Source organism: Parasteatoda tepidariorum, chromosome 8, assembly GCF_982258835.1.
Source record: "Parasteatoda tepidariorum strain Cologne lab strain chromosome 8, Ptep-v5.0, whole genome shotgun sequence".
Lineage (NCBI taxonomy): Eukaryota > Metazoa > Arthropoda > Arachnida > Araneae > Theridiidae > Parasteatoda > Parasteatoda tepidariorum.
The window spans coordinates 70,858,318-70,919,265 of NC_141762.1; the positions used below are offsets into that span (position 1 = coordinate 70,858,318).

The 60,948-nt window shown below is 28.8% G+C and overlaps 3 protein-coding genes across 4 annotated transcripts in view; all 3 read left to right on the forward strand.

The window, feature by feature from the left end:
• LOC107449344 (uncharacterized) overlaps positions 1-1,846 on the forward strand; it is a 6,912-nt gene extending 5,066 nt beyond the window's left edge. The window contains exon 3 of the mRNA XM_016064844.5: positions 1,428-1,846. Within this exon, the coding sequence (XP_015920330.2) occupies positions 1,428-1,555 (128 nt within the window). The 3' untranslated portion in view covers positions 1,556-1,846. The remainder of the gene's footprint in view (positions 1-1,427) is intronic.
• A 29,737-nt stretch (positions 1,847-31,583) lies between these two features.
• LOC147806290 (uncharacterized) lies at positions 31,584-48,371 on the forward strand. 2 transcript variants are annotated; one of them, XM_087169109.1, is made up of 8 exons: positions 31,584-32,142; positions 35,330-35,424; positions 36,841-36,993; positions 39,249-39,512; positions 40,994-41,119; positions 42,319-42,648; positions 43,730-43,873; positions 47,645-48,371. In XM_087169109.1, the coding sequence occupies exons 2-7, from the start codon at positions 35,331-35,333 to the stop codon at positions 43,843-43,845; spliced, it is 1,083 nt and encodes a 360-aa protein (XP_087025235.1). In that variant the 5' UTR covers positions 31,584-32,142; position 35,330; the 3' UTR covers positions 43,846-43,873; positions 47,645-48,371. The 2 variants fall into 2 exon arrangements, with proteins under 2 accessions (XP_087025235.1, XP_087025234.1); XM_087169108.1 differs by having other exon boundaries at positions 31,894-32,295.
• A 5,292-nt stretch (positions 48,372-53,663) lies between these two features.
• Positions 53,664-58,817, forward strand: LOC147806291 (uncharacterized). Its single transcript, XM_087149616.1, has 2 exons — positions 53,664-53,902; positions 55,442-58,817. The coding sequence occupies exons 1-2, from the start codon at positions 53,664-53,666 to the stop codon at positions 58,815-58,817; spliced, it is 3,615 nt and encodes a 1,204-aa protein (XP_087005742.1).
• Positions 58,818-60,948: the final 2,131 nt, after the last annotated feature.

Sequence of the window (60,948 nt, forward strand, 5' to 3'; positions counted from 1 at the left end):
TTCACATTTACCATCGAACATGATAATTGTATCATATTTACCATCTATATTCAAATAATGATAGCAATGACTGAGTGTGTGTATTTAAGAACATCAAAGCACATTTAGCAAATTCTAAAAATATCTTACTAACTCGAAAATATTTCAATGGCTATATTTTTTTTCAATTCTAAATTATTTAAGTTGTTTTGAATTTAACAAAATTTTGGACTCTTAAGTTGCTTTTTTATTCATCGAATATAAAAGTACGTTGAAGACAAAAAAAAAACATTCTTTTACGACTGTCCGAAACTTCGAATAATATATTCTTTTCCTTCGATGTAAGAGAATATATAAGACTAAATCCTATTTTTAAAGTTTTTAATGAAAAACATAAGTTTTAAAATTCCAAAACAGTGCTTAAAAAGAATGAAAATTAAATGAATTTATGTAGAAAACGATATGAACAACGAGTAACAAATATCCTTCTTGATTATTAAATTTTCCATCTGGAATAGATGCTACATACGTTTCAAAACACTTATGAACTTTAAAGAACTCTATTAAAAGCGAGAAAGCATTTAAATTTTTAAAAGACTTCGTTTTATACCAGGGAATATTTTAAAATAATGTTATGCCATTTCAACGAATCCTCCTTGGATTGGTATGGTAATAATGAAATTAATCGAATGAGTTGACTTGTACAGATCCTTGATCTAAACCTTTGGAATGAGTAAGATCGTAGGACACCACCATCGAAAATCAGAAAAGGAACTTGCGTATCTTCTCCAAACCAAGTAGAACAAAGTAACAATATCCTTCATACAATTACTGTATTGTGATCGTGTCCTCTTGAAGGTTCTACCAATTGTTGAATATGATTATTTTTTTCCTTCTGCACTTATTGTTAGACTATGCAGTTAGATCATTCAACTTAATTTCAGATTTCCCTTTATGTGCCAGTTGTAAAAAACTGCTATTAACAATAAATTAATATTTTTTTAACTAATTCCAAATAAAATAAGATTTAAATAACTAAAAAATCAGATTTAAATTTAAATTTGACGAATGAATAGCAAGAATGATTGTATGAAAAACAAATCAGTTTAGTTGACAGCTAAAAACCGGGAGGTGTATCGAATAATCGCTTCTAAACTCTTACTTGTTTCATCTGAAAATCAAAAAATATGTGATGTTTTGAATCCTGCTTTCCTTAGTAGTGTTTCAACAAATTTTGAAAATGGATTTTTCCTCTCTTAAATATTTGTGATCCGTAACTTTCAGTCCATTTTCGTTTCCTGTGAAAAGAGACTAAGAACCCATGTAAATCCAGTTTATGCTACTGATTGATTTGAACTTTTATAATTTAAGGTTAAATTAGTTTTAATTCAAACTATTATTAATTATAAATATTAAGTTTTAATATTTTATTTACATCTGTTTTCCAGAAACTGAAATGGAATGTGACGAAGAAATATCCTGGATAAAGAATAAGAGGAAGCCCGAAGAATTGAAAGGATTATGCAAAGGTCCAAAGAACATGCATGGGAGATCCATCAATGAATTATACTCATAGGAAAGATGGAAATATTGATTCATCCCCACATTTTATTTCTTCATCAGTATCATTAGAGAGGAGTTGAATAAATATCTGTAAATAGGACTGGAATATCATTTTGTGTTATTCATTTCTTTTCATTTGTGTTATTCTTCACTTCACTTTTGTCATTTTGTTGATGTCAATGCATGTTGACAAATTATTTTTACTCCTGCCGTTAAGTTTTCAGTGTCTTGAGTGTAGAGTAAGAAGATTATTTTATTGCTAGTTTTTATTTATTATTTTACAAATAAACATTTTATATACTTATTGTCTGCAGTTTAAGTGATTGTGTATTCATTTGATTATTGATAAAATATCTAATAATTTAGCACCATTCTTCTGCATTAAAATTCTAGCATATTTATATATCGTATGTAATGCTTGTGAAAGTTTTATTTGAATATAAATATCAAAATTATAATTGCAGTTTATTTAAAACTCATATTCTTATAATAAAATTGTTAGATTTTCATAAAAAATGCTTCTTATAAATTAATAATTATAGCCAGGAATATAGAACATTAGACAGTAAAATGTACCCATAATGTCACTTCCTGCAAAATTAATAGGATATTTATCGGATAAACATTTCTTTTTTATACTTGGTAATAAAATTCAGATTATTTTGCTTTAAAAAAAAGATTTAAATATTTGATTCTCAAAAGTGAAAGTAGTGTTTATTTTATTTATTTATTGTAAATACTGTAAAAAATTAGATTCCGAACATTGTGCTGTATTAAGTCTTGTCTGCAACTCAAAATACATATTGTTTTGTTTTTATTAGTGCTTGAATACTTTTGTATCGCTGATTTCAAATATTCAATCGGTTTCTCTCCGTATGCAACTTTCTTTAAATGTCATTTTTAGTCTATTTTTTTGGTCGTTTAAAAACTTTATAGATTGCAAAAGGTCTCATAAATGTTGTAACAAACTTCTAAGGAAGTTAGGACACATTGTCAGGATTAAAATTGTATAGGAACCGAAAATTCCCGAAATGCCCGAAAATTCCATGCCCGAAAATTCGTCATATACCGCTAGTGATACTCTAATATGAACAATTCATTTGTGTACTATTGAACACGTCATAGTAAGGAAGCACAACCTCTGTAAATGATCTTCATATTTAACCTCATTTACACACTTCGTAAAATACATCATTACCAACCTAAGGTGTTAATAGTAGTTGTTAAAAATCAACCTTAGTTGTAGTATAAATTATTTAATATTTATGAATGACAACTTCTTATAGGTTTAGATTTTGTAAATAGAAATCTAGTGGAAATGTGAGGAGATGTTTTGAAACAAATACCATGTCTGCAAACATACTTCAATTTCACCCTCATTTCCCCCTCATAAACCTCATTACCAAACTAAGTTGTTTAATTTATACCTTATAACAATTAGTTAAAAGCCTTACGTGGACAAATAATGACCTAAAACATAAATAAAATTATCAGAGGTTAAAAACTGTTAACTTCCAGCAGGAGTAAAAAAAACGCGATAGAAATGTGAGGTTATGTTTCTAAATAAATACAGCTTTGCCAGATATACCTCATATTTAACCTTGTATACAAGTCATTAAAACATTACAATGGTAATCAAAAGGATTAAAATTATTAGCTGCTAATTATTAAGTTGTTTTTAAGTAAATTCTAAACACTAAGATTGATAAATTGAAAATCTCCTAGAGGTTTAAAGATAAACACCTTAAATTGTAAGTTATATTTTGAAATAAATATAACCTTTACAAATACACAGCAATTTCAACATCATTTACACCTAACAAATACCCATATATTTACCTTAAAAATGCATTATATTTTGCAAGAGACAGTCTTATTGATTTGTCAAAATCAGACTTTTGACGCAGTTGGTATTACAAAGCTAAATTAGTAAATTCAGAGTTTAATAAGTTGCTCCTAGTATTTTTGTAATAGTATATTTGTATAATTGTATGTATAATTATTTATTCATAATATCACATTCATAATTCATTTTGTTAATAAAATAAGGACATTAATTTTACTGAAGTAATAATGAATGTGCTAACATAGTGCTTAATCGTGTATTTGCAACAAATAAAAAGAGAGTATGAACACTGAAGATTGCTTTCGAAAAATGTATTAAGTAATAAGGATTGTCAAATAAAAGCAGACCAACTTAATAGCTTTTAATGTTATGATTGGATTATCACGTACTGAGTTTTTTCATTTAAAATTGCCTATTTTAAAACAATGTAAAATTTGTAAACCCATCAATTCTATATATTTACTCATTCTTGAAGTAAATATTAAAAACATTAAAAGATCTATTAAAATTATATTTTACATAAAATCATCTCTGGATATACAAGTTTTATAATATATATATATATATATATATATATATATATATATATATATATATATATATATATATATATATATATATATATATATATATATATATATATATATATATATATATATATATATATATATATATATATATATATATATATATATATATATATATATATATATATATATATATATTCACTTCGCAATTAGCCTATTTCATCGAAACTACTAAAATTGCATTTTATTAAAAGATAGTCTTATTGGTTTTTTTTTAAAATTGGGGAATAAACAGAACAATGAATTAAACTTTTTTATTTGAACGATAAAATTTATCTTAACAAATATTAATATAATCGAAAATAGTATTGGTTTATAAAAGCACTTGAATAAACGTTAAGGTTCATTCAAGTGACATTCTCGTTTTTTTTATAGAAATTTATCTGCAAATTTATAATGTATCTGCGCCATTAGTTTGCGAGTATCGGCCAGTTTATGCCTATCTTTAATCAAAATAAGTGATAAATTCAATTTCATATCTGTCATATTTAACAAAGAACAATAAAATTAAGTCTTCAGTTATACTTGGTATCTTAGTTATCAAAATTATATCTTTACAAAAATCGATATCTATTATTTACCTGAATTTTAAATACTATTTATCTTTGTTTATACTGTTTCCTGCGTTTCATGGAACAAAAATAATTTTATCGGATGTTTTAACTAGCAAGAAAAAAAGTATTTAAAAAATGACTGAAAAACATATAATGTATTTAATACCTACTATAATAAAATTTTTAATTAAACTCAGAAAAAATTTCTGTTAAATGTTCAAAATTTTAAGTATTTCACTCAAATTAATTTTATTTTTCATTTGATATTTATGTACATGCTCATTTATATTACCTTAAAAGCTTCAAATTAATCAGAAATAGTATTTTTTGATAAAAGTAAATTTTGTGGAAACTAGAATTTCTCACGAAAAAAGTAGTTTTAAATAAGCATTACAGTTAAAAATAATCTTTACTATAATTAAAATTTGCATCGAATTATCCTTCGAAACTTTTAGTGTAAACCAACTTTCATTTTCATAAGCAAATATTTTATCTAACGTTTTTTGATTATCAGAAAAAAGAAAAAAAGATAATAATCAATTCAGCAAAATAAGCAATTTTTTTAAAAAAGTGAAGAAAAAAAATTATTTTTAAAAAGTAGAGCTACATGGAGAGTAACAAAAAAATTATATTAGTGTGCAGTTTTTAACATTGTGCTAAAATGATACGAGAGAGGTTCAACCTCAGCACTCATTAAATTTTCATATCTACACTTTAAAAAACAACGTTTATGCGGTGCATAAATATGGAACTAAAAGTCAATTGCATGACTTTCTATAGAAATACTTTTAAGAGATTCTTTTCCTCTTATATAACTACAGTACTGAAGTTTAGTCGCTTATAGTTAGTAGTTGTATATTTAGCAACATAAAATTTTATTCTTTTACCTTTAGGGAAAACGCATACTCTTCAACGATGCATTTTTTTTTACTAATCTTTAAATTATTAGTTTTAAATATAAATAGATTTTTTTATTCATTTTATGTATAAATTTCAGAACAATAATGTTTATAATTTGCTTTAGATATAATATTAATTCAAATTTCTAAGAAACATTCAGACAATGAATAATTAAATGTGTGTTTAACCGAGTATCTGCAGAATTTTCATTTTTCAACAAAATATCTGTATTTGCCAGAATAACTTTTTTTTGCGATTTTTTCCTATAAAAATTATCCTTCTTTTCAAATATATAATTATTTTTTACCCTGACTATCATAGCTGATATTTTTTCAAATAGTTTGGACATGACGGTCAAATTTGCCTTGCTTATTATTCCTTACTCTATCGGATATTGTTTGTATACTACAAGCGAAGAAGACGCTAAAAACTGTTCTAACCTGGACTTTCTTTACAGATTCTAGTCTTCAGAGAGAGGTAGTTTTAAAGCGTATTCTTCCTTAATGAAAAAGAAAACAATTAAAAACAAATACAATTAAAAGAGAAGCAATGAAAGAGCTCTCTGTTTACAGAGAAAATAATTCTGGTAAAACTGCCGTACTGCATTTCAGGGAAATAAAATCTTAATTCTGGGAATAAAAACCAAAATATAAGGTATTTAAACCATTCATTTAGCCATTTTTCCATTTTAATAGTAACGGAATCCTTGAATCCGTACCATATAAAACCCTTATAAAATTTTTTATTCCATTCTCGCAAACGGTATGCTCGGCAGAAGGACATGTGGTGACAGTTTTTTGCTATAATCATTCAATGTAAAAATATAAGGAAAAAATGTCGAATAAAACAACCGGACTGTGCGGTAATGACGTTGCTGGTAAAAAAAATAACAGTTTGGTTAATAAAACACATTTGCTTGTATTTTAAGTATTCATTTGGTAACGATTTCCGTTCATATGGTTACGGTTTACAGGAAATTCGAATTTTTAAAATTATAATTCTTTTTACCACACATCTAGTAAAAAATGCAAAACTAAAAATTAAATTCAGTGTACAGTTAACTATGAAAAAACGGTATTCGGTTTTCATTATTTTTTTTTTCAAAATAAAGTTTGAAGGAGTGTTCAGCTGCTGGCCTGCCTTTACTTTAATAACCTTTATATTTGCTGAAATGCTGAATTTGGATATAAAGTACTTAAGATAAAATCTCTAGAATGATAGTTGAACAGTTGTAATAAAAAAGAAAAGTGCACATTTTTTCAAATTGAGTTTGTTTCTATATTTTTAGTTGTTTCTTGGTCACTTTTAACCCATTTAAGCATAATTTAATAAACCTTATTTGTAGCAAGTGAGATTCAGTAAATTATTTTTATAAATACATTGTAAAATAGCAACTGATAAAAATCAAGAAACGTAATGTATTCAACGTAAGAAAGAAACTTAATCCACGTCATAGATATTTTTTAAAAGGAAATACAAGGTTGATCATATATTTATTCAGAAAGTAATCTTCAGTGACGAGAACAATGGTCTCATATAAAGTTTTTTTTCCTTTTTACTTTAAATTTAAACAAATTGTATGAAACTATATCAAAGAAACAGATGTTTTATTCACAATAACAGGTGCTGCGAACAGATCAATTGAAACAGCTTTTTATTCTCGAACAGTACTCCATTTAATCTAGTTTCCTTTTTTAAACATAAAGTTATACCGATATACTTATCTTCATAATACTCAACATTAAAGGTAATGTACCCAAATTTCATCCCATCTGATTAAAGTTGCAAACTTGAAAATTACTAATCTTACAAGCTGAAATGGTCATTTAATGAAAAACGTCACTGTCCGTTGATTAGAGGCTCAGGCTAAGACATTATTTTTCTTTAAAAAAAATACTACTTTCGATACTAATTGCAAAAGGATAGTATAGATTTTTAATACCTAAAATAGCAACAAAAAAGTTTCATGCAGTCCAATTTTAAAATTCAAGTTTAAAAACTTCAAACTTTATAAAAAAAATTTTATTTACAATTTTTATATTAATTAATTTCAATTTTTATGTTAAAACTGATTCATAATTTTTAATTATTCTTTTTTATACATTTAATTAAATGCAAAAAAAAAATCATGTTCGAACTCTTTTTTAGCATTAAGGAAAGAGAGTTTGACATAACATTTACGTCTGACATAACAATGTTTTACATTTGACTCAATTTCTTGCGTTTTCGTTCATATTTCGCATTTTTTTTCAGTTATTAAAAAGTAAAGAAGCTGGCAATTTTTGTATGCTACTTAAGGGGGACCCCACCCTGAATATTTCAAAATTTCGAAAAATAATTTATTGCATTTTTCGAATCTTTGTACCCTTCCTGATGTCTGTCTAAAACGATTTCTCGGTATCTAACTTCGTTTGGAAGAAAATATAGAGAGTCGTCGCTAAGCAGGTAGAAAGGCCCGTTCGGCAGGATTAGGAGGGGCGACATTCTTTTTGTGCCTCATCCATTTTGTTGACTGTATATAGAAAATTATTGTAGGCATTTCATTTATCGACCATTATATATATGAAATTAAACGTTTTTCCCTACCATTAGTCAAAACTTTAAAAGCGTTTTTCAAAACCACTGTGTTTTGATCTGGCCTAACGTTTTTCTCATGATCTATACAACGAAATAAACTGTTCTTTATTTTAAATTACGTAAAAATATATTCTTTAGAAAGTAGTTTAGGAGTTTTTTGATATTTTTATATTTCGATTTTATATCAGTATTTTAATGAATATTTTTTTAATAAAAAACTTAACTTTTTTTTTTAAGTTGCCGCCATTTTGGCAATTTTGCGAATATCAAAAAACCGCTATGCTACTTTTTAGATAATGTCTTTATGTTTCTGAAAATCTAAACAAAATCGTTTTCCTATGTTTCAGGACTTCTAAATCCATGAGGCCAGTGAGGTGCTACTTTTTGATGACCAGCCACACACGGAGCTGCCGCAACCTATTTTTTTATTATTTTGTAAAATAAATTTTTTTTAAAATAGACTTAAATTGTAGCTAAATAACATAAAAAAACAAGGAGTCTCTGCATTGTCTCTACTTAAAAAAAATTTCAAGAAAAACGTTAATATTTTACCATCTCAGGGTGGGGTCCCCCCTTAAATAATCAAATCGAGATTCATTTTTTACCTAATACTTCTTTGCAAAGTTACGGTATTCATAAGAATTACTCTTCAAATCAAAAATACATAGCTTTTTAAGCAATAACCAATTCAAAAGCTCATTTATTAACATTAAGTTCTTTTGTTTCATTCAAACTATAAGATATGAGTTTTAAAAGAGGCTTTTGAACTATATAATTCTCTTCAACATAGGTTATTGTAGAAAATACTATTTGTAGTCATCAATTCTGCTGCATAATACAAACGAAACATGTTAGAAAACTTCTGTCGAATTTTCGCTAAATTTACCATTCTGTCGCCTAGCAACCACAGCAAACTGCCATTTGCAGCATTGAATTGAATTGATAAATTTCCGATATGGAGGCGATGGCATTTATCTAGGATCGGTGGGTTAGAAGAGAAGAGCTTTTATAGAGAAAAAGGAAGTGAAACTGTTTTTAAATGGGAAAAAGAAAGCTAAAATAAAGATATAAGATAAGAGAATATATATTAAAAAAAAGGTTAACGAAAAGTCAAATAACTCGAATCGAAAACTCAGATTATTTAGTTTGTGACGGAAAACTAAAACAAAATGATAAATGTCTACAAACATTCGTTATTTCGAGTTATTAAATGTGATTTCGCATTCTTATTACAAAGGTTAAAATAGAGCCGGTGTAAAAATAAATTTTTTCTGTTTTCAGCAATTTTCTATGATAATACGTTCTTACTACAAGTATAGCTGTTAATAAACGAATTATACATAAAATTTTCTTTTTGGCGCAAAACAAATATAAAAGTCTGTGAATAAATTACCTAATCAACTAATGAGCGAATAAATGAATCAATAAACCTATTATTCAGGAAATGCACGACACAAATACATGAGTTAGTGATTTTACAAACTATCGAATTAATGAACTGTTGTTTTAAAGAATTAAACATCAAATTAAAAATCATAGAACCAACGAAAAAGCGAATACGCGTTTTTCATTGTCAAGCCATCGAATGTCCTAAATATCTAATCAATTTGCAGAATATATGAATTACTAAAAAAAAAACAAAAAACGAAGGCGAGAATGTTATATTGCACGATTCATTGATTTTCTCTTGTAGTAATTCTCTCAAGTACTGTTTTATTTATTCTTTGACCGTTTGATTCCCTGATTTTCCTCTTCGTTGATTCACTGTAAATTAATTCACAGATTCGTCTATTCCCACAATAGTGGTTTCGTTGATCTGTTGATTCACGTAGATGTTCATCGATTGATTCACTGATTCTTTTTTTATTTCCAAATTTATTAATTCATTGGTTTATTTTCACCCTCATCCATTCATTTGGTAGCTCATTGTTTTATTATTTTATCATTCACTGTTCTGCTCCTAAACTAATTTATGTAATTCTCCTAGTTACATGCTAATGTAGTGAAAACATCGATGTCATTGTATTTCCGTCATAATTGTCAGGGAGGATATATTTAATTGGTTTTTAAATGTCAGGTTGTTTTAAGTCTTAGAAAAGCGTAAATAATTTAGATTTAAAGTGCCTTTGTGAAATTTTGTTGATTTAGGCATTTATTTTAATTAAGTAGGGACGAAAATTTCGCGAATGATATCTCGGGACGAATTGCCAGAAACGAACTAATGTTTACCACCTGAGCACGGAGAAAAAACATTATTGTTTATTTAACGTACTGCATGCTAATAAAGTTTCTGGTATAAAAAAAAAAACACTTAATTCTGGTTAATAAAATCAAAATTTACGATGTTTAAACCATTCACTTGGCAATTTTTCTGCTCATATGACAACAGTTTACCGGAAATACTGGTTTTCGAAATAATAGTTCTTATTAACACACATTTAGTAAAATATACAAAATTGAAAGCAAATATAACGGAATAAATGGTTTTTATGCCATGCTCTAGAGCAGCGGTCACCAATGCCCAGAACATTAAATTATTTCCATTTTATTTCCTTTTGCTTATTTCACTCGTGTTTGTTCATCTTCCCATAGACAAGAAGTTAACTGGGAGCTGAGAGACGTCACCTGTAACTGCACTAATACCACGCATGTATTTGCATTTGTTCTGAAAACATGTTTCAGTGCAATTAAATTCAAATTATTAAATCAAAACAATTTATAATACAAACAATCCTCCCCCAAATCAGAGGGCCGCGTTTAACGCTGACTTTTTCACAAAGATAAAACGGTTGGGGAGCTTTGTTCTAAGGTATTAAGATAAATTTTTCAAATTTTATCCCAAATTATAATACCATAATTTACTGTTAATTTTACTAAAATTATTAAGGAAGCACTTCCGTAAAAATTATCGAACCTTGTGTTCTCATAGAGCCAAAAATGCGGTAAATTTTACCATATTCAGGTACTGTTGACAATGATTATTTTTTCTAAGTGTGAAGAGCGCATTCATGCTTAATCAGTAGTTTATTCTCCCATAAAAAATTTAACTCAAAAGGACATTGCTGATCATAGAAAATAAGAGCAACATTTTCATTTTAAGAAAAACGCAGTATTTTTTTTTGGGGGGGGGGAATTTTAAGTATCTTTTAATATACACTTTTAATTTTTTCTAAATTCAATAATTTATAAACATTTCAAAACTATGCATGAGTTATTTTTCAAAATATGATCATTCTTAGGTCAAATCTAATCATTAATCATAAGTCAAAAATTACACTTGAACTACTTGGAATGTGTCCAGCAACCGAAGAGTATGCCACAAGATGAAGGGCACCTTTTCAATCAAATCTCATCCCGAATTCGGGGAAAAAGAATGTAATTACATTTCTCAGACTGTCCAACGGCCATATTTTACTGCCGCAACGAGAATTATCGCTTGAGAACAAAAAATACAACATTTACTTTGCGTTATTTGATTACATTATCGAGTTTTTATTTTACTTTTGGGATAAACCCTAATATAATGTTAATTTAAATAAGATCCTTTTATTAAATATGTCAAATGTTAAATAATTTATATTAGACAATTCAAAATATTATTGTTTTACAGGTTATAGTTTTTTCATTTAGTTCTAAATCTTCTTATTTTCATGATTATTTTTTGATACAACGAGGGTTCCTATTTAATTACATTTAGTAAAATTTAATAATTAACTTATGATAGCTTCTGTCTGTGGTATAAAGTTAAATAAAAGATATCGCATTTTTTCATTTGGAAATTTACATAAAGTAAAAAATACTTAGTCAAAGTCATTTTGTCACACTTTTGTATATTGTAGCTTAGAAAGAGTCAAAATTTAAATTTATTTTTGGAATTTGACTCTGAAAAAACTTTTTTTTATCATTTGAGAATAGATTAGGTGAGAATAGAATAGGAGTTCTGGTTTTCATTCATTGGGAAATAAAGAGAAATTTAACAAATTCAAATGAGATAAAAAAAAAAAAAAAAAAAAAAAAAAAAAAAAAACTTGTTAAACGACTCAACTTTAAAAAATGTATATTGAAACAAAAATTTCAATTTTAAGATAAATGCGTTTGGAAAAGCAGGCAGAAATGTTAAATGTTTTATAAATTATGCCATGGAAGTAATTGCAAGTTATTTAAATTGGTATTATAAAACAATAGAAAAAATTACTTATTATTTTTACTCAAAAATTAGTATTATGCTAAATGGTATAAAAATAATAAATATATATATTCTTATAAACTTACTAATCAACGGAATTCAGTTTTTAATTAAATATTTCAAACAATTAGCATCAGTTAATTATCTATACTTGTATAATATATATATACTGATTCTTTAAAAAATTATAAGCAAAATTCGATAGAATACACATTTTTAAATCATTTCTTAAAGGAACAATCAATAATTAAAATTCATCTACACAAGTAGTAATATTTATGAGTCTTAATAATGTCAGTTTAACAAAAAAATTTTTTTACATTTGTTTATTTAAACTAATGTTTTTATATCTATGTAATACTTCTAAATATCAATAAACAAATATCAATAAATCTTGTGAGCTCTTGAAGTTTTGTGATTTTGGAATTATGAAAGATAAGAATGACAGGTTTATCTGCAGAAATCCAAAACAATTCACTTATAAACTGAGTAAAACTGCTTATAACTGGATCAAAGGTACTTCTATAATTTAAACATAAAATGAAACCAAAGATTAATAAAGGAACCAGGACTCGAAAAAACTCGAAAATAAGTAATTTTACCCGTCCCCGAGGACAGTTTGTCCAACAATGTACCCCGTCCTCCTTTGAAACTAACCCGTAGCTTCTAAATAAATAAAAATATAATTTTCTCTTATTTATTACTAACATTTATATAAATTGCTCATTGAATTAGTAGTTACTATGATTACATTATACAGTAAAAGAAATACTAGGTTACTAATAGTAAAACCTAGTATTTATTTTATGAAACAATTTAAATGACAAAGGTCAAGTTATCTGGAATGTCAATTTATCCGAGGGTACTGTGTTTTCTAAATGAATCAAATATGACGTTTGCCAGTTCCACAATCAAGCCAATGATTAACAGAGGTTTCTGCACAGAAATCTGAAAGGGGTTTTCCATTTAGGTAGATGTTCATAATTCCGTTTAACGTTTCTTGTTTAAGACCAGTACGTAATGTGTTTTTTTGTAAGTTCATTGCTGAAAAACCTCTTTCAACATCTGCAATACTCCCAGACAGAGAAAATATCAATTCCATCATGATCAGTATGTTGCTATATTTCTAGATTAGAGGGTCACTTTAGAAGTGAGGCGCTAAACTCTTGTAAGATAACAAAAACAATGTATCACGAACATTAACGGGAAAATGGCCGTCCGTGCGGACGTTGGATTCTAGAAATTTGTTGTCCGCGGGGAATTTTTGACCGCCGAGGACGGGCGGTTTTTCGAGCTCTGATAGGAACCCAAATTGAACATGCGGCATTAATAAAATCTGTGTAAAAGTTGACGTCCAATGTATTTGTGCAACATTAGAATAAATGAACCAAAGAGTTCGAAAACCAGTCATCTCCAAAAAAACGAATTTAACCGAAGAGACAACTGAATAGTTAAGTAACAATTAGATACATACAATTATTTTTATTTTTGATAATAAAATATAGCTGGTTACAAAATATTCTATTGCAATTGTGTCATAACATTACCGGTGACCGAAATGACTGATTTTCGGACGAAACCTTAAAGCAAATATTATACATTACTTTTAACAAGCTAAAATATTAATAATTTGTCATTTAGAAACGAAATAAAGACTTTATTTAAGTCTTAGACTACATATTCATGAGTATTGGTGTAGATTCAGTAACCTTTTGGGCTATGTCTATGTGTGCTGAGCCACTTAAAATTTTCTTCATAGAAAGATAAAAACTCATTTGGCTTAGATTGTAAAAACCTTTTTTGATGTCAGCCATTTTCTTTAATTTATAGAATCTTACTCAAAATATGCTTCCTTAATTGCTTATTGTGCCATTTTTAGGGTACTTTTCTGTACAGAGCAAATATTTTAATTTGCATGAATCACCAGTAAAAAGAGATACTTCAACTTCACCAGGTGTAGTGCTTTTATAAGTTAAATTAATATGACACCTGAAACTGTTGTTTCTACTTTATTGCTTTTTAGTAAGAGCATTTTTATAAAACTTTTTTGTAATGCTTCAACCAGCAGTTTTTAAAATTTAGTATGATATTATTTGTAGTCACATCCTTTAAAATTCATAGTTACTTTTATCCCTTTTTATTTTCTTGCATATACCATCTAATGAACCATCCTCTTAATAACTCATTTGGTAGCAAAAAGTATCAACAAAATAACAAGCCTAAACTAAATAATTAATTGTCAGGTTATGCGAACGATTTCATAAGTAACAACGCAGCCAAGTAGCATATTTCCACGTTTATTCTGAGAACAGGTCATCTCAAGAATATGGCATGTTTCTGAACTAAATTGAGATTTTACGGCACAAAATATTCTTTATCAAGTAGAAGTAAATGAATTTTTTATACCCTTATCTGTGTATTTACTTCAACAAAATTTATGAGTGCAAGAATTTCAATTTTGAAAATTAGTGGAGATTAAGGATTTTCGAACTCATCGATTCAAATGTACTTTATTCTACATAAGTCTGCAACATAAATCGTCTATATTTTCTTCATTGGTATGATTTATGGTTAGTTATATGGTTAATTATTAAGTCGTGGTTCAGCTCTGTCGCCTTGCAATTTTGAACACAATTGAGAGGACAAGAGAACTCCTGAATCAAGTATTGGGAGCAATTTGTCTTCATGGATAACTGTTTGAGGGTACTAACTCACAATCGCGGTACATGGAGAGTAAAAACCACGAAAACCTGCAGTGGATAGCCTAACGATAAGAGGACTCTAACCCATGATCCGTCTACCTCAGTGGATATTTTGTGTCAGCACCGTGGTCGGTTTATTTAGTCAGAAACCTGATGAAATCAATATTTTTTTGTCTATACACAAAAAAGTATATAAACCATAATTTTACTAATTTACAGAAACACCAATTACTTTGCATATGTATTTAATCATAGAACACTTCATATAGCACAAAAATTAAAAATTTCCAGTCCTTCCTTAAGTAAAGATTGTAGACAATTTTTAAAAGGTTTATATTGGTGCCTTCAGTTGCAAAAAGTTACATTTTGACATTCAAATTTCAAGTACATGTATAGGACTTGTTTTGTTTAGCGTAAATTGATGTTTAATTTAATGAAAAAAAACAGTGTTGGCCACTATCTTTTGCCATGCCTCATATTTTTAAAGTAAGTGGGCAAAAAAGAACATTCGAGGCAGATTCCCAGGATAACAAATGTAGCACTAAAAATGAGATAACTAATCAACGTTGCCAAGCAATATGGGAAACTCAAATAAACATTAAATCGGTAGTTTTTTTATCGATATCTGACATTAAAAATGGAGGAAGTGAATAATTATGGGTTCCTTTTTTTTCAATTGTTCCGTCAAAACAGTCTGTCAAAATATGATTAGAGAGGACTTCATTGCCAAATATTTGACGTGTACTTCTGACTGACACGTGCCAATATTAATATTTGAAGAGATAATATTCGAGATATGGAAATGACAAGTTCGTAAAAAGAAAAAAAAAACATATTTATATAACTTTTTTGGATGATTTTCTTAAAGATATTAATTTTGTACCGAAGACATTTATTAGTATATGTCATGTGCTTCTAAACAGAAATTATTTAAAATTTACTTAAAGCATTTCATATTACTTCAGGTATTTATTTAACTATTAGAAATAATAAATTATGACGCACAACTTACATTCTAATTAGAGAATATTAAAAGCCGATACTTTTGCATATAAAACTCTTCACTTAAGACTTTCACAAAGCATCACTTTATCTTTTCTTTTAATTAAAAAATTTAAAACCTGTTCGAAAGTTATTAAGTAAGTAGCTAAGTGGAAGAAGTAAGTAAGCGACAATGTTTTAAAAAAATTCAGATTTTTCGGAGAAAAGTTCTTATTTTAGTCTTAAATATATAACATTTATTTATGTTGATAAATCTATTATTTAATAGGTACTCAGTTAATGAAGAATGTAAGTGACTCTATTTTAGTATTGTTTGGGTGGAAGAGCAAGGTTAGTGCTCTTAACAATAAATAGTCAACTAAATACCCTAGAAAATCACTCGCTTGACATTGAACGCTAAGATGCAGAAAAACTTGAACCATCTTACATACATTAAGGAGAAATGTAGAGCCTTACACGAATTAAAAACAAGAAAAATAAAACAGTCCTTAAAAGGATTCAACATCTAATTTAATTGCGTCTTGATCGTAATAATTTTTGTTTCTCACACACTGGCCCTTTAATGATTTTAATTTTTTGGTTGAGGAAAACCACGTTGAAAATAAGTATTTTGTGCTCATAACATTTATTTATACACTTTTCAGTATATTATAACTGTTAACGGTTGAATACTCGCTTTTCGTACGCGCTGAAGAAAAACTAAATGGTCAATAAAATGGAAATGCTCAGCGCTACAAAGTGAGATAAAACTGTAAGAGATATAGTGACAAAATTAAGGTAAACCAATTTCAGACTTTTCATTTATTATAATGTGTTGTTCTTGGTGATAACATTACGATATTGGATTAAACAAAACATGTTTTCGAAGTTTATCCCATTAAAATAAAGATTAATGATGTTCGGTATCATTTTGCATAATGCGATTGCTCAAGGTCAACTCAATGATAGTTAAAAATTACCATAATCAACTGTATTGTTTGGTATATATAATATTTGGTGAGCCATGAAAAACCTAGTTTCACAGTACTTATAGTAGATATTTTGTTTGCTACATTAGTATGTATAGTACATACTAAAACGCACCAATAAATATAATATCAGTATTACCTAAATTACTAATTCTTTTCTTTCTTTCGTATTATTATTTTTAAATTGAAAATAACCAGGGGGCTCATCATCAGCAATCCTTTTGATGGGTTCGCACACTTAAAATATTAAGTGTTAATAAACGTATAGCGATCATCTTATATACTTGAAAAAAAACTAATTGCAACTGTTTCATAAAATGACTGGGCTCAGTAGAGAAAGATTAAGTCTATATATGAATACGAATTTTATTTTGCTGCCCATTCTAAGAATGTACAAAGTTTATCTCATTCTTAGCAAACAAATTGTATGAACATCCTTTAATGACATAAGTCTTTTTTTTAAAAAAAAAAGTGTTTTTATTTGATGTCTAGAACAATTTTAATTACAGATATTAATTATTATTAAAATTCTATGCGTCAAATTGAAACAATTGCAAAAGTACGAAAAATTTATTAGGTATTTACAATACATATTTAGAATAATAATTTTTCTTCTATAACATTGTGCTTTTAATAATTTTATTAAAAAGAATACCATTCTCATAAATATACTCTCAAAAAAAGAAAATTGACCAGAATTGTTATGCAAATATTTACATTTTCGCTTACATAACACTCAAACGGATTTGTTTTGATGTAACTGTTTTTCTTTTATTATCCGACGCAAGGTAAAGTAGGTAAACGTGACTTTTTCTGTTATTTCGTAAGAAAACTCAGGTATGACCTTCGTTTAGACCTTGACCGTGGCAAGTAAGAGCCGATGATACAGAAAAAGTGGGGCCAGAAGTTCACTGCTTTGATAAAGAACCATTTTTTTCGAAACTACAAAAATGGCTTTTCCTCATCTGTATCTTTGGGAATTCCATAGGTAGAGATTGGAATTTCATTGATTTCTGTACTTTAAAATACATTGGGACTCCTAATCAGACCCCAAATATAAATCTTTTCATCTATAACAGTTTTGCTGAGGTCATGTATCATTTTTTTGGCTATTGGGCGGCAGTCTTGGTTTTACCTTAAATTTTTAATCAGGAAAAAAGTATATAAAAGCAGAGCATTGTAAATAGAACATTAATTGAACTTTACCCAATTCACTTTTCAGAAACTCGTAGCAATAACAGTTTATATCTGTAAATTGATTTTAATTTAATCATTTTAATTTATATCTGTAAATTTTTGTGATAATTATTTATTAAAAATTGTATTCAACGAATTTACCTGTATAGGTAAGTGCATCGTTTTTATTATAGTTTAAAAATACATTTGAACTCGCTCTAGTTTAACAAGAACCCCGGTTTTGCGAAGAAATATTCAATAGAAGTTTTGGTTTAATGTTCAGGTTACAAAATACTCTTTTATTACGTGCAAACTCGCATTTAATGCAGTAATGACTATATAGTTTTAATTATGTTCCGAATAAATCATTTAGTTAAAACTGCTGGAAAAATATTATTTCTCTGTTAGTAAAAATTTTACTTTTATTTAATTTTCTTAGTTTTTTTACTCAAATGCTTTGGAGCCCTAACTGCCTTTTATTTAATCAACACACAACTTTTATAATGGGAAAACGTAAAATGGGTACTCGCTTTACCAAGGGAAAAAGATAGAATTTATTTTCAAATAAGGAAGGGGAGACAAAGATTTAATAAAATTGCTTCATTGCTCAACTCTTACATTTTAGCGTTAGTGTTAGCGTAGTCGAAAAATTTCCGAAGAAAGGCATAAAGCTCACACTTTAAGTGTAAATAAAAAGTTATAAGACGTAGCAAATTTTTAAACATTTTGAGTTGCATTTTTTTCTCATAGATTTAATTTCTGATAATTTAAGCAGATTGAGGTTCAACGAGAACATAGATTTTACGAACAACTTCATCAAATAAATGTTTGAATGGTTAGAACACATTCAATAATTTTATTAATATGCTGATGATCAACTGGTTCACCTTTTTAGATAAGTAAAATTTCAAATATTTCAAGATTTAAAATCCTACTGCCAAAAATCAAGACAGTATGTAAATATATAAAATTCATATTGCTCAACTGAGAGAGGATTTAATTTTTCTATCTTATTTTTTCGTATGTTATCGTAGATATCGGGCTGAATTTGTTATTAAAATGTTTAGTTTTAATCTATGACAATTGTTCTCAACAATGAAATTTCGTACTTTCGATATTGTGCTCGAACCACATAACGACGGGAAGCGGTGATAGTTTACAAACCATTCCTCTGAAATTTGCAAACTTCTGAGGTAAACACGATCCAAATCGGTGCTCAAGTTATTCACGAACTTTTGCTAGAACTTATATGGAGATTTATTATTTTGCGAAAAGTATATGTAGCTTACTTTTATCATACTATCATAGAACAGTAAATTAAATAGATTTTGCACTAAAAGAAGTCCTAACATTATTTGTTTTGAAGAAAATACTACAAGAATTCATCATTATTCTGATTTTTTTTTAAAAAGTTAAAAAGTTAACACTTATTTAATTATCCATATCACAAAAATGTAAGTATTTCAAACGTCTAGCCCAAATCATGAAAATTTTAAAACATTTATAACAATAAATTTGCTCTAAAAGAAGTTCCAAAACTATTTGTTTTGAAAAAACAAAATAACACAAGAATCCATCACTACCCTGATTTTTTTAAAAAAAAAATTACAAACATAGTTTCAAGATAAACTCTTACTTAATTTTTCGTGTCAAAAAACTGTAAATATTTCAGCAACTAATGTAAGTCATAATAATTTTAAAAAGTTTATGATAATAACATTCTCGCTTAAAGTAGTCCTAAAATTTTATGCAAAAACTTTATGCAAAAGAGAAGTTGAATTGATCATTACGCTGATTTTTTTTTAAAATTTAAATTCAAAGTTTCAAGAAAAACACTTATATAATTTTTCGTGTCTCAAAAATTTTAATATTTCAAATAACCAACACAAACCATAAAATTTTAAAACATTTCTGAAAATGTTTCAACCATTAAAAATTCTTAAATATTTAAATTAAGATTTGGAGAAAATCAGCTTGAAAAATTTATTAAATAAACAAGATTTCTTATGACTCTAGATTTGACAACAAATCATACTAAACTAACAAACAAAATAATTAAAAAAAATAAGTTATTTCCATTTCGTTTGAGAAAATAAGAATTGTTCTTTATTACCTTTTGGAAATAAGCTCTAAATTAAAAGTTTGTTTAAAAAAAAAATTAGAAAACCGATCACGTTTTCGAACACTCTATGAACCATCCCTAATAACTCCATTGTTACTCAAATCATGTTTGAAAGGAAATATATAGGTCATATTGTGTCAAAATTAACGCTTGATTTAACAGTATTGTGTTTGATAGTGATGGTCACTAAGATTTCACTATTCTATCAATGTTTTCATAAATAAATAAAGGTTTAATAATAAAGTGTAGAAGCGGAAAGAAAAAACTGTTTTTTTCTTTAAAAAAAAACTATCAATTTCCTGTCTATTGTAGGCAATAATATAATTTAACGGATGTGAACATGTAGACTGGTATTTCTGAGTCTTGAAAATGAGTTTAGACTTGAAATGAGTTAAAATATACGCAGAAAGCTTTTATTGATATGCAATCCTAATAACATTTGATAGTGATAAACGTGAGACTTCCTGTTAACTGAAAATACTATTTTAACAATCACAGGTACTTTTCAAGATCAGACAATTTTATTTTTGACTTGATAGTCAAAATAAAGTAACATCCTAATTTATAAACAATATATTTTTTTAGTAGCATACAGCGTAACATAGGACTATTATTAACTATGATGCACAACCCTCAACTTTAACCCATTTAGGTAAACTACTTGAATATATAAAAAGCTTTTGGAGAAATAGTTATAATCAAAGATTTTCTAATCCGTAAAAATAAAATGAAAATTCCCTCCCATTTTTTCTTAGTATCTAAAATAAGGTAAAAGTTCAAGAAAAAAATTTTTTGTTTCAAAAATTAATTCTCTATCTATTGCAGCAAGTATTATAGTTTAACAAATGTAAATATGAAATCTAGCATAACAAATGCGTATTTATAAGAACAAGGAGCAAAGACATCCAGTAGCAGGTCTTATAATTATTTTTGGAATATAATATGTGCAACATGCTAGCTAATAACTAAATTAGGAAATAATTATAATTGTGTAAATTTTGCATTTCAGCTACGTGAGTCCTGGACCAAATCACATAACATAGAGCTTTGGTACAGAGATTCTAAAATATTCTTAAAATTGTTATAATAACAGGACACTTGAAATCAATTAAAATATTGAAAATAAAATTTAGGGATAATACATTACTAAAATAACATATCGTATTTCTGAAAAGAAAGGTATTTAAACGTTCAGTATTATAAAAATGATTTTAAAATTTTTGAAGTAAATTTTTATCAATTTCAAAAGTTATTAAATGAATTTTGATAAAATTTTCGAGTTTTTTTTAATTGATAATATTTGGTGACTAATATCTATGAAGACTTTTCCCTTAGTATTGCTAATTGTGGTGTGCAATTTTTATAGTCAATTTAATTGCATTGAATAAAAACTTTGAAGAACAATTCTGTGCACCAAAAATTGTTCTTAAAAAACTGTTAAGAAATATGAGTAATCAGTAAAAATCTGTTTATCTTTACATTTATTATTAAGTTATTTGATTGTTAATTATAATTTTAAAATATTTTAAATTAACTAATGAAAATAACTTTTCATCTTCTGAGAATGAAGAATAAAATGTCTTTTTTTACAGATAATTTAGACTGCTGTAATAATTTAGACTACTTTCTGCGATAGTTTAGACAACTACTATACTGCTAGGGCCTAGCTGACGCAGATAAAGTTCGTGTTGTTTAACCGTGTTAGATGAAAACAATCAATAAACGATTTTTCTAACAGTTCACAGTTTGAATACCATGGTTATTTTATTGAAGTTATACTTCTTATGCGACTTCCAACAAGGTTGCGTTAAACGTTTAACGCTACATTTTTATTGGCCGGGAAATCACGTGGTAGGATCCAGTTTTCCCTCATTCATTTCCATATTGTTTTGGTTCTCACTAGCATAAAAATAATAAAAGTCATAAAAGTATTGCTTTTCTATAAATATTTTAGTTTGATTTGATACACATATAATTTAATAGGGTAGTATTTTTTATTTTCAAACTTAGTGGATAACAATTGTAAAAAATTAGTGAAAACAATCCCACGGACAATGCGACGGATGTAAGGTCATTTCAAGGTACGTCTCTTGTGAATATCAATTGATTGCTTCTCTTCTGAAATTACATTATGACGCATTCACATAGATTATTAATACAAATACATTTTCCATGGCGAGACGATGAGGCAACCACAAGCACTTCCACTGGTTCAAGAGGTCCACGTGGGAAAAATGCACAATATTACCGTGACTACAGAGCACGGAAGCGAGCGGAGCAGGAAAAAGAGTCGTTGAGTAGAACTAGTGATCCTTCTACGACTGCTGATTCTTCTACAATTAACGTCGCAGGTTACGAAGTTTAACTTCTTCTGCGGAGGGACCCCACGCACTACTTTTTTGTTTGTTTTTGTTTTAATCTGGTAAAATAAGAATTAAATTAACTGTTATTTAACCATTTTTTCGAGAAATTTATAATAGTATATTTCCTTAGTTTAATACATTAGTGCAGAAAGTCGTTTAAGGATTTTCCGTTCCATTTTATTATTGCATATTTATGTGAAAATGACTTATCCAGCAAGTAAAATATCCTTAGAAGGCCAAACAGAGAACCGTGTGCCACGATATGGAGGTTTTTTTAGATAGAAAGGTATCATTATCTTTTGCCCTCAATTATCTGTCAAAGCTACTCATTGTGTATAAAATGTAATGATTTCTGACAGTAGTGTTTTCGATGATGATAACATTGATGCGACACTTACGTTTTATGGCATTGTATTCTACATTACAATCCGATTAAAAAATTTAAAAGTTCTTTAGTTATTTAAGTTTTTTTTCTATTTTTCCTTCACTTTCTTCAATATTGCAAATAAATTAAACTAGGAGGCTTCGCCCCCTGCTCGCTGGCGCTTGCCAACCCCCGGAACAGCTTCCGCAGTTCGTTTCGGATTGCTTCGCAATCCGATGCTCGCTTTGCTCGCTCATTGGATACGTTCTTAACGTCTAGCTTTTGTATACTTTTTTGAACACTGAAGTTCCGAAAATTTTTCACTGTAGAAAATTCTAAACCTGTGCATTTCAATATTAATTTGAAATTGCAAACAGTTCACATATTTTTCTTAATCACACTATTCTAAATTTCAGTTGTTGAGAAAAGTAACTGTTGTAAGTTTTGTTTTAAAGTCTTTCCCACCAGAGGGCTAAAACCATGTGTTGTAAAACAATATGAAATAAATAGTACTGAGCGCCGGATGTAAAGCATCGGCTTCGATGAAGACAGTTTTGTGAGAATTTCTTTGATAATTGGGTATACTATAGCGTACGTCACAGGTTGTGTTATTCCTACTAAATTTAACCCATGAACGGCATTTTCTGCGAGCCTAACTTCAAGCCACAAATAAACAAACGAAGTGTTTGATCGTTTAAATAGCTGCTCGCCAGATTTTATTGCATTATAAAGAAAAGTAATTGATATTCGATTTTTGATTAATAATTGATTTATGTGGATAGTGGCATTTTTGTGGATAGTGGCATAGAATTTAGCATTGCGTCATGGTAAATGTTATTCCTACTAAGTGGAAGTAGTTGTGTTTTTTTATATTATACCCAATTCGGTGAGAATTCACCCGATTAGATATATGATGCTCACTACGTGCTCTTGCGCGCCGAAGCCTATTAATTAAAACGTATTAGCGTTTTATATAATATAGATTAGTCATATGATGCTCACTACGTGCTCTTGCGCGCCGAATCCAATCAATTAAAAATGAAAACTGTTGCCAGCGCGAGAAAAGAAATATCATCGGTTTCATTGATACATACGTACTTATTAGCGTTTTATATAATATAGATAGATGACTGAACTTCAAAAATACGCTGAAAGTTTAAATAAATACACTGTAAAATAGATTTTCTCGAAATTGAGCAAAAATGTGTGACAATATCTAAATTTAAATTTGAAAGCCTCGCGTATTAAAAAATAAAACATCATATACTCTTAATTGAGAGAAATGCTTAGTCTCAAAATTGAGGTGAAGGGAGGAATGGGTGAGAAAGAAGTAAGTAGAATGCCGGCTGATTTAAAATCAAGAACCTCCGAATTCACATAAAGATGAATTCCCTAACTAGTATAGTTGTACAGTGCGCAAAAAAAAAAAAAAAAGGGATTACCTTGAATATCTATTGATCCAATGATTGGAACTTTAAGTTCTATGACTCAATCTTAATGGTTTGTGCTGTTAACCTCACCTATAATAACTAATTAGTACATGCGATATTTTAAGTTAAGGAATCAAATGAGGGAGTAACAGCAATGTAGGAAATATGGTCCCAATAGTTTGGTCAGGAGTGCCATCCAAAGTTTGCACCCCTTTATTAATTTTACTTTTAGCGTATTTCGCCATATCTCGGGAACTTTTTCAACGATTTGAAAAATTAATTGAGGAAAATTCCATTCAAAAAATTTATTTCAGTAAATATTTATCATTTGTTATAATTTTGTCTAATGATATAGGAAAATTGCGAGGCATAAATTTCTTTTATCACTTAAAATACTTAATTTTGTATGGAAAAGTTCAGAATTTGAGTGAAATCGATCGAATAGTTCCTGAGATGCTTAAATATGTGACTTTTTTTTAAAATTCAATTTCTTAGAAACTTTTCGTTCCATTTTATTCAAATTTTGTATTTTGTCATGTAAAATTAAGTACTTTGAAATTATTTGAAAACTTGCCTACCTTACAATTCAAAATGCTTCGCCTATTATTAAATATTTCTTTATTATTGAGTAAAACAATATGAAATAATAATTATTTACTAATTTTTTTTTACATGGAATTGTCTTCGTACAAACAAATGTTACAATTCTGTACAGAAAGGTTTTAATTCGCTTAGAAAGTTCTCGAGTTATGGCGAAATATGCTAAAATGTAAAATTAACATTAAGGGTTTCGAACTTAGTTTCACTCTCCTGACCAAACTATTGGGAACATATTTTCCAGATTGCGGCTACTCCAGATATTGTGAGGGTCTGGAATCTCAAATCAGTTGAAATAAAGATCTTTTTATTTAGAGAAAGTACTTTATGTGTTTGATTTTCCAGCTTAAAATATTGTTTGCACTAATTAATTAGCATATTTAAGGTCATCCCCTCGAATTATCAAGATTGAGTCCCAAAACGTGAAGATGCGATCCTTAGACAAAAAATTAAACAGGATGGTCCTTTTTTTTTTAATCGGTGCACTGTTCCCCTGTTTGCCTAAAAGTTTTCGGGCATAGGGAATTCTAAAAAAAATGTGAAATTAGAATTACTGTTCTCCTATTAAACTGTTGAAACCAATATTTCCGAAAAAATTTCAATTCTTTGCTCCATTGAAAATGGAGATAAGTATAATATGGTGTATCACTGCGACGGCCACTATATAAAGCTTCTTAATTCTCCCTAAACTGGGCTATACTACTGTAGTGGGTATCGTACCCTACTACGAACCTAAAAATCATAATTGATTTTTGAATACATGGGGCTTTCAAACTCGACTACATTTGTTTCGGAGCTATTTTGAAATATTTTTGCTTAATTTTGAGAAACCTTTTAGAGCTTACCTATATGTTAGGCTCACAATTTTGTTTCAGATATTCTGATTAAAAGTATTAAGTAAAACCATGCTCTTTTATCGTTCATTAAATTTGCTAAATGGGTTTTTTCATAAATTATAATTTATTTTTTTTATGTTAAAAAATTACACTTTTTCTATTTTGTTTTAATGTTAAACTTTTTCTATCTTCTGCTATGATATCTATGTGTGAATTTATAAGTCATATTTACAAAAGAAGCACCAATTGTATTCCTATTAACTCTTTCCTCTTAGCAATGCTTTTATTTAGTAATTACATATTTTGAATCATAAACCAATTTTGAATTTTGGTGCGTATTTAAATTTTATGGAAAATATTTTTTTTATGATTTAATGTCGTTTTTGTATTTTATTGGATGAGGAGAATTTTTAGATTAATAATAAAGACCCCAAACATCATTTTATGATTTGTTTTAAAAATTCATTGTTATAATAATGGCATTAATAATTTAACTTAATGGTTTAAGAATAAGCCTAAAAATTTACTTTGAGTTATTTTGCTATTTATTTACTAATGTTCGTCTAAAACGATAAGTATAATAAGGAATAGAATAACTGATTTAAGGCAAAAAATGTTCTTTTTTTTTATATCTTTATTACATCAGTAGGAATTCCTTGAAAAGGTGCTCTCAAAAACTAGTTTATTTAATTATTAACCATAATATTCAACACCAAAAAAAAAGAATTGTATAACACGTGCAAATATTTAAAAAGACGAATTATAATTTAATTTAACCTCTAACCGTTTTGAAATCATTCACACAAGATAAAACTCACATCAGGTCAGTAGAACGCTAAAGTCACATACAACTTCTCTATTAAATGCATAATATTGCTTATTAATTCTGTAAAATTGTTGCATCTTTTAAAGAAAAAAGAAACGTTCTTAATAATAATGAGAACACTTCGTCCGATTAATCATCTGCAAATTCACAAGAATCTGCATCCAAGCACCTGCAACCAACACATATTTACATAATAAGACAGTTATCGTCATCCACTTTTCTAATTTCCATGGCAAAAAAAAAAGGAATCATGAAGAACTTCAGAAAGAGAAGATACTATTTCCACCCTTTGGAAATATTCTACGCCGGGTCGCACTTCCTATTACAGTGGATGTGGGAAATAAAATGTTGCTCATTAGGTCATTTTGTACCCATTAGCCTTTTTGCGATGATTGGCACAAAAGCCCACTACTCTAATATTCAAATCCTGGTGTGAAGGCGTAAGTAAAATTAGATATATCGAGGTCGACTAATTTTTTTAAAAAAAAAATTCATTGCAAACTATTTTTTTTAATGAACTGCATACAGTCACGCCTAGAAACGGAACTGGAAAAAAAAATCTGTTTCAAATTTGACACTCTATTTAAATCAACATGTGTCATAGATTTAAACCGTAAATACAAACAATATCCTAACTCCCTAATCTGTAACATTTCGTCTCCTCTTTCCATTAAGACAATTTAAGTTCTGAATTGTTTAGCCAATTACTTGTAATAGAAATGCTAAGTTCTTAATTACAAATAAATTTACTTTTGGTTACACAAAATTTTTCGACAGTTTTTAGCAGTTTATTTCATCTAGGAAATTATTATAAAAATAGGTGACTAAGAATCTTCCAATTTTTGCGAGATTATTACTTTACGAATCTTACTTTTGTGTTATTCATATTACATAATATAGTGGCATAACAAAACTGCATAATACTACAAGTTTAATAAACTACATATTAAGAATCTTCATACCTTATTTCATTTTATAATAATTATAGTATGGAAAAATTTACCCCGACCCGTCCTTACTTAGGGCATACGGGTAAAATAATTATAGTATAACAAACCACTAAGTTTCGTAATAACATAATTATAATTAATGATATAATATTTTAAAGAGCTATTATGAAAATAAAAATAATTATGCACTGAATATAGCTAATATAAGTTCTCAATTTTGTATTTTTTATTGAAGAAACTAACATATTCATATGTTTATAATGTTTATAATTATAATTATTATATGTTTATAAAGTTTTTAATGTCTTTTCTTCTCTTTAATTTTAAGTTTTGTTGATTAAAAAGATAATTTTATATCGAAATTTTTTTAAATAATTTTCTGAAATTCGGGTCATTTGCATATCTACTAAATTTATTTTAAGAAGTCAAGAGATTTTTCAAGACTTTGGGTATTCGTTTAACACTTTAACTTTTCACTTTGGGCCGAGACACAAACTTAATATGTTTGCCGTGTTATAAAACTGATGATGGTGCTTTTTTTATTATTCTAAAACAGCAGCATGTCTTCATTTTTTTCTCATTTGTGCTCATTGAACATTTTCTGCTTTACAAGAAACAATAATAAGACAAAAAAAAAACAGTCAGCAATTTAATGAACCTAACTTTTCCATTCTAAATAAAATATAAAGCATTCTTATTCATTTATATTCTTGTTCTTTATATTACGCACAGATTTAAAATGCTATAAAGATAGATTAAATGTTCAATAAATCAAAAAGTGAATAAAAATGGCGTGTCCTGCGAAAAGATATATTCTATTTCTCAATTTATACATTTTCTAAAATTTATTCATAATTGAATTATTAAGCGCTATTTTTAAAATAGATAAATTTTCAAGGTCAATAATTTTTTAAGGTTCATGAGGTTTAAAAAAATAATTATAACTTTTTCTTCCAAATGTTTTTCTATTCAGTTTTTAAAAAAATATTTATTTTGTTTTCTTAAGTAAATTTTGTGAAAAACGATATTGGTGTTTATTTGTTGTTTTTAAGTAATAGTCCAAAGTAGAACGCTAAAAATAGTGAAACTACTGTAGTCGCTACTTATTTTTCTGAATTTGAAGTGTAATGAGCTACTTTTAAAAAGAAACAGTGTAGGTAGATATAAAAAATTCAGCAATTTGTAGCAGGATTTCAGCTATAGTAGCATATTTACTATAAAGTTATCTAAAAATACTATCATAAAATAAAAACATTTTAGCTTTGTCGCTAAATTATTTTGACCGATTCTTGAAAGAAAAAAATTCACCAAAATTTCAAATATCAAAAAAATACTTCCCAAACTAAATAAAAAATTTCAATTCTGTGCTACAAATTACTAACAAAGTTGGTAAGAAAAAAAAACAGATTCTTGAAAGAAAAAAATTCACCAAAATTTCAAACATTAAAAAAATACTTCTCAAACTAAATAAAAAAAATGGAAATTCTGTGCTACAAATAAATAACGAAATTGATTAGAAAAAAAAACAGAAAGTTTTAGCTCCACACTTGTAAGAAAAATTGTTTTTCAGTGAAATTTTAAATAGTGTATACAAATAAAGCAACCCAAAGCTTTTAGAATGATAAACTAAGTACTATTCATAAGATAAGCCATGTGGCATATTAGCATTTTGGTGGAGATTTTTTTTTATTTTGAGTTAAGATCTTCCGCTAAGAAATCCTTGGCTACAGCTTAAACTATGATTTGCAGGAATTCCTAGTAATTACTTTTATTTTTAGTAAGGAAACAAGGTTCAAGCGTAACTAATTTTTCAAAGTACTATTGGTACAAATCTTCTCGAGTCCGTTGGTAGACGTAATAAGAATGTCTCTGTGGGTGAGTGTTAATAAGAATTACGCCTGATGCTCCAAACCAGGATTTTTTCCTTAATGTATCCATTATATATAATGATTAATACAGTGAAACTTCCAGGAAAGACCATCTCTGCGCTGCAACCTCCTCTATTCACGACCACTTTTGGGAGACACGGAATTTTTTTCATAGACTTTATGTTGAAGAAAACCTTTAAGAGAAACCATTAAAACCTCTCAGACTGGCCGCGCAAATGAGGAAACACGAAAAAATATCAAAATAAAAAATATTAACTAAACCAATAAGCAGATTCAAATGTATTCAAAATATTGATGAGTGCAAATCTTATTTAGAGAGCTCTTTTTGACGATTGCTGAAAGAGATTAGTAACCTCATGTTTGATTTAGTTTTACCAAAGATTTAGTTTTAGAGTTAGGAAAAAAAGTTATTTTCGAAGAAAACTAAACATCTCAAACAAACAAAACTCTAATGTCTTAAAGTAAACAAGTAAACTAATTTGTATGGTATGTAAGTAAACGCAAACTTAAATAAAAAACATAATTGTTTATTTATTTAAAATAGTTCTATCACTCATAATTCGCAAATTTGTTTTTACACATAATTATATCAGTAGGGGTCATTTTTATTGAAACTAAGTTTTATTCATCCATCCCGTTTTAATGACGTCAATACAAGTGACATTTCCGCGCCAAGAAAAGGACACTAAGTAAAATTAAAATCACTTGCGAAAAATTGTGTACCATCAGCAACATTTTGAAGCCAATGGAAGTAATCTTTCGAGAAAGGCATAAAAAGTTGAAGGTTAAGAGAAAAAAATTAAAATGGTTTAGAATAATAAACTGGTTTATGTAAACATGAATAAAGATTTTTTTAATAATTCTCCCTGTTTGAATAAGTCTGATTTTTATTCGGAAAAAAAAATTGGAACACGAGTGTAAATTGAGTGCTCTTGCGAAGTTCGTCTCTTGAAAGTAGTAAAGTAGGGACTTTATTTCGAAAGTAGCTTATATCACTAATTTTTTTTGTTGAAAGAAAGTAGTTATCGTTAACTATGAATAAATGAACTTTTTTCGAAACACTGATTAAGAGTACATTATTATTACAAATTTCGATTATCACAAAGTAGCATTTATGAAATATTTGTTGCAAGAACTGATAATTATAAACAGTATTGCTAAATTTTATATTAGTAACTGTTACATACTTCCATCATACATTGCATAAAAGAAAATAAAAAAAACAAGTGATGCATATCCATTATGACATTGCTTACAACTCATAAAAAAAATTTAATATTTAATTTTTACGGAAGAAAGAATCGTTAGAGAAAAAAAAAGGTAAAAAAAATAATTTGATTTACCATTTACATAGTTAAATATATAATAGATTTTTCTGAACATCTGAAATTTAATTCAAGGAAAAGTGCTATAGAAATCTATCGAATAACAAGTGGGAAAAGCGGGATAAACAATTAGAACCAGCTTGACTGCCTTTTGTCACTTAGAGAAGTTTCTAATCATAGCCATCTCTTTTCTGTTTCCTGCTGCAATCAAACATGCTTTAATGATTTTTGACTCACATACTTTAATAAGAATTTCGTTTCAATTATGTCATTTTTCCTAGCTTAAATATTAATTTCAGACCCCTCATGCGCATTTTTCTTTTACTTCATTTTTTTAAAATATTCTAAAAGCATTAAAGGGACATCCGGTATTACATTCATGGAACACCCGGTATTTGTATTCTCATTTTTTTTCATGCATCGTATATTTTTTCATTCTCTCTTATAAATCCAACGGTTAAGTTAAATGTAATTCTTTGTTATAAATTTTTTTAAAAACAGGACATTGATATAAGTAAACTAGTTCAATTTAAGTATGGTGAAATTTCAAGTATCAAATTACATATATATAATCATAAATAACTACAGCATGCAGCAAAAAAAAAAAGCAAAAAAAAACTCATGTAAACATACAAAATTTAAAGAGCAGTTTGCCTTACAAAAATATTTTTGAAAAAAAAAAATCATGTTGATTGTTTAATAGCGAATTACTTGGGAGGAAAAAATTAGAAAAATTTTCCTTCCATGCCCAGCTGGCAAAAAAATTGTTTATAAAAACATTGATAAACAAGTTTAAGAAAGTGTTTGCGATTGGATAAAGAAGATATCATAAAGAATTCGAGACAAGACGACTAAAGGACTAGACATCTTCAAGTAAATTAAAAGAAGAAGAAACAAATATCCCTTATTTATAAGTGCCGAAACTTGTATTTATGACTAATCTATTCATACTCCGGGGATTTAACTTGTCAATCACAAAAAGCAAACAAAAAACAAAAAAACTTTCTGTCATTTTGACGTTGACACCCTATCCAGAAAAATTGGGCTACCACCCTCTCCAAGAATATTTTTGATCAGCAAGTGGTCGCTTTCTCCAACTTCATCCTCCTCATCTTCTATCATCCTTGATCAAGGTTGGAGAAAGACTGGAGGTCAATACACAGCCGGAGGGGATGAGATGTGACCCCGTCGGGGCCAACGACCGTGTTGATTCGCTTGTGAGATTTCAAGACATCTATTGGTGAAGATGCGGGGAGGGGATTCCTCGGCAACCTGCTTTAGGCAATCTATAAAGCAAGGTCAGGTCATACTTCCGGATTGCCAAGACATTGGGATTGCATGACTCGTGGCCCACACACCTTCAGATCGGTTCAGAGAAGCAAGTACCCTTGAGTTTTTAGGTGAGTAAGACATGCTACTCTATTAAAAAAGGGGTACTTTTGATATTTTGGCAATCGTGTCAAACATTTTTTGGGCAAACATCCTAGGAAATTCTGTTTGCCGAAAATACCACTTTCTTTAAGTAACTCCAGCAAATAGCATCAGCCAATAAAGTAAGTGTAAATTTTATTTTTAACGTGTAAATATGGCATGACTTATTTTTTTTATATCAAGTAAATAATATGATATTATTCTAGCTTGATGCTATTATTAAAGTTACATTCTACTTTTTTTAAATTTTTTGCTCCATATTTATTGCAATGTTTTGAAAATATATTCTTGATGTTCCCTCTTGTTATCATAAATTGCATTAGCTGACATATTAAATAAGAAAAAAGAAAATTACTGCGTTTATTTATAATTCCTCATAGTAAAAAATACAATTGTGTATCATATTCCTGTTAAGGTACCTGTTAATTACGAAACATAAAATTATTTCACGATTTATTTGAGTTGTTAAATTGTTATCATTCATTAAGCTAACCTTTTTTAACTAAGTCCTGCTAAATACTGGAGTATGCATGGCATTTTTTGGGCGTAAAATTAAAGCAACCGTTACATAATTTTTTTAAAAAAGAATTTCATTATCAAACTGCAAAATAAAGTTAACTGTGAAGTAAATTTAAGACTCGATATACTTTTTGAAAACGCGTAATTATTAAGCTTTTCTTTAACTACTGTACCATTATGTCTGTAAAAGTATTTATAAAGCGTTTTTGTTTTCTTAGAATAAATTAAAATATGATTATTAAAGGATAATTTTGATTAACTTAGACTAAAGCAATAAATTAGAAGAGTTTGATATATGTAACTATATATTTTTAATTATAACTAAGTGTATGAATCTGAAAAAGAAGGATAATTGAAAAGAACAAAACAATTAATGTGGATTCTCTACCATATTAATATCTGTCACACGTCTGGCTTCATGCCCGCTTGAGCAGTAAAACTCACGTTTTATGATTTCAAACCGGAATGTCCATTAGTGGATTCAATGCCAGAGGCCATTATTACGGTTCGTCGGTTACCTATCTTCCGGGAATTCACAACCTTGAAATGTTATATTGTTTAAATTTACGATTTTATATTTCATGAGACATTTTAATACGGAATTAATGAATAAAATATTCCTTAATAGCGGTGATCTTATAAAATCTTAGAGCTGAATTCAAGTTTTTTTTCCGTTAATGTTACTTTGTTATTTGTTGTATCTATTTCGAAACAAAATAAGCCGCTTAAATTAACTTTTCTCGAAACAGTACCCAAATATTACACAGATTTTTTTTAAAGATTGATGCTTATTTTTTAAAATCATTACTATTAGTAACCTGATTGACAGGTTTATAAATATCTTAAATTCCAATCTTAGTTGCTACAAACATCATTTTTTTAATTTATCATTATTTGATTTGGAGATTTTTCTCGATATCTAATTTTAAATAATTTATTAGAAATTTAATAATTGAAATTTTAATTAAAAATTCAAAATAGTTTGAAATTGATAAAAATTGCGTATACTTAAAATTTTTTTTAAAAAAATGATGGAATTTATGCTTTGAAAATTATTCTACACACTTTAAAGCAAGTAGTTTATATTCTGTTTAAGTAGAATGAATTGGAAATAAAAAGAAATGAAAATCCAAAAATATATTAAAAATAAAAATAAAAAATTTAAGCTTAAGATTTTAAACCTACTGCACATTTTTTTTCTGTAGTTCGGAATTCTTGAAATGTAAGCAATAAATCACAAAAAATTTCTTGGGGCCAACATAATCCTAAAAACAATTTCTGTATGTAACATAAATAATTTGTGAATATAATTTGACTTGTAAATTTACTCAATTTGAAGTGTGAAAATAATCTCAGCGGGCTCAGTAATCTTTTCAAATATGCCATGGCCTACAGATTATCTAATCGTTGAAAAAAATCTTTCACTGAAAAAATTAATAATATTTATTTTTCTTAACAAAATTTTTTAGAGTGACGCAATGAACAATAAAATAATTAAAAAGAATTCAATAAAATGTTATTTAGAAAGCCAAATGATAATAATTTTTTCTTTTAACTCCTGATAAAAACTTTTTTATTGTCTGTTAAATTGTTTTTTTAACAACAAAAATAGAAAACGTGAACATTTTTCTCAATAATCTTGATCAAAATCAAAATATTTATTATCTTCTTATCTTATGGCAAATAAATTTTTAAAAAAACTTTTAAAAAGCCTTATGAATAGTTTAAGAGAAACATTTTTATTTAAAGTACGCTTTCACGATTCCCATCCTAGTTGGACCGATCCATCTAGTAATCTTGATCAGAGGAAAACAGTGATAGCAGTAATTTTGGAAAATGTAATTTTCATGTTATTGAAAGGAAAAGTTAAGGACGAAAATAACCAAAATCTGTTACTTATACTATCATTATATTATTTTTGTCATTTTAAAGTGTATATGTATGTATATAATTTTTCTTATCTGGAATCCGAAAGTTTTAAATCTGTTTAACACATTCGCTTAGTTTCTGGATTTCTGTGAACTCTAATAAAAAAATATTACAAAATATTAAATAAAGAATATTTACATCAGTTCTATGTAAAAATGTAATAAAATATATTTCGATAAACCTCATTCTACACATAGTATAATTTCCATTTTATAAATTGTTCTCCCCTTTTGAGTAACATATGATACTCAAAAGTTTATTTTTTATTAGTTAAAAATTTGTAACAAATAATATATTTAACAAAGAATAGTTCAATAGTTTCTATTACTCACAGCTATCTTACCGTTTAAGTTAAATTGCACACAAAACAACGTATAAATGAAAACAAAAGAAAATAATTTGATAAATGTTTTTAATACTTATGGCACCGGCAAAAAAATATGGAACAGTTCAGCATGGATTCCAAAAAGGAAATTCGGAAAACAAGAAGATATTAATAAGTGAATGAGTTAAAAATTTGAAGACCTAATAATAGGCAATAACAAATAGAAACAGAATTTTATAATTAGTATAATTGGAATTTATTAAATTTTTATCATGGAAAAACCAAAATTTTAAAATCGTAGTCATGGAGAAAAAGTGTAAATAATTTTATTGATAATTTCTTGAAATTTTTTTAATTAAAGATTTTGATTTTTTCCATAATAGGATGTGGAGGCAACTTGCTGCTGGGGCGTTAATTTTTCTTGGAGTAACTTTGTTCTTGGATGGTGCATTTGCTCAAAATAGACCAGCTAACTTAGGTAAGAATAATTTCTTTTAAATGTAAATGTATTTTATTGCTGAATTGATTTGAGTCGAGATTTGCGCAGTAAACTTATCGAATTTCAAGTACGTATTTATAGATAGATTATAATTTTAAAATAGGAAAGTTAGAAAGATATTAGAGAATTCTAATGAAGAAGTTGTTAGTTTAAATTTATGAAAAAAATAAACTTTTTTTTTTCATCTTTTTGGATTTTAAATTAGAAATATTTTTAAAAATTGTCTAAGTTACGTTTATTCAATGAAAAAATTCGAGCTTTGATAAAATTTGATTTGTACCAAAAGCATTTAAGCTTTTCTAAAATAAATGGTGATGGAAGTTTATCAATAAAATAAAACTTACCCTGGCTGCAAAAATATTTCTTCATCTTTGAACCACTGTCTTAGTTTATACTTAGTTACGTCTTTAGTTTATTATTAAGTACGCTTATTGTACAGTTTTTTTTTTTATTCTTTAATCCGCTTATTCCATAAAATATCTCTTGAGTCATAATTGAAACTTTCTTAAAATATTGTTCCAAACAGATTTTCAATGTGTTGCCATTCGGAAACGTAGCAGTGCAATTATTTATCAATTTTAAAATAATCGTTTGCATTTAAATTAATTGTGCTACATTTCTCTACTAAATTTTTACTGTCGGCATTTTTTTTCAACCCATCATTTTTCAGAAACTTTTTTTTCTTCAAGATAAAACATATATTGTTTAAATTTTTTCTCAGCACATTTCAATAAGTAACTAATCTTGATTAATTAAATAATTCACCTTTTTTTAAAAAAAAAATTAGACTTTGCATTTCAAATACATTCTTGGTTAAAATAATATAAATACTTTATGAAGTAAATAAAAATCCTAGTTTCGTTTTTACACGATAGGAGAGACTATTCATATTTTTTTCTCTGTAAGTTTAAATCGATGTAAAATACGGTTTGAATATTTCTAATATTTCTTTTACTTTACATGCTTTTAAATTAAATGAAAATCTCTATTATCGAAATAAGCCAGCCTGAAAGAGCTTATTTCTTTTTTGTTTTTTACCGCGTCTATAATAATTATCGTCTGGCGCTTGGGCTACTAACATATACTCAAGGCTTATAATATAACATTTTCAGCTTTCGTTTGTAAAAATTAAATTTGCTTATATACAATAAGATTTTTTTTTAAGAAAAAAAGAATTTCCTTAATTCTTTTTTCAGTTTTGTACTAAAATTTTGTATTTAACCTGTGAACTTAAAAATATTAACTTATAGAAGAAATTAGAATTTAATTGCTTGTTGTCCAAAGTTTATTATCAAATTTATGCATAATAATTTATGTATTATACATACACAAATTTTATTTTGCTGCATTTTTAATTCCGTATTTATTACAGACATCACTCATTTCTTTTTACAGGTGACCTTATTACTATAATTCGATATCAAAATTCTCCATGCAAAGGAATATCTGGTGATGAAGGAATATGTTTAAGTGATGCCAACGATTGTGATCGAAGAAAAGGAACTAATATTGGAACATGTGCTCGTGGTTTGAGTACTTGCTGTCTGTGTAAGTGACAAATCGACATAATACTTAATCAATATCCATTCTAAAAGAGGCAAGTCTTAGCCATCATCAAAGACGTCGCCAAAAGCGATAAATTCCCTGAATGGAATAATACCCTGCAGTAATAATTTTTCATTCTATTCAGAGTTCGATCGGCTTTATTCAGAGCTTAGAAGAGAAAAATTCGAGACTTCTACCGCAAAAACAATTTCCGGAAGGATAATAGCTCATTGTGTAATGGCTCGTGCTTTTGTGAGAACATAATAGAGAAGCTGAAATAGCCTGGAAATTATTATCGTTCTTATATTAATCGAGACATTCATCCCAAATTTAGTGCTTTTTTATTTCCTTAGCCAATAAATCTCATGGGAAATTATGAAATTAAAATAGGGTTTTTTTTTAAATATTTTTAAGATGCTTCAAAATAATTTTCTTTTTGCCTAGTTTAAAAATTTAATAATTAAAAAAACTCATGCATCAGGAATAACTGGAAAATTAATTTTGATGAGAAGCTAACGCATTAAGGGATATTTAATTGGATTTAAAATAAAAAAATAACTTAACACTGAAAAATTGTTTAGAGAACACAATTCTCTCTTTAATACCGTAGAATTTAAATACCTGGCAGAATAGATTAATTCTGCATGCTTTAAGAAGATCATAAACCAGATAAACCTCTATAAACTAGAATCTAAGTGTTTTCAAAATGTAACCAAACGTGTTCTTCCTCTAAAGCCGAGGTGTGGGAAAGGTGTCGTTCTCTCCCATAATTTTAGAGGTTTAAGAAAAACTACTCTTGTTTCATAGTTGTGAGATTATTTGAGCATTTCCTAATGAATTTTTTCCCCTTAAAATATCTTGATTTATTAACGCAGTTAGTTAATCCTGAATGACTCCAACATACTCTAGTGTGACAATTTCACTTTTTAAATTTACCGTGCAAATTTCATTTAATTGTATATCTGTAATTGTGTCTTCTCAAGTTATTACTTTGTAATTTTAAAATATAACCAGAGTAAACTGTAAGGGGTCAAGTGAGTTCATCTAACATATAAAATTTGGTTCTGATATTCCTTGCGTTGGCTTCGGACAGTAGTCTAAATAACATATATAATTATGTATATAATTATTTTTATATGATTATTTTTTCTGGCTGTGTGTATAATTATTCTAAATTTTTCATACTCTCTGTACATAATTATTCTAAATTTTTTCAGACTCTCTGCATATAATTATTTTTCGATGGTCAATAGTATTCTTTAAATCATGTTATTACGAAAGGAAAATAGTTTCTAAAAATTTTTCATGTCCAACAAAGTATGATAATTCAAATAAAAAATACAGAAATGCTATATTTATTTTAAAAAAGGTTTTGTTAAATAATCTAAAAGATTTTCAGATCTTTTGTTGCTACACGGCGAAAAAAATTCTGGTAAAATTTCCGTACCATATGGTAAATTTTACCAGAATTTTTTTAACAACGGAAATACCAACGGTCGGTAAAATAAACCAACATAATCCCGGTAGTAAAATCAAAGTATACGGTATTTAAACTATTCATTTTGTATCTTTCCGTTCATCTGGTAATCGAAAATTCAGGTTTTCCATCTTATAGTTACCACAAATTTAATAAAAAATAGTAAATTAAAAAATAAATACAGCCGAATGGATTGTTTAAATGCCATGCTCTAAGGTATCATGATAAAATAACCACATTTAGCAAATTTTATCACGCATTATAAAACCATAATTTAATAAAAAATTTAAAAAATTTAAAAATTTGAATAAATAACTTCGATTAAAATTGCCAATCTTTTTCATGTTCCCATCGAGCCAGAAACACTGTAAATTTTTTCCATATTCTGGTAGTTCAGACCATAAATTTTTTATGTATCTTTTTACCGTAATACTAAACATTGTTTTTGTATTTTGAGTAAAACATCAACTGAGCATTTTAATCAACTTTTAACTATAAATTTATTGCTTATAGTAAAAATTTAACTTATAAATGCAAGATAATTTTTAAATTTAAAAATTTGAATGCGTAATTATTTAATATAGTAATTTTCAAAAATTAAAAAAAAATTAACAGTGATATCAAATAAATTTATTGCCATAAAATAAATTTATTTTACAAACTTATCGAGAGAAAGTTTAAATTTTAAAAAAAAGTATCTAAAGAGTGTATTTTAAATGTATCTCAATTTCACTCATTTCACTGGAAATGTAAAAAAAAAAATTTGTTTTTATTCTTACAGCTAAATTTACATGTGGTGATATTACAAGTCAAAATGAAACGGTGTTTGTAAACAGAAATTACCCAAATCAAGAAAATGGTACAGACACATGCCAAGTGACTATCGAAAAGCCTGATAACGTTTGCCAATTGAGATTGGATTTCCACGAATTTTTCTTGTCCGAACCTGATGATATGGGTTTGTGCACGACAGATTCCTTCATGGTGCGTACCACAGTGGGAGAAAGATTGCCAATTCTGTGCGGAGAAAATAAAGGACAGCACTGTAAGTTTATTGCTTGTTACAGTTAATTTTAAATTTCGTAAAATGATTGATAAAATTATTAAAAATTCAAATTATGCTCTAAATTGGGGACATTCCTCTCGAGGGGAAGGTAAGTGATAATTTGTGATTTAAGTCATATTTAATTGGATACCTGTAAACGACATCACGCGTGTCTGTCAACCTGATTGACTTCTGAATCGACAAATGCCATGATTTGCGTATGATGACGTCATTTGTAGGTATTCAATTGCAATAGACTACTAAGTGGTGAGATGATATAATACCTTCACATTAAAACGTTTCTTGCTATTGTTGATTAAGCCACGATGACACAATGGTTATGACTCTGATCTGGCATTATGAAGAAATGGGGTACTATCCACCATAGTGGCTTAAAGCCACCCAGCTTTCGATTAAAGAGTTGCAACTAGTTTCAGAAGTAAAGGTCGCCGGCGAGCAATGCTGAGACCATATTGCCACCATTACGTCGCAGATCTCAAAATTGTGGCACTCCAACCTCCATGATCCCTTGGTCTACAAATAGCTATTGCAGAGTCGCGATGGCTCAGGGGACAGAGCTTTCGCCTTCCAATGAGGTGAACCGGGGTTCGATCCCGGAGATGGCCGGTCTATGCGAATTCCGCATCTGGCTTGCACCGGCCACAGTGCTGACGTGAAATATCCTCAGTGGTTGACGGATCATGGGTTAGAGTCCCCTTGACGTCAGGCTAACTGTGGGAGGTTCTCGTGATCTTCCTCTCCATGTAACGTAAATGCGGGTTAGTTCCATCAAAAAGTCCTCCACGAAGGCAAAATTCTCCTAATACTTGATCCAGGAGTTCCCTTGTCTTCTGGATTGGTTTTAAAATTACAAGGCTATGGAGTTTAACATTAGTCGCAAACCCAAAAATTGGGTCGGCTGTTCAACGACGGTTATAAAATAAAATAAAATAGCTATTGCAGGACTGTTTTTGCTTTTTACTACTACTATTAATATCATTGTTAAACATCTAACTGATTGTATTATCGAAGCAAATGTTTTAATTATAAAATTGGAAAGCAATTCTAAAAAATCGTTTTCACTTATTCTTTTACTCACTTTAAAGAGCTACTGTTTTTTTTCTTAAAAAAAAAATTTCAAAATGGATGTTTAAAGGTTTTTAAGGTATTAATTTTATTTAAGACAATAATGCGAATTTCAACTATTGAATGTAATATATTTTTCAAATAAAGAATTACTTTCGCTTTTATATCTAAGAAAAATCCTTAAATTTTATAATTTATACCTTGAAATGTTTCCTTTTCATTTAGAACTTAAGTAACAATTACGATTTACGGTTTTTATTTTTCTTGCGGCATGTATTAAATGTTGAAAAAAAATTCTGTAAATTTTATATCTTATTACTGAATGTAAATTGTTTTGAATTCATAATTTCAACTAATATTTTTGCTAAAAAATTAATAAAAATTATTATTTTCAGTGTATGTTGACATGGGGCGTGGCTCAGGAAATCCAGTTGTGTTGAGTGTTGTAAGTAATGGTGACAAAATGTCTCGAAGATGGAAAATCAAGATTTCAATGATAGAATGCGGAAGTCTGAATATGGGTAAATTATATTCCTAAATATAACTGAAATTTTTCAATGGCTAATTAATAAAATAGGTATATCTCTGAACAAACATATATTTGTTACTTTTAGAAAGTAATAGTTCTATCTTACGCATGCTTTTTTTAAAAATTATAATCATTTTTAGTGTGTTTTTAGCGAATTACATTTTTGATCGTTCAGAGTAAAATCGTCATATTCAAAAACAGAATTAAGGCAAGTGATCAGTGTGCAAAACAAAACAAAAAAAAAGTTGAACACTTGCGTAACTTTTGATAAAATAATCATATTTACACGTACTGCTACGCAATTTCAATGATTCAAAAGCTAAACCTAGAAAGGTTAACCAATTACTGCAAACGATATTTTTAGTTCAGAAATCAGAACACAAATGCATGTTTTCTCTGAATGAAAAGACATTTTATCATTCGAATTTTTTACTTTCAAAATATGAATGAAGTCGCAATTTGGAAATAAGGTTCTAAGTTTTTCAAGACAGGAAAACATTTTACCCACGTAATTAACATTTTACCCATGTAAAAACATAAAAATATATATTTATTTATTAATTTTTTTTATTGTGCCACTGTTCAGATGATTCAAGCACTAAATTTAGAAAAGCTAACCAATTACTGCAGACGATAACTTGAGTTACGAAAGCAGAACACAAATGTGTGTTTTTTCTAAACGAAAACGCATTTCAGCTTTCAATTTTTTTACTTTCGAAATATGAGTGAAGCCAATTCTGGAAATATGGTTCTGTTTTCTTTTTTTAAGTCAGGAAAACATTTTTCATACAAATGTAAAACGCATGCGTTGAAAGATTAATCACATGCAAAATATAAATAAATATATTTCCTTCGTATTTTTTTTTATTTCAATAATAAATGACTGAAAAGTGTTACATCATTTGGTATACAAATTTTTGCAAGTTCTTAAACTTCATGTTTCTTTAATGACGAAATTCAAATTTTTTTTAAAAATCAGGCAGCAGTTTTAAGAACAGCTCATGAAAAAAGCCATATGTTTGAATTTTTATTAACGAAGAATAGGGTGATCAATTTGCATTCTGAAACAATCAAAACTGTATTTGATAAAAATAATTTTTGCCGTTTGCCAATGTAATAACGATAATTCAAAACGTAACTATTTTTTTTCTGCAATCTATCACGTTATTTTGACCTATTTTCCAATTTCAGCTCCAGCAGGTTGCCTTCAATACTTTAGGAACCCGAGCGATGTTGTAAGGAGCTTTAATTATGGAGCTAGAGCAGAAGGTCAAGTGCGCTATCTGAGCAATTTGCGCTACACCTCCTGTGTCAGAGTGGAAGAAAATTTCTGTTCCATTAAATGGGAAACCGAAACTATAGGGTCCTTCTCTTGGGGTGCTCCCCACGACGGTGGAGCAAGTGGCTCAATCTGTAATGAAGACGATTTTGTTGGCATTGATCAAGGCTCAGAGGATGGAATGGGACCCGGAGAAGATCGTTTCTGTGGCACAAAATTACACGACAGAGATTTACTCATCTGTAAGTATTTTTCCAATATAAATAGAGAGACGCTAGACTTAGTAATGATTAATTATCGACAATTTTTTTCTCCATTAGATACATTTATCAAAAATTACTAAAATTTTAAATTTTTGAACTTATTTTAACTTTATAATTTTATACCGAATAATACATGGATTTTTCCTTTCGTTTGTGTTTGGATCTTTTTAGAAAATGTTAGAAATTAGTTGGACATTTAATGTTGCGTGAAGTGGTTACTCTTTTTAATAATTTTGGAAAGAAGGCAGAAAAATGTGAACAAAATTTTAGTCCATAAGAGACATGTTTTTAATTATTGTATGCAAGTTCAAAATGATGTGATCCATTTGAACTCTAAATTTTTATTTTAAAATTTTTTCTTTATAAAAAATGAATAAAAAAAGACGCATTTTTAATTAAGCGACGTAACACAATGCATTACATTATTTGATTAAAAACTTCAGTTTGCTGCAAAAATATACAAATAAGAATTAACAGTCAGCATGCTTCTAACTTTCAAAAGCAAACGCCAGTTTTCAGGACTTGCCAAACGTGAATGAGAAGAAATAAAAGCGATTTAAAATATTAAACGACAAGTTGCCAACGAAAAATGAAGGTTAGAAAGAAAACTAGAAAAACCACAGTTTCTGAGAGGGGCAAATCAGGCATTAAATTGGCAAAAGTAAGTTTGCTTTAAGCATCATGAACGAAATTACATTTAAAATGCAGTAATATTTAAAAATATTTGGAAATGCAATTTTATTTTCAGCTCAATGAAATCTCTGTTTACGGTGAGGACCAGTGAATTAAGATTTCATTGCCGAGAAATTGTCAGATGCTTTAAATTGTGAATGGGTAATATTATTTTGAGGCTATCGCACATCGCCTGCTAGTTTAAAATGTAACTGATTCATAGGACGCCTTTTTTTAAGCCGGTTATCCAAACCAGAGAGCTACGCGCAATCAAATTGTTCAGCAAATTGTATTCTGATTTCAATAAGTACATTAAAACCTATTTCATCACCAAATTTTTGTTTGTAGTTCTATTTTAGTTTTAAGTACGTAATTGTTTCTTCTTTAGCCCGCAGTAAGCCATTCATGCTACGAGTGAAAAGCAACAGTGATGCTTCTACGAATGCCAACAATTCACAATATGGATTCTCACTACGATATACTCAGCTGCCTTGTATGATTTGAATCTAGAAATGTTATTCTACGAACTCAGGTAAGATTGAACAAGACGTTTTGCGTAACTTAAATTTTTTTAGCATATTCAACTCCAGTCTCAATTAATTAAACACGGATAGATTAATGCGATGTCCTCTTTTATGACGGCATGCAGAGGTGATAGATTTAAAAGGTTGAGTAACAATCATTCTAAAAGTGAAGTTTTTGAATTATTTTTTTTTCGGGTGGTTTTAAAAGAAATCAGAAATAAACAAATGACAACTAAATTTTCCTATAATATTATTATATAATGTATAAAACTTGTTTTTCTTATTTCTCAGATAGTGTTAACATCATAGCATCGCTTTTAATACAGATTGAATCATTTAGTTCATATTTTCGACCTTTACCTCTCATATTATTGACTATAATATAATAGCAACTTAAGACACAGAGGTGTAATTATCAAAGGGTTGGGGTTCTATTCTTGTTGGCGAGGCGACAAAGCTGACCGCCGAATAGCCTGCCTTTGGTCACGAAATAGTGTATCCTTATCCTCCGTGACCTTCCAACCCACAACGCCTGTTGTTACAGGGTGGGCTTTATTCAGCTACTTAAATGTAGTCAAAGAGTATGGTTTTTATGAACCATGTCTTTTGAAAGCATATCTAAGATATGCATGAAATACAAAACAAAAACATCGCAGATTCTAATTAAAGCTTTATTCATACCAGTTATAAAATAATTTGTTTAAAAAATATCATAATTATGTAATAAACAATTCTCAGCAAATAACTATTAAGTGTTGCTTTGAAAAAAATTCCAAAAACAGGAACTTTTAAATTCCTCTTGAAATGTAAGGTAGCAATTTAAAATTAAGAACAGGCTTCATCACAATTCACAAGAGTTTCTCTAAATTTACGTATAACACTAGTAAATAATTAATCATATCAATTAACAAAAGAAAAGTATAAATAATTCTCAAATGATTTCCGGATAAAATTACGGTAAAAATACCGGCACTCAGGGGGCAGCTATTTTTCACCGTAAAATCCATTCTTATCTGAACATGTTACGGAATGAAAAATCTGATATGCCGTAATTTTTACAGTAATAATTACCATAAAATCACTGAATCACTCCAACTAAATAAATACTACAGTAAAAATTATGGTATGATATTTTATCGGACTTTACGGATGATACGTCCTAAATGCCAGGATTTGATTTAAAAATTTGATCAGGAATTTTTTACAATTTGCGGGCTAAATGTCCAGATACAAATTCAGCTTCTGTTGATTCAACACACGCCGGTAATGCAGCTGGAGCCGCTGCAATGATACCGATTTGTGATGATGATAACGAAGACCAAAAATATTCTCTAAAGGAGATTTTACATAACCATTTCCTGTAGCTCAAACGCTAACACTATTTGGTCAACACTGTGCATACTCAAAACTATTCCTACAAATCTCAGAACCGGTATGGCTGGAAAATAAGGTTAGCGTTACGGTTTACGCGAATGAAACTCAATGCGAAATCTTTCTATTATTCTACACTGAGGAAGAAAAAAAATTTCACCACACTAAAAAGAACTTAGAATGTTGTTGAATACCCAAGATGTTTATTTCACTGCAAGTTTGAGCAATTTAAGCATGTCTGTCTCTAATCCAGTATTTTCAGCGGGATAGTTCATGACTTTAGATTTAATATGAAAGCTTAGTTCGATTCACTAATTATCAACTGAATATCCGTTGTTGAATACCCAAGCTGTTTATTTCACTGCAAGTTTGAGCAATTTAAGCATGACTGGCTCTAATCCAGTATTTTCAGTGGGATAGTTTATGACTTTAGTTTTGATATGAAAGCTTAGTTCGATTCATTAATTATCAGCTGAATATCCGCTGTTGAATACCCAAGATGTTTATTTCACTGCAAGTTTGAGCAATTTAAGCATGACTGGCTCTAATCCAGTATTTTCAGTGGGATAGTTTATGACTTTAGTTTTGATATGAAAGCTTAGTTCGATTCATTAATTATCAGCTGAATATCCTTTGTTGAATACCCAAGCTGTTTATTTCACTGCAAGTTTGAGCAATTTAAACATGTGTGACTCTAATCCAGTATTTTCAATGGGATAGTTTATGACTTTAGTTTTGATATGAAAGCTTAGTTCGATTCATTAATTATCAGCTGAATATCCGCTGTTGAATACCCAAGATGTTTATTTCACTGCAAGTTTGAGCAATTTAAGCATGTCTGGCTCTAATCCAGTATTTTCAGCGGGATAGTTTATGACTTTAGATTTGATAAGAAAGCTTAGTTTGATTCATTAATTATCAGCTGAATATCCGTTGTTGAATACCCAAGCTGTTTATTTCACTGCAAGTTTGAGCAATTTAAGCATGTCTGTCTCTAATCCAGTATTTTCAGTGGAATAGTTTATGACTTTAGTTTTGATATGAAAGCTTAGTTCGATTCATTAATTATCAACTCAATATCCATTGTTGAATACCCAAGCTGTTTATTTCACTGCAAGTTTGAGCAATTTAAGCAGGACTGGCTATAATCCAGTATTTTCAGTGGGATTGTTAATGACTTTAGTTTTGACATGAAAGCTTAGTTTCGATTCATTAATTATCAGCTGAATATCCGTTCTCTGTAAAGGGTAAAAATTGGTAAATAATCAATGAATCTCTGTTGAATACCCCTAGGCAATCAAGTGCAGAAAGTAGGGACATTGTATTTAAGTAAAGTTCGATAGACACTGAGAAAAAACATGGTCATTCAAGCAGAAGATATGGTAAAATTTACCGTATTTCTAATTATAAGGGAATATCGAAAAGTCAAGCAATTTTTACAGAAGCGCTTTAGGAATGATGTTTGTACAATTTACACTAAAATGTGAGTTTATACTGCGGGAAAGAGTTTGGTAATTGAGGTAAAATTTGGTCATTTTATCATGATATCTTAGAATATGACATAAAAAAAACAATTAATTGGTTAAATTTATTTTTTAGTTTGTATTTTTTATTAAATGTGTGGTTAAAAAAACTGCAACTTTGAAAACCAGAATTTTTGGTAAGCCATTACCATATGAACGGAAAAATTACCAAATGAATTGTTTAAAAATCGTATATTTTAATTTTATTAACATTGCTTATGAGGGGTTTCTTACCAGAAATGCTATAACCATGCAATACGGTAATTTTCTCAGATACGATAACTTTCTTCTCCTTGTAACAAATGAATCAAGATAAGATAATCGAAAGATATTAACTTTCGTTTTGAATGCACTGAAGCTTTACTATAAGCAAATAAAGCAAAAATTTATTATTCTCATTTAAAAAATTCCTCTGCAACCTTGAATTAAAATAACTAGTCTAAAAACAAGTTTATATGTATAGATACCTCAAAGCTACCAAAGGGTGACTGGTAAATACCATATAAACGCTATAGGAATCGGTTATACATACTCAGAGATAAACTTAAAAAAAATTTGAAATTAAAAGCAAAATAAAAATTTTAAAATGCAAAAAATTATTCCTTGTGCTGAGACAATGTGTTTCAAATTCGTTTATTAAAAGGATTGCTATAATAATAAACTATTTAATTTTTACCATTTATCAAATTTGTTTTTACCAAGAAATACGACTATATAATCGTGAAAATATAATGAATAATTCAGAATTCTGTGAATATAGATTTTTTTTAAATTATATTTTTATCTTTCATTCTTTGTTGATAGAGTGAGTTAAATTTAGAAATTGAAAAGAAAAACTAAATTGTTGAATATAAGTTTATTCTTTTTATTTTCTATTTTTTTCAGGTCTTCTAAATTATTTTTACCACCAACTGGAGCTGGATTTCTCCAAAAAAAAAGGCCATCAAGCAAAACAAAATCAATCGATGAACTATTTATGAATCATTTTATTTAAATTATTCATCTAATTTAATCATCTGTATTTATTCTCAAACTGTGATGGAAAAAAAACCCTCTTATTAGTTTAGTTTTGGTGTTGCATATGCAAATACCTTTTAGAAAACAAACAATTTTCTTCATTTAATAAATTGTAAAACATTCTACTCTGCTAATAGAGAAATATTTAAGCATTTTACGAAACTGATGAATCTTTATAAACTAAACACACATTTCAGTAATCATTAAAAATGGTTAAAAAACAAGTAATTTTCTTTTGTAATAAAAATTTAAGCTTCAATTGTTTGTTTTCTAACAGAAATTATTTATTAATCATGTCACAGTTTGGGATTCATGTGTAAAATATTGTATTGAACTGCATTAAATATTTTTTTTTGTTTCATTCCCATTCTTCATTGATTTTTTATGATTTTATAAGTGCCCATATAATTTATTGAAGGGAGTTTATTTGAAAGAATATCGTTCATTAATTAGAAAAATGATGAAAAAAATCATTGAAGAAAAACCACCAAATGTTCAGTTTAAACGAAATGTGTTTTGTGTTATTTTGTTGCATTTAAAACTTACATGTTTCTTGTGTTTTATTCATTCATCATTAAAAGCGATTCATTTTCTCTGTACGTGTGTTGGGTTCATTTATTTCATTTTTTTTTTAGTATTTAATTTGAAAAAGAGTACTTGCCAAAGTCTACTTTGATGTTTAGATGGATATAAAATACAATGTATGCACTGTAAAAAAGTCTGGAAGAAATTACTGCATAAAGTACCGGCATTTTGGGTACATAGTATGTAAAACGGATATTTTTAATAGCTATTAGATTGTTTTTTTATGATTAAAAAATATCAGAACACATTTTTGATAGTAATTAGAGCGTTAGAAAAATATTTAATAAGGTCACCGGTGTTCATCTGCGTCGAAAGATTAACTGATAAATAATAACTGATAATACATCAATAATAACTAATAATATCAATTAATAATTGATATTAATGAAATGATAAATTATTAATGTAAAAGTAATTCACGTGCATGACTTAATAAGGAATCCATGATCTTATTTCTTAAAACAAAAGCAGAAAGAAATTACTGCATAAAATGCCAGCATTTTGGGTGTATCGTCCGTAAAACAGATATTTTTAGTAGCTACTAGATAGTTTTTAATAATTAAAAAAATATCAAAACTCATTTTTGATTGTAATTAGAGAGTTGGAAAAATATAAAACAGGGTCACCGGTGTTCATCTGCGTCGAAAGATTAACTGATAAATAATAACTGATAATACATCAATAATAACTAATAATATCAATTAATAATTGATATTAATGAAATGATAAATTATTAATGTAAAAGTAATTCACGTGCATGATCTTATATCTAAAAACGAAAGCAGAAAAAATTAGCGATGGTTGAGCCCTTATTTAATATTTATTGATTAACTATTATTCTCAGTTCAGTAAGTCCGAAACCATATCAATTATTAAAAATATACAATTTTAGCAAAAAAATTACATTTTAATTATAAATAACCATCAATTGCACCTAAAACAAACACTTCAATTATGTTGATATATTGCACCAAGTAAAAAGCATTAGACACGCAAAAACTAATACTTAATCATACATATCAAACACTTCAACTATCTATTGTGTAAATAATAAATTATTCTTTTTTTCCCTAGAAATTGAACAAGACTATTACAAAATATTACTTAGTTTCACTATCATATCGCTCTTAAAATAAAGCAATTTAGTGATAAAAGATAAAATTAGAAACAATAAAACCACATTTTGATTTCTAAGGATGACTTATACTTTAGGTAACGTATAAGGGGTGTGTATGTATTTTAGGTAGTCAACCTTTAATGAATCATTTTTTAAATATTTTGCGAAAGGTAAAAGTCATTCAATAAAAATAATCAGTATTAATGATATCAGTCTATTGTTTTTTTATTTATTTAAGCAGGAAATTTTACATTTTTGAAATTTCTATGTTTGATATCAATTTCAGAAAGTGAGCAATGAGATTTTAAAACTCTAGTTAATAAAAACTGTAATAATAATAATAATCAATTTAAAAAGTGTGTTTTATAAGAAGTGTTAGAAGATCCAAGTAGGAAAACGTGTTGACTAACTTTTTTTTCACTTGTAAAAAACTACCTCATAAAAAAGAAAAATAGCATACTTGTAGTGAAATTGAATAAATTTCTTGTATCGTTATATTTTAATCATTTTTAATACAGCTGTTAGATTTTACATCTAAAGTTCAGTTAAAAAATTATAAGAAATAGCGGTATTGAGTCTTTAACAAACTATGGCATAAAAGCAGACCTGGCGTATAGGGGAAAAAAAAGCTTAAACGGTTTCTTTTAAATAACGAAATAAAACAAAAGGCCATTTTTAATCACAGTTAATTTTGTTTTTATAAGGCATAGGGGAGAGTGGGGTCAATTGTAACAGGGCACGATGGTAACAGAGCAAAAATTTCCGTTTGATCCGTTTTTTTTCTTTTGCGCAATGTATGTCCTAAACTGTTGTTGGAAAAAGAATTAAATATTAGTAAACTGTAATATATATATATATATATATATATATATATATATATATATATATATATATATATATATATATATATATATATATATATATATATATATATATATATATATATATATATATATATATATATATATATATATATTACAGTGTATTATATATATATTACATATATATTACAGTGAACTCTCACTTATGCACCGGTGTAAGGGGCCAAGAGAAAAAGGCGCATAAGTGAAAGAAGCGCATAAGTGAAAAACTTCAAAATTCTAAAACGCAATGTAAATTGCAGTGACAATATGAATAAATATGTTTCTAAAGATCAAATGTTAATATTTATACTGTTTTGGTATTTAGTACTATAATTATATAAAGAAAAAATGTAACATACCTTAAGACAATTTATTTCCTTACAAAATAATCTTAATGCAAGTTTGTTTTTGCCGACGTATTTCTAAAACAGTTTCCTCCAGCTCATATAAATGGGATAAGGGGGCGTTTCAGAAGCAAAATTAAATTGTAAATAGTCACGAATAGTGTCTAAAGCTACCAATACTGTTGTGTGATTTGGAGGAACTTTATCATCCTCGTCAGTATCATCCACCACGTTCTCATCGTCCACAAGTTTTAGTTAGATATAAATGAACACTTCTTCACAAAAAATTTGAGTTTTATGGGAGGGGGTGAAACATCACATGATAAATTTCTAAGAAAAGTACTTGACGTCGTAATATGCTGCACAATAAGTTGTTCGATTACTAATGTCACTAAACAGATCACCTCCTTTTACTTACTTATAATGTCCATCTGACTACAAGTAAGTGATCGCGGTCTTTTTCATCTTTCGTATTCCAGGTGTCTTTTTTATCTCTAGAAAACAGCATGGGAGTAAAACTAACCTCTGGACAAGAGGAATATTCATTTTCTAAAAGATGAATGGGCTTTCATTGTTGTTGCTGTAACAGATAAGACACCCTATTCAAAATTCTAGAAAGAATGTCTTTCCAGAAACAGCAAAAATAAAAAGGTCACAGGGGAAGCAAATTCAATAGGATCTAACAAAATATATTTCTTTTCAGCTGTAACAGGGATTGCTTATTTCCTTCATTTTTAATTTAAAACATTTTTTTAAAAAAGAAAAAATATTTAAAGAATTAAAAAATTAAAATGTTAGCCTAAAATTTCGGCGCATAATTGAAAAATTGACTTTTAGAGCGACGCATAAACGAAGGATGTTTATCATTATTTTCCTATCTAATGTACTGGGACCTATAAAAATCGTCGTATAAATGAAAAAGGTGCATAAAAGAGGTGGTGCATAAGTGAGAGGTCACTGTATATATATATATATATATATATATATATATATATATATATATATATATATATATATATATATATATATATATATATATATATATATATATATATATATATATATATATATATATATATATATATATATATATATATATATATATATATATATTTAAACTTGATTGTTGCATAAAATATTTCTTCTGTCGATACAGAAATATGCACTTCCGTATTTTTCTAGAATTAACTTGAAGTTTCATTTTTATCATGCGTAATTATTTCGCCCATTTACTATTATTCTTATTACTTATAGACTGCATCCGAATTCGATTGTGTAAAAATAAAAATTAATTATAAACTTTAGATGTTAGTTCTCTAATTTTATGCGATTTAGGAAATTATGTGTATTATTACCATTCGAGAAAGTTCAGTATATTTAATACAAAAGAAGAATATAATATTTTTATGTTTCATGATTAAAAAATAGGAAGAGAAAAATAAACAAAATATCATGCAAAATATAGTTTGCCTTTTGGTCCTGTTAGAATGAATTAATTTACATTTTAATAAGGTTAGCATTGAATTTTTTTGCGATGAAAGAAATCGTCTTCCTGAAAAAGAAATTTCCTCTTATGAATTAGATTTTAGTGCTGGCATCTAGTATTAAATATTGTAAATAGAAAACTTAATAGAATTTTTTTTCTTCTTTCTGTCCCCATTACCGAAACCATTCATTCAAGATTAGTTCATTTTCATGCAATGAATCAAAATAATATTTTTATGCTTGTCAAAAAAGAAGAAAAAGAAGTAAATCATTAGGAATGAATTATGCCTTTTGGTCCAAGTACAATTTGATAATATTATCAAAAATGTGCCATGAAAATTGTGCTGCTTTTAAAAAGTTTTGAGAATTTAGTTTTAGTGCTGACATCTATGAATAAATATTGTAAATGCTAAAGATCTTCAATATTTCTCACATCTTTATTTTATTTCTGATTTGCTAATTATTTTTGGATTTAACATGCTATTTATTGATAGGAAAAAATCAGTGCTTCTACTTGCAATTTTGCAGTCCTATCTTTAGATTACCTATGAAATAACTTATTAGAAATTTATTAGTTTGTTTATTACTTGAAATCCAACTGTAATCTTGTGAAATATTGATCTCTTTTTGATCTTTTTACGTACTAAGAATCAATTTTAAGCGTTCAAAGACCTAACTTTAAATATGCTAATTAATTAGTTCAAACATTATTTCAAGCTTCGGAATTTAATATAAAAATTAACTTCTTCTGATTAAACTAATTATTCTTTTTGTAAATTTGTGGGTCACTTTATGTCAATATCCCTTTTGTGAGTTTTGCCATCACTCTGGAATCAAAAAAATTGCGAATCAAAAAAATAAAAAATAATAAATAAATAAATAAATAAATGAAAACTAAAATAAAATAAATAATAAGGCGAAACGCAGTTATAGAACTTGTTTATCCAAAAATAATTTCAAATAAATATTTTTTTCATAATTATTTATTATTTTTTATAATTTAACTTACTTGTCGAGTATTCCCACTTCTGCGCATGTTGTTTTGGTGCGCCCACAGCGCCACCAGTTGATGTTTTGATCTCAATCTGTGAACAAGCATGTTTAGCTCCGTACGATAATTAGATGTTTAATTGTTAATCCTTTTTTGTTTGTTATATTTCGTTATTAAAGTGATTGTCTCTAAAACATGTTAGTCTTTTATGACTGAGCAAATTGATATTTATTACCCTCCAAAATGTGGCAGTCCTGGAGAACGGGGTAAGTAGCACTTACCTTAATTAATATAGAAATAGTTTTCTTCAGTTTTTGCTTAAAAATTGATATTTGGCGCCCGAACAGGGACTGCCATTAAACGGTAATAAACTATTATTGACATTTATTGACTTTTACCTGATAACGAAATGTTGCATGTTTGAAATAAGACATTAAACACCAATTAAAAGAAATTAAGATTAGCAATTAAGAATAACTATAAATTGACTCACACTTACAGAATGTCTGAAGAAGAATTGAATAAATTGAAACGGAAACGCGGCTTTGTAAGAGCTTCGGTGACAAAGATGATTACTAAAATCGAAACTGACATTCTAAAACCGGACATAAGTGTGGAAGATCTCGAAGAATCACTCGAACTTTTTGGTGAAAAAAGCGAGGAATTAAAAACTATTGATTCTCAGATTGAGGGCTTAATCAAAATCGAGGATATGGAAGAGGAATTTAACTGTATAGAAGAGTACAAAGAAAAAATAACTAAAACAAAATTTAGAACATTAAGATTTATTAAGAATTTAAACAAAGAACTTGATTTAAATAATTCCTTTCAAGAAGCTAATATTTCTCTAAATAGTCCCAATCAGAGTGACATTCAAACCATTGAAAGGGAACGCATAAAGTTACCTAAATTAACTATTCCTAAGTACTACGGAGAAATTTCTGAATGGTTAAATTTTTGGAATTGTTTCAATTCGTCAATTAATGAGAATAAGAACCTCAGTAAACTTGATAAATTCATTTATTTGAGATCATTTTTAGGAGGTCCTGCGTTTAATGTGATTGATGGTTTAGAATTAACCGCGGAACATTATGATCACGCTATTGATTTATTAAAGCAACAATTTGGCGATACAAATATTTTGATTAATGTACACATTGAAAACCTACTCCATACATGCCCATTAAAAAACTCTAATGACGTAAAAAACTTCAGGAACATTTTTAATCACATACAAAAGAACATTAGAAGTTTAGAAAGTTTATCTGTTAAAAAAGATAGCTATTCGAACATTCTAGTTCCCATTTTAACCAAATTGTTGCCCCGTGATCTACTACTAGAATTCAACAAAAGAACGAAAAATCCTCTTGTTTCTGAAATTGATGAGCTAATCGATTTTTTATCATCTCAATTAAAAGCCAGAGAAATGACTTTCTTAAATTTGAGTACTTCTGTTTCGGAAATCAAAACACATGTTAGAATGAATCCTCACATTACTGAGAAGGAGTGTAGGCGCCAGCCATCGGCTTCTGCATTAATTAATGAGTGTTTTGAAGATCGGAAGAATGAGAAAGAGACATGTCTATTTTGTAAATCTCTTAAACATTACTCGGCTTCTTGCACGAATAATAATTTGAGTTTGGAAGAAAAAATAAACATTTGTAAGCGGCCTGGCTCTTATTTCCGATGCTTAAATGATAAAATAAAAAAAAGACACCTTTCCTCTACTTGTAAGGCTATCGTTAAATGTGAGATATGTTCCGGCAGACACGTCAGTATAATGTGTATGGGGAAAAGAAAAATAAATTCGATAGAAACAGGGGGGAAGGGGAATAATTCTGATCTTTCCCAAATGAAACCTGATACTGCCTGTGCTTTAAGTAACTCTTCTAGTAGAGAAAAAATAATGTTGCAAACTCTCATTGTAAGTGTTTCGGGAGGTAAACAAAAACATTTGATTAGGGTGATTATTGATACTGGATCTTCTTGTAGTTATATATCGGAATTTGCAGCGCGTAAGTTAAAATTAAAGAGTCTTGGGCAGGAAACAGTTGTGCATGGACAGTTGTGCATAAAGAAAAAAGAATCACATAAAAATTACACGATTAATTTTTGTAATGTGGACAATAGTTTTACTTATACATTAAATGTACTGGAACAAAAGACAATTTGTACCCCGATTCCAAAATTGGACAATAGGGAAATTATGAAGGAATTAAAAGGGCACGGAATTTATCCTAGTGACGTAACCGTGAATGAAACTTTATGTTTATTTGATAGGAATGCTAATGAAATTCACGGATTAATAGGTGCGGATTATGCTGGAGATTTATTTACTGGAGAAATTAAAAATATAACGAATGGCCTTGTCGCGATGAATACGCATTTCGGTTGGACCTTAATGGGAAGAACTGGAGAAAGTCCTATAACGAATGAAGTGCTTTTATCACTTCATGTTACTGACTTAAATATTTGTGACTTATGGTCACTTGATTCTCTGGGAATTACGGAACCGAATATTTCTCAAACGAGATCAGAAATTGAGGAAGCCGCGAAAGATCATTTTGTTCGGTCGTTAAGAAGGGATGAAGAAGGTAGATATGAAGTGTCTCTCCCCTGGTTAGAGGTTCATCCTGAATTACCGGACAATCGAAACCTTGCCGAAAAACGGTTAAAGTCTTGCGTAAAGGCGTTACAAAAACGAAACTGTTTACATGAATATGAAAACGTCTTCAGAGATTGGGTAGCCGAAAAAATTATTGAACCCGTTGATTCAGAGGAACTGACAAAAGACAAAGGTCATTATTTACCGCATAGACCAGTATTTAAAGCGAACTCCACAACTAAAATCCGACCGGTTTTTGATGCGTCTGCTAAGGAAAGAAATTCTGTGTCGCTGAACGATTGCGTTGAGAAAGGGCCGAATAATTTAGAACTGATCCCCAAACTCATTAACAGATTTCGTCAGGGGAAATTTGGGGTAATATCGGACATTCGTCGAGCTTTCCAACAAATAAACGTTGCTCCCTCAGATAAGAAATTTCTGCGGTTCCTATGGTGGGAGGGAGGTGATCCAGGGAAACTTATTGTTTATTCACATTGCCGTGTAGTTTTCGGCGTAAATGCAAGCCCATTTTTACTCGCCGCGACTATAAATTATCATTTAGAGAATGTAGATGAAACCAAGAGAGACATAGCTTTAAAACTTAAAGATTCCATGTATGTGGACAATTGTGTTGCAAGTGTGAACACTATTGAAGAGTTAAATTCTTTCATTACGGTGTCTAAAGAATTAATGGCTTCAGCACAATTTGACCTAAGGGATTGGAAACATAATCGGCCAGATAGTGATGAGGAAACCTCAATTTTGAACTTGTCTGGAGATAACTATAAAGAAATCGTTTCAGTATTGGGCCTTAAATGGAATTTATACAGGGATACTTTATCTTGTGAGATAAATGAGGAAAATCAACCCATTCCGAGTAAACGAAATGTATTATCTATGTTAAGCCGAATTTTTGACCCTATTGGGTTTACAAGTCCTGTCACACTAGTTCCTAAATTAATCTTGCAGGAATGTTGGAAGGAGAAAATTAATTGGGATACAGGACTTCCGGATAATCTGAGGAATAAATTTCTAAAGTGGGCTAATGAATTAAAATATCTGAAAGAAATAGAAATCCCTAGAAAAACACCTGATCTAGATGAAAATTCTACTCTGCATGTCTTCGTAGACGCGAGCAAATCGGCTTACGCGGCTTCAATTTTTATTAGAAATGTTAAAGGGGGAATAGTTAACTGTCAACTCTTACAGGCTAAATCCAAGGTAGCACCCCTAAAATCGATAACAATTCCTAGATTAGAAATTCTCGCGTGTACCATTGGAGCCAGGCTCGCTTACACTGTAAGAGATGATTTGAATATGAAGAATGTGCAAACCTTTTTCTACACTGACTCAATGAACGCTTTATACTGGATTAAAAAGCAAGATAACTGGGCCACTTTTGTTGCTAACAGAGTCAATGAAATTCGAAAACTTACGGATCCGGAGGCTTGGCGACATATTCAAGGAAAGTATAATCCCGCAGATTTGCCCTCGCGGGGATGTAATTCTAAAGATTTATTGAAATCCCATTGGTGGGAGGGCCCCCAATGGTTAAAACTGCCATTCGAGAATTGGCCAGCTAGTGAACTTTCTCCGGATATTGAAGTAGTTCTTTCAGAAAGAAAACGAACTATATCCTCAGCCACAAATTTAACAACTAATACCTTTGAAATCTTCCAAAATGTGTCTTCCTTCAATAAAATTGTGAGAATCATGGCTTACGTCATCCGATTTTATAAAAATACTCTAAGAAATCATAGTGACAGAAAGAAGGGAAAATTGAAGGTAGAAGAGATCGAAGCATCTGAGAAGTTCGTTTTGAAAGAAATTCAAAGAGAATCTTTTAATGGAAAGATAAATTTTCGAACTGTGAAAGACAGCGATGGTCTCTTACGAGTTGAGACAAGAATAACATCGAGAAAAGACTTAGAAACTTTTAGATTCCCTATATTATTGCCTAGCAAGCATGATTTGGTGGAAAAATTAATAATGGACAAACATATTGAACTGAAACATGCCGGTGTTCAAACTTTGATGTCTCACCTCAGAGAGTCGTTTTGGATCATTAAAACCAGAAAGACAATTCGAAGCGTCGTAAGAAATTGCGTCAAGTGCAAAAGATTCTCGGTTAAGCCATTGGAAGCCGTAAGCATTCCACTCCCAGAAGATCGAGTCAGAGACGCAGCTATTTTTGAAATTATAGGTGTCGACCTGTGCGGACCTCTGCTTTTAAAAGGAGATAGAAAATGCTGGGTGGTACTCTTCACTTGTGCCATCTACCGAGCGGTGCACCTCGAAGTAGTATCGTCCCTGTCAACAGATTGTTTCATCTTGGCCCTTCGCCGATTTATTGCTCGCAGAGGACACCCGTCCACTGTATACTCTGACAATGGAACAAATCTTGTGGGAACGGCAAATCTTTTGAAGAACATTAATTGGAACGAAATTGAAGACTTTGCTTCAAGGAAACGAATTTCATGGAAATTTAATCCTCCCTCTGCCCCTTGGTGGGGAGGCTTCTTCGAAAGATTAATAGGAGTTTTGAAAGGCATCCTGAGAAAGGTTCTAGGACGAGCTTGTTTGAATGAAGAAGAGTTAGCTACAGTATTATGCGACGCGGAAAGTTTAATTAATTCCCGTCCTATAACGTATCTTTCAGAAGATCCCGAAGATCTGTCAGCGCTCACGCCATCCATGTTTCTACAGGAAATTAAAGAAATTGGTGTTCCTGAACTTGACCTAATTGATTCAAAAAAATTGAACAAAAGATATTCTTATCGGTTAAAATTGCGACAAGACCTGCGAAACCGATTCAGAATTGAATATCTAGGTTTGCTTAAAGATAATTCTAAAATTAAAAGGGAGTCGTCTATCAAAGAAGGAGATCTTGTGCTAATCGGAGATTCCAACCATAAAAGAATACTCTGGCCATTGGCCAAAGTTGAAAGGACTTATCCAGGAAAGGATGGGAGAATCCGTTTAGTGGAACTTAAGACCCAATCTGGGAAACTATTAAGACCTATACAAAGACTTTTTCCGCTGGAAGTGTAACCATTTTGCTAATAATTTTATTTGTTTAGTTTTTTCAGATGGACCATATAGACTAAGAATTCTGTTTGGATTCGAAAATATTTCTTCGAATCCAAAGGTGGGAGATTGTCGAGAATTCCCACTTCTGCGCATGTTGTTTTGGTGCGCCCACAGCGCCACCAGTTGATGTTTTGATCTCAATCTGTGAACAAGCATGTTTAGCTCCGTACGATAATTAGATGTTTAATTGTTAATCCTTTTTTGTTTGTTATATTTCGTTATTAAAGTGATTGTCTCTAAAACATGTTAGTCTTTTATGACTGAGCAAATTGATATTTATTACCCTCCAAAATGTGGCAGTCCTGGAGAACGGGGTAAGTAGCACTTACCTTAATTAATATAGAAATAGTTTTCTTCAGTTTTTGCTTAAAAATTGATATTACTAATGAATATAATTTAACTCACTAATAAAGTTTTAAATTTTAAGCTATACAAATGTTTACACTAATTTAATCTACGTACTTTTAAGTAGGTACTTTGACGTACGTACTTTTAAATTTGAAAAAATTAATTAATTAGTTCTTGAGAAAGAAAAATTAAAAGGAAAAAAAAAACCTATTAAAATGGCAAAATACGCAAGAAAATTAAATTAAAGTATTTAAAACTTTTGAATGCTCTCTTACCATTTTTTATTACCATATTTTTCAGATATTTCGGCTATCTCCCATATCATGGGCCAGTAATCCTAATCTTCCGGAGAATAATGCCTGTTTACTCGTAATAAAAAAAGTAATTAGTAAACGTTTTCTTTTCATTAGCTAGCCAGAGAGTTGTTAATAACAGTTTGCTTCAGAGTTTCAAAGCCCTTAGAATATTATGATCTTTATTGCTGGGTATTCTTCGGCTGTTTATGCCAACCAATTACTTTAGATAGAACATGTAAAAGTGACGGAGTGTCGATCCAGCATACAATACGTTTCTCCAATGAATTTTTACTTGTTTTCTAATGCATGCCAGATTTGCTCATAAGAAGAACATTTATCGCCATAATTATGAAAGATAAATTTAAATAATGGACAATACACATTATTAACAACAAATATTATAAACAATTCGTAAAACAAGATGAGAGTAACACCGAATTATTACTATAAAGTTTTTCTTTTTATAACTATAAAACTGGTTTGTTCATTCCACGATTTGTTCCATTTTTTCCTCATCATTTTTTTTTTTTTTTTTTTTTTTTTTTGTTATTTAAGAATTATTCACAGCAAGAGAATATTTTTTAAACAGTATTTTATGACAATCGCTTTTAAATAGCGATAGTGTCATTTCCCAGACTGACATGGGATTGATAGGTTTGCTTGAAACTGTATAAGGGAAATAAATTATTGTACAGTTTCAAGCAAACAATTCCGAGGCATTGTTAAATATGTTTAGAATTTTAACAATAAAAGAAACAACGTTTTGCCCAAAATTTTTTGAAAAGCTTGGGGGTTGGTATGATTTCATATTTCAAATATTTTACAAGCTTGAAATTTTTCTCAAAATCAGTGAAAGCAACGCACGCGAGTCCACAGGCACACTCTTTCCACATTCGCTATTAAAATCTGTTCTAATTTGTACACTTAAAATTTTTCAGCTCTGGTAGTAAGTATCCTGGTGCAAATATATATATATATTTATACATATATATGTAATGCTAAAAGAATTATATACTAAATGTAATCCATTAATAGAACTTTTATCTAACGCGTAATCATTTAAAACCTTTCCCCCAAAGAAAGTAATAATATTGATCTAATTATCTCAAAAAATGTGATGATGTGACTTTAGTAGCTCGGGAAATTGATCAGTCCCACGTTACTAAGACCTATTGATAGTTAAATATATTGTCCAGAAAGATATAAAATCCCTCTTTCCAAGATCAATTGGCTCTTCTCCATCTATCCACCACCATGTAATGTTCTTTTTTTTTTTCGGGACTCCGATCCTTACCTTAATGAAATTCTATTATTTCTCCATGTTCCTGTATCTTTTTCAATAAGCATCGGCCACATTATGAATTTGCAATGTTAATGCTCTTAAAGCGTAACATATATACATCTAACGTATTAAGGTTCGCGTACCTTCTGAATGATTTGTTTCTTGG

Bases quoted from the DNA above. Each gene is read 5' to 3' on its own strand.
- LOC147806290 (XM_087169109.1), top strand. From the start codon at position 35,331: ATGTGGAGGCAACTTGCTGCTGGGGCGTTAATTTTTCTTGGAGTAACT. The intron at 35,425-36,840 runs GTAAGAATAATT...TTCTTTTTACAG, and splicing joins AAATAGACCAGCTAACTTAG to GTGACCTTATTACTATAATT. The intron at 42,649-43,729 runs GTAAGTATTTTT...TTTCTTCTTTAG, and splicing joins CGACAGAGATTTACTCATCT to CCCGCAGTAAGCCATTCATG.
- LOC147806291 (XM_087149616.1), top strand. From the start codon at position 53,664: ATGTCTGAAGAAGAATTGAATAAATTGAAACGGAAACGCGGCTTTGTA. The intron at 53,903-55,441 runs GTACAAAGAAAA...TTTATTTGATAG, and splicing joins GAATTTAACTGTATAGAAGA to GAATGCTAATGAAATTCACG.